The sequence below is a fragment of the Clarias gariepinus genome, chromosome 28 (assembly GCF_024256425.1).
Source record: "Clarias gariepinus isolate MV-2021 ecotype Netherlands chromosome 28, CGAR_prim_01v2, whole genome shotgun sequence".
NCBI lineage: Eukaryota > Metazoa > Chordata > Actinopteri > Siluriformes > Clariidae > Clarias > Clarias gariepinus.
Window position 1 is genome coordinate 1,484,758 of NC_071127.1, and position 72,089 is coordinate 1,556,846.

Consider the following 72,089-nt stretch of genomic DNA (forward strand, 5'->3'; position numbering starts at 1 on the left):
ATGAAAACTTAATTAAAATTCAAATAGAATTTTGGTATTGATTATTATTATCATTATTATTATTATTATTATTATTATTATTATTTAAACAACATAATTTGCATGTTTCGGGAGTGCAGAGTTAAATGTGTGTATAACTGACCAGTTTCTTGCTTCAGGTAGGCTTGCTTCTATTTTTCATTACATTTATATTTACTGTAGTTATATTATACATTTAGTGCAGTTTCTTTATAGTGTACTCTGTGTCCACTTAACAATAACAAAATGTATTTAAATGCAGTGAGATTTTTATTGTTGATTGACTTTTGTCAATTGTAAAATAAAAGCTTTAAATTAGCATGCAATAATCAATTAAAATTAATTACACAAATGAATTAACTTGTCTAGCTAAATACTATGAAGGTAAAACAGTAGCAAAACCCGAGAGCTTGCAAATTCGAATGTGAGAACTTGTAAAATTAATATTTGTATCTGTAAGTTGAAATTTATACTCACAGCTCTGATGTGAAAAGCTGCATCTATCGATTTGCACACATAGACAATACTCAGAACACCTGTGTTTTTCATTTATCTTTGCGCTTTACTTCAGTTTCGCTGTACAACCACAAGTCGGCGCTCACAACCTCTCAGATCTGGCAGTACAACCTCAAATCCCGGCGCTCTGACTTTTGCTACTCATTTTGCGATATTCCTGTAGCAAAACTCACTTGTGCCCATTCCTGTAGCAAAACTCACTAGGCGCCCATCTCTTCCACTCCAGCGATTAAAAAATGGTAAAAATGTCAATTTTGGAATCCACAGACGCTTAGTGGTCCGAGCCCAACGTAATAATCTTTTCTATGATAAAATGACTCGTGGCATGAACCTACACGAAGGGTTTCAGTTTCAAATAATCATTTAACGCTGAACCCAAACAGCACAAGAACATGATAATAATAATCAAATGAATAATATTGTTTTTTTTCTGTTTATGTCCACTATTTAATAATTAATTAATTATCAATAATTAAAGCTGATTACATCGCGCTCACAAAACACACGATTACACATGATAAAATCTAAAGGCTTACTGTGTTAACATTTACTTTGCTTAAATTCAATCCTAATAAGATTTAATTTAATTTAAATTCTACATTTGTTCTGTAATGTTAAAACTGTGATTATGAATTCGTTTAAGTACTAAGATAAGAACTAAGATCAAAAGGCTGATAAAAGAGTACGCAGATATGAGCAGATTTATCAGTAAAAACTACAGACATGAAATGCAACAAACATAAAAATATGTGCTATAACGCGACAGCACGCAGAATCTCCGGGCTTTGCCTGTTCTTGCTCCATTCATAAGTACTGTAGCAGAAATATTTAATTAAAATTTCCCCATTTTTTCCCCGCTGATTTTAAACTGAAAAACATTTACTTGAAATGGAATTAATAAATAATCAGCATTTGTATAAATCAGCTTAATTTGACTCCAGAATGCAGTTTGCAAATTTTATTATGCACTTGTCACTAATATTAATTTAACAATTGTTAATTAAGGCCAGTCTTCTTTTTACAGTGTAGTACTACAGTATTTACTAATGTTAAAATAATATAATTATTATATTTATATATAATTTATTAAATAGCTGTCCATACTTTTTGTTCTTTTTTCGGTTTATTAAACACCTCTGCACCATTTATTATAATTCATAATAATAATAATAATAATAATAATAATAATAATATATATATATATATATATATATATATATATATATATATATATATTGTATATTTATTAGTGCTGTCAATCGATTAAAAAAAATTAACTAATTAATCGCACGATTTTTTGCAATTAATCGCGATTAATCACAATTAAAACACTGAAACTTTTTGGATATGTAAATGTAAATAATTAATGTAAACTCAATACAATAAGCCTATTTAAATTCAAATATGATTGTTTATTGGAATTTTTGTTTAACTTGTAACACAGATTTTCTCATGTAAACAATATACCTGCAATAAATCATCGATATTCTCCAAATTAACTGTTGGCTTGAAAGCCATATTTATTACAGAAATAAAAACACAGGTATGTGCCATTTGTGTCATTTGAATTTCAAAACAATCAATGCAATTTACATTGGCGAGGCCCTGTAAAGATTGTTTCGGTGGGGTGTTTTGCTTTTAAGTGATATGTCAAAGACGAATTACTTCTCTGGTATTTAAATTCGGCTTTGCAAAATGTACAGATTACTTTTGTTTTATCCACAGAACCACCCGGCAGAGTTTTATACTGAAACTTTCCGTCTAAAAGTCCTTCCTTGGTCTTATCCATACTTCTTTGCACGTTGAACACACGTCGGCCACAACAGGAAATAAAAAAAACTGCAACCGCGTTAATTGCGTTAATTTTTTTTAATGCGTTAAATATTTTAAATTAATCGCATGCGTTAACGCACTAATTTTGACAGCACTAATATATATACATAATATATATAGTATATATATATTATGTATATTCGTGTGTAATTTAATTCCCAAATCATTGTGTTTACCCATGGGGTACACATGACCGAATTACTGCACTGCTCACAAACCATTAAAATATTGGAATTGAATTAAAATGACAGTAATTTCAAGATGTAATTTGGTCATGTTCACCCATAAAGTATATATATATATATATATATATATATATATATATATATATATATGTATATATATACACTTTGTATATATACACTCCAATATTTTAATTGGTTTATGTTTATATATATATATATATATATATATATATATATATACATTTGTTTGTTGTTGGTCTTTCGTATGTATATTTTATATATATATATATATATATATATATATATATATAAAATATATTATATATATAGGCCTGATTACCGCCACACCTGTTTCAATCAAGAAATCACTTAAATAGGAGCTACCTGACACAGAGAAGTAGAACAAAAGCACCTCAAACGCTAGACATCATGCCAAGATCCAAAGAAATTCAGGAACAAATGAGAACAAAAGTAATTGAGATCTATCAGTCTGGTAAAGGTGCTAAAGCCATTTCTAAAGCTTTGGGACTCCAGCGAACCACAGTGAGAGCCATTATCCACAAATGGCAAAAACAGGGAACAGTGGTGAACCTTCCCAGAAGTGGCCGGCCGACCAAAATTACCCCAAGAGCGCAGAGACAACTCATCCGAGAGGCCACAAAAGACCCCAGGACAACATCTAAAGAACTGCAGGCCTCACGTGCCTCAATTAAGGTCAGTGTTCATGACTCCATCATAAGAAAGAGACTGGGCAAAAACGGCCTGCATGGCAGATTTCCAAGGCGCAAACCACTTTTAAGCAAAAAGAACATTAAGGCTCGTCTCAATTTTGGCTAAAAAGCATCTCAATGATTGCCAAGACTTTTGGGAAAATACCTTGTGGCCCGACGAGACAAAAGTTGAACTTTTTGGAAGGTGCGTGTCCCGTTACATCTGGCGTAAAAGTAACACAGCATTTCAGAAAAAGAACATCATACCAACAGTAAAATATGGTGGTGGTAGTGTGATGGTCTGGGGTTGTTTTGCTGCTTCAGGACCTGGAAGGCTTGCTGTGATAGATGGAACCATGAATTCTACTGTCTACCAAAAAATCCTGAAGGAGAATGTCCGGCCATCTGTTCGTCAACTCAAGCTGAAGCGATCTTGGGTGCTGCAGCAGGACAATGACCCAAAACACACCAGCAAATCCACCTCTGAATGGCTGAAGACAAACAAAATGAAGACTTTGGAGTGGCCTAGTCAAAGTCCTGACCTGAATCCTATTGAGATGTTGTGGCATGACCTTAAAAAGGCGGTTCATGCTAGAAAACCCTCAAATAAAGCTAAATTACAACAATTCTGCAAAGATGAGTGGGCCAAAATTCCTCCAGAGCGCTGTAAAAGACTCGTTGCAAGTTATCGCAAACACTTGATTGCAGTTATTGCTGCTAAGGGTGGCCCAACCAGTTATTAGGTTCAGGGGGCAATTACTTTTTCACACAGGGCCATGTAGGTTTGGATTTTTTTTCTCCCTAAATAATAAACACCATCATTTAAAAACTGCATTTTGTGTTTACTTGTGTTATCTTTGACTAATAGTTAAATGTGTTTGATGATCAGAAACATTTTGTGTGACAAACATGCAAAAGAATAAGAAATCAGGAAGGGGGCAAATAGTTTTTCAAACCACTGTATATATATATATATATATATATATATATATATATATATATACACACACATACATGTGTGTGTCATTCTAATTCAAATCCAACATTTTAATGGTTTCTAATCGGTGCATGGGCATCAACTCGCACGTTCTGCAATAATGCATTATCTTTTAGAGCCCATTACTAAAGCATTCGCTAGTTATCTAGCTGATATGCAGGTCAATCTGCATTTGAAAAGGATTAAAAATGAGCAACAACAAGCAAATAAGAGACAGAATTAACTAACTTCTTAGAAAAGATCGAGTTTTCCTCTTTTGTAAAAAAAAAAAAAAGAATACTTTTACTTTTGCAAAGATTTTGAGTGACCATTTGCCATATACTGCCTGCATTATTGTATATTTAATAAAACCTATTTGAAACTAAATTGTGTGTGTGCCTTATTAAATATTTAATAACGCTTCTGGAACATTGTTGTCCATATGTTTTTTTTATATGTAAAACAGTGAAACCTAAAACACAAACCGAAAGGACAAAAAAAGGAATGTACAAAACATTAGCACCTTTACCATGTTCAAATAAATAGAGTTACTGCATTATGTTTCAAGACATTCTAAATTTACATTTTTCTCCTAATTATATGTCCACAAATACTTTCACAACATACACTTATCAACTTATCCACACAATCTCACCGCGTGAAAACAACGCGAGTAGCCTATATACAGTACTGTACATGTATTTGTCTTTGGTGCATTTCTGGCCAAGAATGTCTGCATTTTTATCGATAAATTGCGTGCGATTAGCAGCCTTTTGATCAAAATGCTGCCTTTTGTAAAGTGGAAGTACGAGCTGCGGGTTTCCGCACGGCGATGAACAGTTTTATTTATTTATAATATATGTTGGCATATTCACGAATCAGGACATTTGCATAGTTAACACTATCAGATTATAAGTTAGCCTATAGGTAATTAAATAAATTTAATTTAAGACCATTTAAACCGAGGCAATGCCATCTCTTTGTTTTGTCCCTGTTAAGACATTACAAAAACTACTATAAACTTACTATGAATTTCAAAGCACAAATTTGGGCATCTCATTTTATCATCATGAAAATAATATGAAGCACATATACACTCATTCATCATGAAAGATCTACTGTAAAACAAAAAAAATATATTGTTTGCTTCAGCATTGGAAACAATATTGATTTAGGCTAACTAATTATACACAATTCTTCGTTGTACAGTACTTGGTCCGGCTTTTGGATAAAGTCCTTCCATGCGCCATCTGGCGGATATTTAGTGAAGCACAAAACATTTATTTAAATTCCTGAATGTTGCTCGCAGCAAGTCGCAGCACGCTGTACGCTAAATTGCGGCATTTTGAGAAAGATAATAGTATGATAGTTTGTGTTAATAATTCATATGTACAATAAATTAAGTTATTAAAAAAAACTTTATCATACTAAAATGTAATAAATGTTACGGTAGACTCAATCTGTGCCTGTAATTCTGTTTGTTTGTTTTTTGTCACTGAATAAGATAATTTAGTATAATTTATGTATTAGGTAACTTGGTGAGGTCTTCGCACTTTGCTTCAAATCTTAAACAAAAATAGTGAACTAAGAAGGGCTTACATCTAACTAAAGTTCACTGTATTGAGCTACAGGAGCATTAGGGTGTTTTACCACTGGGAACGATTATTCTGTTCCGTTCCCGAGTGCGATTTCTCTCCCCTCCCTAATCCCCAAGCAGGTCTGGATGCACATTGTAACATCGGTTCCGATCCCGGGCACACATGCGTATTTACACAACCGGAAACAGTAGGTGGCTGTAAACTGTAAACCGGTAAACTGTTAGACCTGTTAATGCTCCATGTGGATGTTTTGTTTGTTTTTTTGTGACAAAATCAACGGCGATCTGAACAACATGTCTACTGACACATCTATTGCGCGGCTCAGGAGGCACTGAGGAATGATTTGAAGAGAAATGATAAAACTCCACTCTGTAAGGTGAGGATGTGTGATGGCAGCATGTCCTTGTGACCAGGAATAGCTCCCAAATCAAGATCAATAGCTTCTCCTATCTAGAAGACAACATATAGAAACATTCCTATAAGAGAGATGCTTGTGCTCTTTTTTGCCTTACCTTGTTGAGTTTAGCTTTTCAAACTTTGCTAATGTGCTCAAACTATATATATATATATATATATATATATATATATATATATATATATATATATAAATTTAACAGATGTAAAACTTGATGTTTCTTCCTCTGTATCTGTAGCCAGCGCTCCTCCATCTAAATGTGAGATTTCATCCAGGAATTATGAGTCCACTGCTCTTGCATGTCAGGTTTTTCCTCTTTCATCTGTTGTTAGCTGGTCTTGTGCTACTTTCAGAGGTCTCAGTCTGTGATTCCTCCAGTGTCTGTCTGCAAGAAAGTATAAAAAGCAAGAAATCAGCTGAAGGTTGCAACCATAAACAGCTTGTACAAATTTAATTCTTCCAACATCCACATTTTGTCACAGCAATCACAGAGCAGTCACAGATAACCTGAAATTGTGTGTGGAGCTTATGTGGATCATCAGCATCTCAGTTTTCACAAGTGTCTCTGAGATGTGCTGGAGTAGATACATAAAGGTTCTACATAAAATAAGTAGAGTACCTGTAACTCTAATAGCTACATCAGTACAACACTGAGTTCATCTTCATTCTCTGTTTTGAACAGGGAATTTTTCTAAGTTAACTTTGTTGTGAGTTAATGTGAAAGGATCATCCTGTATAATCTTATTATATGCATTTAAAATGTCACCACAAGATCTACAGACAATCACCAGAAGACATGATAATATGAGACTCTCTTTAACAGCGTTTATAACTTTAGTATTTAATATTAACTTACAGCAGGCTCACTGCTGGACCATTATCCATGCTGTCCGGTTCAGATGATGAAGGTAGATGGTGTCGTGGGGCAGAGTGGTTCCGACTCAATCACACTAGATGGTTTTTATTCTATTATTTATTTTTTACTTACTTCAGTATCGCACATGTGCTGTGTCTAAATACTGAACTAACAGATACTTCCGTAAAATTTCTGAGTTTTTATGTATATTGTCTGATTGTCTTTGGATGTTTTCATCTGTCTAAATTTCTAGCAAACACAGAACTTTGGCATTACTTCAGAGATTCTTTTGCAGCCACGTTTATTTGTGTACGGAGTTAAACAGTAACCACGTCACTTCCTCTTTTGAGCACGAGCGTGTACTTATGTCCCGTCTTCCGTGCTCGGGAACTCATGAATCGTTCCCGAGACCACCTCTGCAATCGGTCCAGGGATTCGTTCTCGAGCTTGGAACAATTGCATGCTCATAGACAAAAATCCAGTGTGCTTGGGAAAGGTTCCCAGACCCCAGTGAGAAAATGCCCTTAGAGAGTTCAGGTGCTTGTATGGGGATGTCAAGGAGGCTCCAGTTCATCCCAAAGCTGATGGTTCAGTGTGGTTGAGTTCAGTCAGGACTCAAGACACTCAAGTTGACACTAAACACACCATGGAGAGGAACCAAATAAGAGTGATGTCAAAAAGTATATAGAGATCTATGTGTTTTAGTCCATTCAATTCTTTCATCTTACAGTTAAAAGTTACCTGGGTTTTTGCATTAGTTATCCATAAAAAGTTGTTTGATCTTCACCAGAAATTATAAACTGTCATAATCTGACTAAACTCACAAACATAAGAACTGTTCAAGTTTTTAGTGATCACACTGAGTAATCATTCACAGTGTAGGCTGAAAAGGGGATTAAACATTTAAATATAATGTATGTATCTTCCTTTAGCTGTGTTAATGACATTAATACACTATGCAGTCAATTTCTAACAACTTTAAAGTTTGCTTTTAGATAATTAAAATTTTCCTTTTATTTTGTTACTTTCTGTCAAATGGAACTTATAGTTTGTAATAAAGGCACGAAAAAGGGCAAACTGACGTTAGTAAATGCACTTATTACACAAAGATAGAGAAAAGTACACACGGAAAGTTTGTCAAGTGCATTAGAGTTAAATAAAAACCAATCAGTAAAAGCTAGTTTATTCATTGAATCATGCAGTCAGACAGACAGTGTCTATTAAACTATCTATTCAATTTATGTGTTTATTTGTTCATTGTCTACCACCTTATCGCCTTGAGCCAATCCCAGAAGACTTAGGGCATGAGGCAGTGTACACCATGAACAGGATGCTGTTTCTTTGCATGACACACACACAAACTCTAATTCTATAGTAGTCTATAATTAATACAAAGATTTAGACCAGAGCAATATTATGAGAGATTTATGAAAAGGCACTGATTAAGGGCTTTGGACTGTATATTGTTTTGGTCTTTTCTTTTTTTATTTGATACTCTCTATTATCATGATAAAGAGACATTGATATATTTTAGTCTTCCCAAAATAATGCAAAATAGCTGTTCATATGATTGCAAAAACATTTATACATATGACACCCATATACATTAGTTTTAAGGTGTCATAAGACATCTTTTACTAGGGCATGTTACCTAGTATGGATTTGCTTTTTCCCAGGTAAAATTTGAGATTCGAGATTCAAACTTAACTGCAGTGAGAGTCTGTAGTGGCCACTGTCTTTTAGGCTCTTTAAAAATGTATATACTTGGGTTCTTGATCTTTCGGCTGCTCCCGACAAGGGGTCGCCACAGCGGAATACAGTCCGCACTACAACTTGACACAGGTTTTACGCCGGATGCCCTTCCTGACGCACCCTCCTATTTTATCCGGGCTTGGGACCGGTACTGCATCCAGTGGCTGGGGGGTTTGGGCACTGGCTGGGAATCGAACCCGGGCCTTCCACATGGCAGACGTTTCTGTGAGTGTTGATGTGTGACTCTGTAGTGTCCACTGTTGCTCATTACTGACTGCGGTGGGACTAGGTAATAATCAATTACTCCTTTTTCCACTAAAGTGAACCTGTTGCTAGTGCCGGTTAAATATCAAACCTTTTAAGAACTGGCTTAGTTTTTCCATTGGTTAGTTAATCACCTCATTACATCATTGAACAGGTCTGTTTACATCTCTAGCACTATGCTAGTGGCAGTAACAAAATGCTACCCGCAAACACACACACTACTGTGATTATTTCCTTGATTTTTTTTACATTAATTCTCTCTCTCTCTCTCTTTCTCTCTCTCTCTCTCTCTGTCAGTTGTTTCTGGTAACATTAGAGCAGCCGAGGCAACCAAAGTGCTTACTACAGAACCACCAGCCAAACAAGAAAAACAACTACCCCAACACCCCCCACCCCCCTCACAGCACCCACCCCCCTCCTGTGTCACATGAAAATGTCAAAGTTTTTTTTCAGATTTGGTCGTACTGGATATTAGAAGCTGAACAGATCTTATTATACATACATGTCTATTGTATCTCTAATTTCCTCTGAGTGTGTGTGTGTGAAAGGTGTGAGTGTATGCGTCATGTTTATAACCAGCAAAGTTTTTTAAAATTTTGCTTTTCTGCACCTTCTTACTGTTTATAATCAATCAGAAGTGTTTTATTAGGATTTGTAAATAAACATATAGAAACTGTCCGGACGCTTTGTCGCAGCTGTTGTGTTAGATTCGCCGCTTAGTGACTTTGGTTTCCGTGGTGACCGCATCAAATGCAGGTGTATAGGTTTACAGATGCACAGTCATTAAAACTTCAATGATCATAATAAACTGTTAATACTGTGTGTGGGTTACCATAGGATATTATGGGATGGCTTTCTCTGTGGAAGAACACACAGGGTTTCCTTTGATGTTCATGATTACTTTCTCTGTTTTGCAGCTGCTGGATAAAATTATATCAGTAACTAACTCTAAATAAATAAATATATAAGATTCTACACCTTGTTCTGGGTGTAATGCATCATGCTTAAGTGTGTGTGAGAGAAATATATATATATATATATACAAATATATAAAGACAAGGCCATAAACATAAGTGTATTTATTTAAAGACAAGACTGTTTACAAATTGACACACACACTGTACATTTAGAAGTCGTTCCTCGATTGACAGCCAGTCCTCCGCCTCACTCCTCCCAGCCTTTACCACCAGGCTGTGTGGGTAAGCGCAATCCTACAAGGCGGGCCACTTCCTCCGGGGGACGCTCTCCTTTGCCGTGGTACAGGTTGTGCAGCTCCTGGTGGCGTCGTGTCGACTCTAAGAGACACAGGTAGGTGTGTGAGGCGTGTCCCACCCCCCTCTGAGCACGGCAGTGACGCTCACTGGTATAGGATACAGTATAAACCCTTATTGAAAGAAAATATATTTCTCTATATATTTACTGTCATTGTATATTGAATAATTTAGTGTTCTGACCTAAATATATTCGCAATATAATGAATAATATACATTTAGTCATTTGGCAGACGCTCTTATCCAGAGCGACTTACATTTTTATCTCATTATACATCTGAGCAGTTGAGGGTTAAGGGCCGCGCTCAAGGGCCCAACAGCGGCAACTTGGTGGTTGTGGGGTTTGAACCTGGGATCTTCTGAACCGTAGTCCAATGCCTTAATCACTGAGCTACCCCTGACCCTGATATTGTATTAATATATCACATATTAATTATTTTAATATATTACATGTTTATATATTAAAAAAAATACATAAGGAATTGCCGCTTTTTACTTATATTGAGAAATATATTTAAATGTGTATCTTAATGTTTGTAATTTTATATTTAAGAATATACTTCATAATATATTGAATTTGACTAAATATTTCTTTAGATATTTTTTTACAATATGCTTATGCAAATAAGCCAAATACAAGACCTTAATGAGATTAAAACCAGATATAAATGAGATGCAGTTTTATTGAACATATCAAAAATTCTTAATTAATAGTATACAGTGATGAGCCACAACAAACACCACCTGAGAGCAGCCAGTGTCCATACTGACCTCTATTCACCACAACATTAAAACCAGCAGGTTAACAATATTAAAAACATTACAGTTTACTAATACCACTAATTTGTAAATCAAGCCCATACGTAAACATAAATATATAATGGAATAAACTTAATTATGCAAAATACAATATACAGTTTTTATTGTGTAATAAATTTACAATTCACACAATATAACAGACACCAGCAAAATATCTTAAATCAAGAACTAAAAAACTAGTTCATGCTTTTATCACCTCTAGGTTGGACTATTGTAATGCCTTACTGTCTGGTTGTTCAACTAGGTGCATAAACAAGCTTCAGCTAGTCCAGAATGCAGCAGTGAGAGTCCTCACTAGAACCAGAAGATACGAGCACATCACACCTATCCTATCTTCACTTCATTGGCTCCCTGAGAAATTTCACATTGATTTTAAAATACTATTCTTGACATATAAAGCATTAAATGGTCTCGCGCCGCAGTATCTGAGCGAACTCCTAGTGTCTTACGATCCGCAACGCCTACTTCGATCAAAGGATGCAGGCTGCTTGTCAGTACCGCGTATTATGAAAAATACAGCTGGGGGCAGAGCTTTTTCTTACAAAGCCCTAAAATTATGGAATAGTCTTCCAAATAGTGTTCGGGACTCAGACACAGTCTCAGTGTTAAAGTCCAGGCTAAAAACCTATTTATTTAGCCAAGCATTTTTATAAATAGATTAGCCTTAGGTAAAGGAGCAGATCTGGGGGACTCATGGACGTAGAGTATTATGGTGAACTGGTATGTTTGGATGCTGTCTTCCTCACTCTCATTGATCACTCAGGTTTGTTGACGGTGAGGTGATTGGTTGCTTTACATCTCAGTTTCCCCTCATGTCTGTGTTTCCTTCTGGCTCTCCCTTTTAGTTATGATGTCATAGTTAGTCCTGCCGGAGTCTCTGCTTGCACTCTACACTAAATATACATTCACATTATACATTATATGACTGTGACCATACCTACAGTAACTGTTATCTCTTCTCTCCTGCTCTTTCTCCTGCTCTTTCTCTTCCTTCTCTCCCCTCTCTCTCCTTCACCCTAAAAAATGCTGGGTTAAAAACAACCCAATCTGGGTTGTTTTTAACCCAGCTGCTGGGTAACTATTGGACTAACTAAATGCTGGGTTAATTTAACCCAGCAAAATGGGTTATTTTTTTAACCCAGCAAAATGGGTTAAATATTCAACTCAAGTGCTGGGTCATATTTAACTATAATGCTGGGTTAATTCTACCACATAAATTGGTTAAATGTTCTACCCAGATGTTGGTTCATTTTAACTGGAATGTTGAGTTAATTCTACCTCACAACTAGGTTATTATTATTTTCATGTTTTACAGTGAATCTCTAAAAAAAAATAAAAAATACCCACGTCTATTAAACAGTTATATTACTTTGATATACTGGTTTATTACAAAAAAAAACTTAAAAGTTTTGCAAACCATACATATATGCAATAAACAACATCCTATTAAATGTTCATAGAAAAAACGTTTATTTTTCAAAAGCACAAGAACAGATAATCAACAGCGACATCATTACTATACTATTACTCACAAGGGCAGAATGGAGTAATAACACAAATAGGCTGAGGCAGCTTCTACAGAGCAGGATCTCTCTGTGACATTAGATATCTTTTCTCCAGAACAAAACTATCCAGCCCTGGTTCCATTTTAACATACAAACATTGTCTATGACTTTTCAAGTAGGCCTTGCTATTTCATAGCAACATTACAAAAAGTCCTATACTGGAGCACACTATATTAAATAGTTAATGTCAAAAATATAAAATGCCTTGAAGCACACATCAACCGCCCCAAGTAGTGTGCATTGCTCCAGAGCCGGTCCCACCAGAATGACGAATGCCTGAGAGCAGCGCTGGTCATTATCTCCCAACGTCAGGATGTACAGTAGGGGTACGGCCTTGACACTTCAGCCTGCTGGAGGTATTCCACCATGTTGGTGCCAACCTTAGAAAGAAATAAAAGAAAGTTAAAAATTGGTTGAATAACAAAGATTAAACTGAATAAGACTATCAATTTAATGTGTAATAGGATTTATACTAAATAAAAAAATGACAAAGCTAGGGTATAGGTAACATGAAACAAAAACATGGAGACAACTACTACCAAAAATAAAATAAGCAAAATGAGCAAAATAAGCATGGCTTTTGGGATAAAGCTCATATATATATTAGCTTTATCAGACTAGTTGGTCTTGTGGTCTGCGTTGATTTTAAGCTAATTACCGAGGAGATGCATTGTCATAGCTGGGGTCATATTGGCACATTACAATCACCCAAATATTAATACTTCCATCTAGTAGTTATCTGTACAGCTGACTGATAGTTAATTAAGTCTGAGTCACAAGCAACTTTGGTTAAAGAGGGCTACCTGGTTATCTTACATACAGCAGTCATATTTGCATACTACTTGCCGAAGGGGGAAAGTAAAATATTGTTATAACTCGGGAGAAACGCGGACGACTTTTGACCGCGGAGTAAATTACTAGCTAGTGAAAAACGGGAGGTTAGCAAGTGTGTATATTTGTGAGAGGGTCAGTGTTTTGTAACACCCCAGCATTTTATTGTCTGAAACAGTGAGATTAATAAAGTTCTAATGCTAACTAAATGCTAGCTTCATGCTAATACTACAGTTACAGTTTCGTCACCCTGCAAACATTCTACAGAGAAAGATAAAAAGCTCAGACATCTTATCCGTTTCCTTCACACACAGGTGGGGTTCTTTGGCTAACTATAGCAGCTATTGTCAGCTAAATTATCTTACCTCAGACCAGCCCGAAAGTTTAAGTGTAACCTTAACACGGTAACAGCAATAAATGTTATATATAGTAATAATTTTTCAGTCATATGTGACTTAGGTGAGTGAACATGTGAATACAGACCTTGTATTTAACGTCATTTTCCCTTAAATGAACCGTCATCAGCGGTGTGGGAGCTCAAGAGAGACACGAAGCTCTGACTGACAGCCGCAGAATCCACCGGTGAACTTTGGGGGCGGGGCCAATCAAACTTCAACCCAGCAGCTGGGTTACACAAAAACTACCCAACTCTCTGTAAATAACCCAGAAAAATGACCCAACAGAGGAAACCCAGCGCTTGGGTAGAAAAAACAACCCAGCGTTTTTTAGAGTGTTCCCTCTCTCTGTCGAGCTACACATGTCGTTCCTGAGCTGCCAGTGATCCAGACTCCCTCTGCCCTCCGGACCTGTCTGACCCATCCTGGTGCCCCGCTTTTGGTTGGAGATCTCATCACATTGATGCCCCGTGTGTCTCTTTGGGATGCGTCTGGTGTCTGGGGATGGTTCTCTATACCTAGAACACGGTTCTGGCCTTGACTGGTGTTGGCAGCTGTTTCTCTGAGGACTTGACCGTTTGATAGTTCAGGACTGGAACTTCATACAAGTCTACCTAAGTTTTCAATAACTAGCTGGACTCCATATTAGCATCAGTTAACATCAACTGTTATGCTGAACTGCCTGCCAACTAACACACAATATGAATGCAGATCAATTCCCGCTCTCTGTTTCACCCAAATGAGGATGGGTTCCCTGTTGAGTCTGGTTCCTCTCAAGGTTTCTTCCTACTACTATCTCAGGAAGTTTTTCCTTGCCACTGTCGCCCTCAGCTTGCTCACCAGGGACTACAGTATCTGACCATTTTGATTCATACACATTCAAATTCCATACAAACGTAAATAATTCTTTTGATTGTGTAAAGCTGCTTTGGGTCAATGACAATTGTTAAAAGCGCTATACAAATAAAATTGAATTGAATATAAATGAAATTGGATTTTTTGTAACTGTGTTCCCTACAAATGCACAAGGAAGGCAGTGCATTCACTGGCCGGTTCATTACCTACACCCGTTGTTAACAGAAATACAAGATCTAATCAGCCAATCACATGGCAACAACTCAATGCATTTTGGCATGTAGACATGGTCAAGATGATCTGCTGAAGCCAAGCATCAGAATGGGGAAGAAAGGTGATTTAAGTGAGTTTGTCTAAGTATTTCCCAAACTACTTGTCTATTGGGATTTTCACACACACCCATCTCTATGGTGAGAAAAGAGAAAATCCCCAGTAAGGGCAGTTCTCTGGGTGAAAACACCTTGTTGATGCCAGAGGTTAAAGGAGGTTAATGGACAGACTGGTTTGAGCTAATACAAGGTCAATAGGAACACAAATAACATTTTGTTACATCTGAGGTCTGCTGAAGCGCGTCTTTAAACACACAACACGTTAAACCTTAAAGCAGATGAGCTACCGCAGCAGAAGATCACATCAGGTCTCACTCCTGTCAGCTAATAACAGAAACCTGAGACCACAGTTCACATGGCATCCCCAAACTTGGGCAATAAACGGCTGGGAAAATGTTGCCTGGTCTGACGAGTCACGATTTCTGATTCAACATTCAGATGGTTGGGTCAGAATTTGCCTTGTATCAGAGGGTAAGGTTGGTCGTGGTGATGTAATGGTGTAGGGGACAGTTTCTTAGCACACTGGGTCCCTTTTTACTAATTGAGCTTAAAACGATTCTCTTTTTTTTTCACAGAAGTATTTTTCCACCAGATAGTTAAACAGGTGTAGAGAAAGTCATAGACAAGTATACAATAAAATAAAACATAATTTTGCAAGTCCTTTAACAGCATTTATTGCAAAAAATACTAAGGGATATGGGACAATACGATGAATACAGCATAATCAGCACTAGAGGGATAAAAGTCCATAAGTTATAGAGATAAAGGAACAGTGCTGGAACTGATAAATAACACTTGCTCCTATTTAATAGTGAACATGAACAAGATAAGGAGATGAGATGGTTAATGGTTAATTATTTTTGAAGGCTATTATTTTCCAGGAATCTAAAACTTGCTTTCATTTTTAACCTCATCACTGTCACGAAATGGCGTCGAGCAAAGGTAAGAATCAAATCTGCCTTTTATTACAATACAAGTTTGTACAAAAATAAGTGTTGGTAGAATCTAAGAGATTTATAATACATGAAGTGAACATGTTGAAATGGATTCATTAGAAATTAATATATTATTAGAAAATAATAAATAAAATTATATAAATTAAAATTATACATGATACAGTATAACATAAAATTATAAGTCATAAACATAGGAAGGCAACAATAAAATTTTTAAAAGCACTGTTTCAAATGTTTTAAATGATTAAAAGAAGTAAAATATGTTTGGCACAGGCCTTCAGCGAAGCATTTATTTTCTATTCCAGTAAAGATGCCTTTTTTTTCTTAATTCTTGTGTTATACATTTGAATTAAATTATTAAAGATCTTTATATTATTGAGTGCACAAACAGTGTGGTTAAAAAAAATACAATTATCTATTAAAGAAAATTGAAAAAGAACTGTACAATTTAAATGAGAAACAGTATCTCAGTTCAAAGGTCCATCAGGTGTGTGTTTGCGTCAGCCATATCAGGTTTTGAAACATTCTAGTGAGATGTACAGCAGAGCTGTTCTGTGCTTGTGCAGAATACATTTTATCATAGTAACCTAATTTCCACTGCGAATTTATAATGTTCATAATATAATATTTGTAGAAACACATTTGTTTTGCTGCACGACACAGACATTAGTAAATAATGGAATGCTGAAGAATATTGTCAACTTTTTCACTTTTACACATAAAGCTATGGGTGTGACTGGAGCAAATTTCCACAAGACGGCACAAATAAGTATCAGACACATAAGAAGCGTATTCAGTAACAGTCTGAGACAGGTTCACTGCTCTGAGGAGCATTGTGAGAGGATGTTTAAAATAAAAGTTTATACAGTATACATCTATTATGCGCAAGTATTTTCTTGCCAAAGGCACTACTTCAATATCTATGGACTATTTTGGTTAATTTATTTTCTACTTGTGGACTTTTATAATGACTTTTGAGTATTTCTTAAGCTGTTTTTGGACAAATTAATCGCTGTGATTACTGCTTACAGTGTTGTTTAATGCTGCTGCAGAACTGCTTTTTTCCTTGAGATTAATAAAGATACATCTTGTCTTTTTCTTATCTAGAACGGAGAAAGCGGTGCCGACGTGAAGGAAGCACAGTCGATCGGGACTCCCCTGCCAAGATCTCCAAGCTGCTCTCCTCCTGTCCGTCTCAGGATGGGGATGACGATTTTGATGGAGGAAGTGAAGGTGAGTCTAACAATACCATAAGTCTTTACTCTCTCTTGTTCTCGCAGGCCACCATGGAGCATAAATGTTACAAAAGAGCAGAAGGCTGATGAGCGGCTTATACACGCACACCCTCAGCAGTTATTTTGCAGAGTGAAACACTAAAAATAAATGATTTCTAGGCATGCTAGAAACCTATGTCAGAAAAAATCCCAAAGGAAGCCCATACTAATTAGTCTCTGTAGACTTTGCCAGCCAATACACCAAAGCTGTCCTGCTCTAAAAGGCCACATGCAAGAACATTTCCAAAGGGCCGATATCAGATCCTGTTGGAAGCATGTTGTAAAAATCATAGATGGAAGTGGCAAGAATGCTGCAGGACAGTGTAATCAAAGAGTAGTGAAGCCCAAACCTGCTTCATCTCTACACTGGACCTTACAAAAGGGTCCGTGGCAAGTGGATCTAATGCCAGAGGCATGACCCAAACCTGGCATCAGCACTGCCACTAGCAGTACCATTTTCTCCACTTTGACTAGCATTGATCAAGCTCTAGGGGTTTATTGAAGGTGCTGGTGCTCTCTGGAGGGCTGGGCTCATCATGAACTCCAAGAAATATTATCTGGAACTGATTATAGCACAGTACCTAGGGTTAGATAGATGAAGCAGGAAAAGCAGACATTCTAGGTCCTTAAACAACATCTCACCAGCTCACCCATTATGATTAACTTGCACTTTGACTGGCTCTCCCTCATCAATACTGATGCCTCTGAGATGGGCTGTGCAAGAGTTGAAACATTATCTTGCACACTCCCTGTCCACAAGGGTCACTGACTATCCCCTCTTCAGGGGTTGGTGAGAGCTAAGGACACCATTGGTTTCTCCCACTGCAGGATTTGAGGTTCACCACTGAACGCAGACACAACATGTGGACTGTCCCTCAAGAAGTCATGCCTTGTGGCTCCAGCACAACACCAGAACATCCCGCGGCATTCCTCCCCTTCACCTCTTATATTATGTAAATAACTAAGCACTAATTCAGGGCTTTCTTATGTGGTTTGTGCCTGTGTCTGCCCAAAGCCAAAAGGAGGTCTCCAGTTACAGATTTTGTGTTTAAATAATTTTAGTTAAGGGTTTATTCCTAGACACACCTGCTGCTTTTATAATAATAATAATAAAAAAAAAGATATAAAAAAAATTTATAAATATATATATATATATATATATATATATATATATATATACTGAACAAAAATATAAACGCAACACTTTTGTTTTTGCTCCCATTTTTTATGAGATGAACTCAAAGATCTGAAACATTTTCTACATACACAAAATAACCATATCTTTCAAATATTGTTCACAAATCTGTCAAAATGTGTGATAGTGAGCACTTCTCCTTTGCCAAGATAATCCATCCCACCTCACAGGTATGCCATATCAAGATGCTGATCTGACATCATGAGTAGTGCACAGGTGTACCTTATACTGCCCACAATAAAAGGCCACCCTGGAATGTGCAGTTTTGTCTCACAGCAAAATGCCACAGATGCCACAAGCATTGAGGGAGCGTGCAATTGGCATGCTGACAGCAGGAATGTCCACCAGAGCTGTTGCTCGTGCATTGAATGTTCATTTCTCTACCATAAGCCGTCTCCAAAGGTGTTTCAGAGGATTTGGCAGTACATCCAACCAGCCTCACAACCGCAAACAACGTGTAACCACACCAGCCCAGGACCTCCACATTCAGCACGTTCACCTCCATGATCGTCTGAGACCAGCCACTCGGACAGCTGCTGAAACAATCGGAGTGCATAACCAAAGGATTTCTGCACAAACTGTCAGAAACAGTCTCAGGGAAGCTCATCTGCATGCTTGTCGTCCTCATTGGGGTCTCGCCTTGACTCCAGTTCTTTATCGTAACGGATTTTGACAGATTTGTGAACAATATTTGAGAGATATGGTTATTTTGTTTATGTAGAAAACGTTTCAGATCTTTGAGTTCATCTCATTAAAAATGGGAGCAAAAACAAAAGTGTTGCGTTTATATTTTTGTTCAGTATATATATATATATATATATATATATATATATATATAATGGGATATTTTTGCAGTCCACTAATATGAAAAGAAAAAAGTGTATGTAAATATACACTTAATGTATTATTTATATTAATTTTATTAATGTATTATTTTACATTTTACCCGCTGTAATTTCTTCACTCTCCCCTGACTAATTATCATATTAGTAATAATTTAATTTGCTCATTCCCTGGCTGGACTTTTGTCATGACCACAAACATAACTTAGGTTTAATTTTTCCCTACAGATTTATGTCGCCCTCAGAGATGCCAGAGCATACCTCTTGTACCTCCCTCAAGTGAGTATTATTGATGACACAATAACCTGAGACAACCTGGAATCTGTAATTATATAAATAAATGACTGTTATGCTTTTTAAGAGCCCTATTAATTCAATTCAGTTCAATTCAATTTTATTTGTATAGCGCTTTTAGCAATTTTCATTGCCGCAAAGCAGCTTTACACAGTCAAAAGAATTATTTAAGTTTGTATGAAATGTGAATGTGTATGAATCAAGATGGTCAGTTTGTCCCTGGTGAACAAGCCGAGGGCGACAGTGGCAAGGAAAAACTCCCTGAGATGGTAATAGGAAGAAACCTTGAGAGGAACCAGACTCAACAGGGAACCCAACAGAAAGCAATAAATGATCTGCATTTATACAGTGTGTAGGGTGGGAGGCAGTTCACTACTATTAAAACAGTACTGTTCAGAAATCTTCGTTAATTTTTTCAAATCAAACATAAAACTAAATGAAGCAAAAAGCCCGATCTTAGTGACTTTAACAGTGGCTTGGTGTGTTTCAGATGGGTTGATGTGAGCATTTTAGATCATTCAGACAAACGCACGTGAGAAACAGTTCTTTAGATAAAAACACATTGTTGATAAGTCATGTCTGAGGTAAATGGCAATATTGGTTGGAGCTGCCAGGAAGGATATTGTAACTCCTAATTATTACAACTATGGTGTGTAAAAAAGCATTTCATAGTCCCCAACACATTAAACCTTGAGGTGGATATGCTACAATAGCAGAAGACCACATCAGGTTCTGCTGCTGTCAGTCAAGAATGGAGGGCAAAATATTGCTTAAATGATAAATCTAATATATACATCTTGTCTTACTAACTGTAACTTTAGCTGTTTAATCCAGAAAAGATATCATTCATATTTTGGTTCCTAATCATGTTTCAGTGTCTGAAGTGAGGATTGTACTTCTGGGGGAAGATGTTCTCCAAACCAACAGAGTGGGAAACTTCATACTGGGCAGATCTGCATTTCAGATTGAAGTTCTTTCTTCAGTAAAGCTGCACTGTGAGAGAGCCAGTGGTCAGGTGGAGGGAAAAAACATCACTATCATCAACACTCCTCATCTCTACAACCCTCAGCTCTCTCAGGAGGAACTTAATCAGAGAGTAAAAACGTGCATTACTCTCACTGATCCTGGACCTCATGTGTTTCTTTTAGTGCTTCAGTCAGTAACAAACACACATAAACAACATAACAGAGTCAAAAACACACTGGAGACTTACAGCCCACTGTCTAGGGAATGCTCAATAGTGATAACTACAGGTAAAGACCATGGAGTCTTCAGTGAATGTGAGGTGAGACACCACAGAATACATGATATATCTGCATTTGATAAACATCAAGTTCTCCAGCTTTTGGGGAAAATAGATATGCTGCTGAAGGAGACTGGAGGAACTGACTTACAAGCAAGGAAAATTACACTGAGAAGACATCAGGATCATTTTACTGGAGAAACATCAAAGACAGATGGAGAAACACTAAGGGAAAATCTGAAGGAGAATAAAGGTAAATAATTTATGTTTTTCCATAATGTGATTTTAAGTCTATAGTTAAATCTAAACTTAAAGATAAATGGAATCCAGAGGCTTGAACAGTGTAAAAAATAAATTAAATAAGGCGCTTTGATGTAAAAAAAAAAAAAGTTAACAAGTTGCACAGCCTTTTAAAGTTTATTCATCTTTTAAAGAACTTTGAAAATATTTCACATTGTTGTTTGGTTGCACAACGTGGACCCAGTTCAAAATCCTAATTGGACTCAACTTGTAATTCAAATGTTTCAGTCAACTCAAGTAGTTTTGGGTTCAATTAATTATTTGTCAAGGGTTGGCTTACCCCAACTTTTCATCTACTCAAAAGGTAAGTTGTCTCCCAATGTATTCTTTTGGAATTCAGTTTACAGAACACCTGACAAAATATCCTCTCTAAAGCTGTTGTCTCCACCAACACCACAGCAACTTCATTAGCGTGTTCATTTCAAGACCAACCATCACCCCTCTGAGCCAATCCTCCACAGCAGAGCTCTGGTTAGGGAAAACAAAAGAAGTCTTGTAAAGATGATTGTGGTAAGGTGAAGGGGTGGGCTCGAACTCCGCTAAAACCCTTTTTACAATATAGCCAATTATGCGACCTTGGGAATTGCACCCAAGGAAATCAATTGCCCCTAATAATTAACTTAAGGCATCAAGGTACATTCACTGGACAAAACAAGAGGTGTGGGTTTCGTATATAAACATGTTTATTCATTCAAACGATAATAAACCAATTAGCAAATAAAAAGTTACATATAGCAATACTAAAAAGTAGTTGAAACTACACCAAGTGTACAATATGCTACAAGTATGATCTCCACTAAATACAAAAATGCACATACACTAAACAAAAATATAAACGCAACACTTTTATTTTTTGCTCCCATTTTTCATGAGCTAAACTGTATCATTTTCTACATACACAAAATAACCATATCTCTCAAATATTGTTCACAAATCTGTCTAAATCTGTGTTGGTGAGCACTTCTCTTTTGCCAAGATAATCCATCCCACCTCACAGGTGTGGTATATTAAGGTGCTGATTAGACAGCATGAATATTACACAGGTGTGCCTTAGACTGCCCACAATAAAAGGCCACTCTGAAATGTGCAGTGTGATCACACAGCACAATGCCACAGATGTCGCAACCTTTGAGGGAGCGTGCAGTTTGCATTCTGACTGCAGGAATGTCTACCAGAGCTGTTGCTCATGAAATTAATGTTTTCTCTACCATAAGTCATCTTCAAAGGCATTTCAGAGGATTTGGCAGTACATCCAACCAGCCTCACAACCGCAAACAACATGTAACCACACCAGCCCTGGACCTCCACATCCAGATGATCGTCTGAGACCAGCCACCCGGACAGCTGCAGCAACAATCAGTTTGCATGATCGAAGAATTTCTGCACAAACTGTCAGAAACCGTTTCAGGGTAGCTCATCTGCATGGTCGTCGTTCTCATCGGGATCTGGACCTGAATGCAGTTTGTCGTCGTAACCAACTTGAGTGGGCAAATGCTCATATTCAATGGTGTCTCACATGTTGGAGAGGTGTTCTGTTCACGGATGAGTTCCTGTTTTCACTGTTCAGAGAAGATGGCAGACAATGTGTGTGGCATCGTGTGGGTGAGCGGTTTGCTGATGTCAGTGTTGTAGATCGAGTGACCCATGGTGGCAGTGGGGTTCTGGTATGGGCAGGGATATGTTATGGACAACGAACACAGGTACAGTTTATTGATGGCATTGTGAATGCACAGAGATATCGTGAGGAGATCCTGAGGCCTAGTGTTGTGCCATTCATCCACGACCATCACCTCATGTTGCATCATGATACAGCACAGCCCCATATTGCAAGGATCTGTACACAATTCCTGGAAGCTGAAAACATCCTGGTTCTTGCATGGCCAGCATACTCACCAGACATGTCACCCATTAAGCATATTTGGGATGTTCTGGATCGGCGTATACGACAGCGTGTTCCAGTTCCTGCCAATATTCAGCAACTTTGCACAGCTATTGAAGAGGAGTGGACCAACATTCCACTGCCCACAATCAACAACCTGATCAACTCTATGCGACGGAGATGTGTTGCACTGCGTAAGGCAAATGGTGGCGACATCTGTGGCATTGTGCTGTGTGATCACACTGCACATTTCAGAGTGGCCTTTTATTATGGACAGTCTAAGGCACACCTGTGTAATATTCATGCTGTCTTAGTGTCTTAATATTCATCAGCACCTTAATATGCCACACCTGTGAGGTGGGATGGATTATATCGGCAAATGAGAAGTGCTCACTAACACAGATTTAAACAGATTTGTGAACAATATTTGAGGGTAATGGGCCTTTTGTGTATGTAGAAAATGTTACAGATCTTTAAGTTCCGCTCATGAAAAATGGTAGCAAAGTGTTGCGTTTATATTTTTGTTCAGTGTAGTTTCATTTTGGAGTGAATATCCCCCAACAAGAATCACCCCACGTGAACCACACCCACAATTCACTGTGGTGAATCAGCAAGAAGGGGTAACAGGCATACACACGAAGAAGGGAAACCACCACGAGCAGCATACACTACCACCACCTCTAGCTCACAGCTCTACAAGATTAGAAAATACAATTAAAATACAAAAAATACACTATTGTTACTTTTGTTAAACGTGTGCTCTACATGAAAGGAAAAACTCTCCTCCTACCTTTATAACATCCCACATGCCAGCGGATTGGGTCACGCCTGGAATGATGTCCCAGACACAAACGAGGTAACAGGAAGACCTCCAACCAAGGGTATGGCAGCCCACATAAAATGATTACACAGCAAATCGCTGTGAATAAATCACTCTCCTTCACCCATCTAACAAAGATGACAAAACTGATGCGGCCCCAGCTCATCCTGCTACACAAAGATGAATAAATTTTACAGAATATCCAGTTATAATAAAAATTAAATATATTAATAGCTATATACCACAAGAGAGTGTCAAAGACTTTCTGTTTCTGGAATGCTAATGATGGGTTAAAGATACGTATTGCTTCACAAGGATTAATATGTTTTTCTTTTTTTGGGGGGTGGCGGTGTGGAATTTTTCTCTCTGATTTGCTCCCTTGTTTAGTTGTATCCATTTCCTCTCCTGTCACTAGGGGGCTTCCACATTAAGGCTACTACCACCAGTCAGTCAGGGAGGTGCTGAAGACTATAACGTGTTCTCCGAACCATGTGACGCCAGCCGACCGCATTTTTTCGAACTGCTCGCTCACACGTTGTTGTGTGAGCAGACAAATGCCTGTGTAGGGGGCAGGGTTTGATATTTACTTTATGATTCTCAGGAGTAACTACTGTACATGTTTGGAGGGATGTTTTAAATTAACCGGGTATTTACTCTATTTGGTTTTCATACAGATACGTTAACTGATATAACCATCGTAGATGGTTCTGGCCTCGAGTGGTGTTGGCAACTGTTTCTCTGGGGACTTGACAGTTCGATAGTTCAGGACTGGAACTTCCTACAAGTCTACCTGGGTCTTCAATAACTACCTGGACTCCTTATTAACATCAATTAACATCAGCTATTATAGCTGAGCTGCCTCCCACCCTACACACTGTATAAATGCAGATCATTTACTGCTTTCTGTTTCACCCAGATGAGGATGGGTTCCCTGTTGAGTCTGGTTCCTCTCAAGGTTTCATCTCAGGAAGTTTTTCCTTGCCACTGTCGCCCTCGGCTTGCTCACCAGGGACAAACTGACCATTTTGATTCATACACACTCACATTTCATACAAACTTAAATAATTCTTTTGATTGTGTAAAGCTGCTTTGCGGCAATGACAATTGCTAAAAGCGCTATACAAATAAAATTTAATTGAATTGAATTCCCGGCCAGGCTCGATTCCCGTCTCTGTGTGCATGGACTTTGCATGTTCTCATCGTGCTTCCTGTGTTTCTGCCTGGTTCCTCCCACAGTCCAAAGACCTGGCGATTAGGTGTTCTCAAATTGCCCGTAGTGTGTGAATGTGTGTGCGCCCTGTCCAGGGTGTATCCTGGCTTGTGCCCTAAGTCTCCTGGGATAGGTGCCAGGTCCTCCGTGACCCTGAATACAGGATAAAGCGGTATAGACAATGAGTGAGTGAATGTAAGTGGTCATAATGGGACCTGCACCATAACAGGTTTTCTTTCACATGGTTCAGCACACAAATTGTTGGTGCAATCAGAAAATGGTAAACAATTAATCTCTCTTCAAAACTCACTCTGAACTTGCTCCATTGGTAATTAAAGTGGTTTTAGTGTAGAGATGGTGAGTCAGGAAAAAAAAAAATCTTGTTCTAACCTACATATTCACAATTTTGCACAAACCCACAGAAACCTTATATCATTACATTCAGTCCCTCACAAACAATCTGAGAAATTAATGTCTAGCAACAATAAGTCCTAATATGTCTATCACATAACAAAAAGACTGATTTCCACAGTCAAGTCAAAGCAAGAAATCGTATAACATTGTTGGTGTGCGCACATAGGGCTTTATTATACTGACTGGCCTAAACCACACCCCTTCCACTCACTGGACTCACAGACAGTATAAATACTCATATCTTAAAAACTGTTAGGTATGAATGAGCCGTTTTCACTGTTAACCTGGGAAACGTGTTTTAGCTCCTATTGAAGTTCCAGGATTGTCCCCAGTTATTTTCCCCCTGTTTTTTCTTTACTCATTTTAACTTATTTCCCTCTTTGTGTTTGTCTTTGTGTCTGTCTGTAGAATCAAAACTGACTCCACATTTGAAACTAGTGATGCTGAGGATGAAAGGAGTAAAGACCTCAATATCTAATCTTTTATTGAGTGAAAATACATCACAGGTCCAGACAGACCACAGCTTGATGTGTGTGAAGCAGGGAGAAGTGTGTGGAAACCTGATCACACTGGTGGAGATACCTGCTCTCTTTAACAATCAGCTCTCAGAACAGGAAGTGATGCGTCTGACTCTACACTGTGTCTCTATATGTGATCCTGGAGTTCATGCTTTCCTCATTGCTGTTCCTGGAGATGCTCTAACTGATGAAAAACAATCAGAACTAGAGATGTTTCAGAGTATCTTTGGCTCAAGAGTTCATGACCACACCATATTCCTCATCAACCAGCAGTCTCAGAGGCAACAGTTACACGAGAGTCTTCACTCTGTGATAAAGGCATGTGGAGGACGATATGGATTCTACAGCAGCAGAACAGATGCAGATGAACTCATTACACGCGTGAAGGACCTTCTAAAAGAGAACTGCAGTCATCTGTACACCATGGCCATGTATACTTATGAACAGATTCAAACACAGCTTCAGTACAAAAGTGAAAAGGAATATCTTCAACAGCAAATGACTGAACTCAAGATAAGCAATCAAACTAAAGGTAATGTTTTTAATTAAAAACAATAATCAAATTATTAATGCTGTTCTTGTAAACAAAAATTGCAATGTGATAAATTCTGAGTATACCCTTCTTGATTCGTGTGCAGTCTACTTCTCAGGAACTACTTATCTATCAGAATGCAGCACTCTTAACAGGCTTGTAACAAGATGTAATTAATCTCCTAATTTCAACAACAAACATGCTGTTTACACTTTGGCAAATTTATCTTGCTTATTTCGATAGTTCATGACTGGAACTTCTTACAAGTCTACCTGGGTCTTCAATAACTACCTGGACTCCATATTAACATCAATTAACATCAGCTATTTTAGCTGAACTGCCTCCCACCCTACACACTGTATAAATGCAGATCATTTACTGCTTTTTGTTTCACCCAAATGAGGATGGGTTCCCTGTTGAGTCTGGTTCCTCTCAAGGTTTCTTCCTCTTACCATCTCAGGGAGTTTTTCCTTGCCACTGTCGCCCTCGGCTTGCTCACCAGGGACAAACTGACCATTTTGATTCATACAAATTCACATTTCATACAAACCTAAATAATTCTTTTGACTATGTAAAGCTGCTTTGCGGCAATGAAAATTGCTAAAAGCGCTATACAAATAAAATTGAATTGAATTGAATTATTAGGTAACAGAAAAAAAACTTTGTAATAAAGGAAAATGTAAAGCAGGTATCCAAACGAAAAAAAGAGCAAAGAATAACGTTCAGCACAAAACCTTTATCGGCCTCTTTCAGCATCACAACATTATAATACAAAACAAAGTAAAAGTAAAGAAAAGGGTAAAAGAATAGAAAATTTCTGGGGTGAGCAGCACACCTGAGCTCCTACTCTGTTCCCTCCTTCTTACACACACACCTTCACAGCACACACACAGGGGGAGGGGCGGCAACTCTTAAAAGGGTAACATGCATAATGTGGTATACAACATAGTAGTGGCTATTACAGTGGCCAGGGATTTGCCTTATAAGAACTTGATGGCATTTCACTTTCAGCTAGTTCTGCATCTCTGGCATCCGTTTTGTCCGTCTTTATCGTTCTTGTGAATTTATTGTTTGTTCTCCCTGCCCTTCTATCAATCAATTGTAGCGAAGTACAATACTTCAAAACATACTTAAGTAAAAGTAAAATTACAGATTCTAAAAACTACTTTAAAAAGTAGAAGTACACAAAAAAAGACTTAATTACAGTAACGCAAGCAAATGTAATTCGTTACCTTCCACCTCTGTACATCAATAGCTGCACTGCAATAAACTCAATTTCTTTCTCTTTTTTGTAAATCTTTATCCATCTATGTATCTATCCATCTTCATCTTGATCTGGCTGTACACTGAGTCAGACAGACTTCTGCAGTACTCTGGTGTCACTAACTGAATCCATGTTGTTTGATATGGAATAAAATCAATGTTAAAAATAAGTGTGTAAAAAAAAAAAAAAAAAAAAAAAAAAAAGATTTGAGTAATTCTGTGTTTTGTCCAAGTTGGATTCCAAAATCTATGGCCACGACAGCTTACAGATACGAGATGGACTGACTACAGACAAAACTAATTTTTACAACTCAAAGTTACATGGACAAATTGCGAAATTACGCTCACAAACGTTGTGTTACACCACTGTCAAAAATGCATCAAGGCCACATGCACAGGCATTACTATCCGAGGAAGGAGGAATCGATTCAGTGCATGAGCCCTGCCTGTCACGTACTGCTGGGTGTTGGACTGTGGGCATGGTGATGAGCCATAGACGCAGAGGGGGATGATGGTGAAACGAAGCCTTTTAATAAACAAACCAAACATAAATAAAGGAATTTGGCTTAAACTTGGGAACATACTATAAACAAAAACAATAATTAACTAATACATAGACAAGGGATTACACAAAATATACAATACAGACAAGGGAATACAAACCAGACAAGAGACACTAAACAGCCTAGCGGACTAAACACAGGGTAAACACAGGGCTAGGCCTACTAGCTGTTATGCACATTAGCTGCTAAGCGAGCTAGTAAATAAACAGATTAATTGCTAAACAGGCTAGTAGCCAGAGACCCAAGGGGCAAACAGTCTAGGAACACAGCAGACTAGGTATGAAACAGACTAAGAACTCTAAAGGTTAGTGGCTAAACAGGTTAGGACCTAAACACACTATGATCTAAACAGACGAGGAGACTAGACAGACTAAGATCTAAGCAGGTTAGTAGTGAACTGGTTAGTATTTATACAGACTAAGAACTACAGTACACATGCAAAGAAGGTTACTCACACATGAGGGTAAACACACAAGGTTAATTCTCCTAGAGGCTAATCCTGCTAGGAGACACAGAGACAAAGAGACATACTAAGCACTTAAGACAAATATAAACTTAACTTAATGCTCCAGAAACCAAAAGGCCAACTATAATTAACCAAACTGAAAATAACCAGACAAAACAAAACCCACTTAACAGAACTGAAATTAATGCTCGACCCAGTTTCCCAGAACAAACATGTATTTATTACAAAGCTAATGAGCTTCCTGGGTTCAGGTGCCCACCCATGTCACCTGACCGAGGTGCTTTCTGGAAAACTGAATCTACAAACTAAAACTACTAACCAAACATATTGCCCTCTAGTGGTGAACCCTCACACCGCCACTGTTTTTAAACTCCTATAATTTTATTTACTATAGTCAGAGGCGAACCAAGGTGAAGTGGGGGCCCCAGGCAAAATGAATAGATGAGGCCCTTCTAAAAGATTATTTCGTTAATATATCTTTGTTATCTAAATATACATTTATACAACATAAAAAAGTAGCCAAAGCACATAATATAACATATATAGTTAATTTTTTTTTAAACAAAGTGCATTTTCTTTGACAAAATATTATTCTAAAATTTTAAAGATACAGAACAGTCTTCTTATTTACAGTAATGGATTGTCACCTTAAAAATGGTGCTTATGAGCCTTAGCTACAGCAAATGCTGTCACTATGTCCTCCATATCCAAAGACCTTCGTATGTTCCGTTCAATTGAAATTAGTGCCAGTGCTGACAACCTCTCTTGGTTCATTGTTGATCTGAGGTATTTTTTTTATTAGCTGAAAAGCTTCTCTCACCAGAAGCAACGGTGATGGGAACTGTTAGCAGCAGACAAAGAGCAATGCTCAGGTTTCCATACAAATCTAGAAGTTGCTCGTTGTAGATGTAGTCTAGCATGTCTCTTGGAGTAGTAGATACATGATCAGGAAAGGTACGGACAGCAGCCCTGACCTCCATGACCAAATCCTCTGAATGTAATAACCTTTCCAATTTTTTGCAGTTGTCTTGGAGTTGCCCATTATGCGTTGCTTCTCTCATGTTTTCTTTTGAGAACAAGAAACTATGCAGGGCTGAACTTACCATTTTCACCATCAGGAGGCTGGATTGGGGTATCTTCTGTCTGAGGCAGTGGTGATAGGGACTTAAGCGATGCTCCTATTTATAAAAATACATGGTAATCTTCTTAATTTATTATTTATTATTAGTTTATCAACTGGCTATGGTAACTAATTTTCTAGAGTTGTAAAGTAAATGTATTGATATAGTAACACTATATCTAACATGCTGAGCCATTACCATTTTCACTGTCAGAAGGGTGGACTGGGGTACCTGTATCTCCCTGAGGTGGTGGTGGTGGTGACAGGAACTTAAGCAATGCTCCTGAATGCAGAAATATATGATTAGCATTTTAATGTAACCATTTTAATTTAATTTACAGTTTATTAACTATTAGTTCATTGTTAGTTGACAACTAATTATGTTAACTATTTTAATGTAGAAGAGCTAAATAAAAATGTCAACTAAGTAAAAGTAATTATATTTATTTTAATTGTTTTGTGAGCTCTCCACTGGCAGCAAAACACAAAACTAACCAAAACTTGCCAAGTGGTGATGTTCACCTGATTAACATTATCACCTATTGCAGCCTATTAATACCTGCATAAAATACATGCTGCTGTTACAGTACGTGTAACCCCAGCTAGTAACCCTATTAGAAATTAGACAATCTAGAAAATTATTCAACGAAAATAATAAGCTGGAACAACAAAAACACTGGTTTGTCATATAATTATCATTGTGTCATCAATGATCATTATCTCCATCACTTAACTTACCGCTGTCACGTTTCCTCTTTTTCCTTCTCTTCTTGTTTTTTTTTTCACTTTTGGCTGCCAGATGGATAAGTTCTTTTTATTTTTAAAAAAGCCTAGTAATAAGTGCTGCTATGCCAGTTTGAAAACCGCGGCTGACGCATCACGAAGAAAAAGCAAGCACATCCAGCGTAACGCAAGAGGGAGCCCTCTAGGGGGGGATGCGGATATATTGCTCCATAATATTTTTGCTTTTAATAATGACATTTCAGATTGTTCAAATGGTCAGCTGTCGGAGCCCCCTCAAAATGCCTGTCTTGCCTGACCTATTGCTACGCCTCTGACTATAGTTGAAACATCTGTCATTTTACTTCTCTTAAACATGTACGAATCTGTGAAAAAAAATCACTTACCTGAGATGATGAAAGAGCGCTTGGCTGCTGATCTGCCATTTTAGCACTGGTGGTTTAAAACGGTTGCGGGGAGCATGCTCCGAATTGATTCCTCTTCCCTCGAAAAGTAATGCCAGTGCCTTGATGACGTATTTTTGACAGTGGTGTAACACACAGCATTCATGGGCGTAATTTAGCAATTTTGCAAGAACGAGTTTTGTGTCTGTAAATGGTCTGAGTCGTATATTTCAGAATTATACTATAACAAACACAAAATCTCGTACCAGTAAGCTGTAGATAGATTTTGGAATCCAACTCGGACAAATACACATTTAAAAAAAAAAAATTTACGCAGGATTATTTTTGACAGTGATTTTATTCCATAGTTTGACTGCTTCCTACATTTGTTACTGCTTGTTTCATGTACAGAAATTTGCCACAGAAGTTGAAGAAATTAATTACATCTTGTCACTGAATGTGACTGTACATTACCGAGCGCAGGGAAAGAAAACCCATTACTTTCGCATTTGAATGAATGGCTTTGTTTTGAATATAGTGATTATAGTGGAAGGGGACTTTTAGCTCGTAAAACCGTTTATTGTGCAGCTGCCAACCCAGCCTGTTAGTTAGTGGTGCTTGCGAAGCGAAGCACTACTATTATCATCTCACAGGCTTATTAAGAGTGCTGCATCCTGATCAGTAAGAAGTTTCTGACAAGTAGACTGCACAGGGAGCAGGACGTGCACTTTATTCTGTGGATCAGAGGCAGTGGATCCACTGCTCTTCCTGTGAGATCCGGGATGTGAAAACCTGAATTTTGTTGATGTGAATTTTATTACCTGGAATTGTCTCGACCTAAATTTGTGATGTTGAAAAATAATGAAGATTGTATTTTTAACACTTGAAAATATTTTTGAACAGCAATTAAGTAACTTGAATATTTTGCATTGAGTTTTAAATGCTTGAATTACATTTTTATTTGAAATATACAATCACAATAAATTGCAATGCCAAACATGTCAAGCACTGTAAATGTGATAAGGACTTTTTCAATTCAGATCAAATTGCAACGCAGAAAAAATCATATGCAATTGAAAAATGCAATTCATTTATTGCAACAAAATTTTTTTCAGTTCATGTAACTTAACATGCCATTTTTTGGGAGGAATTTTGGCCCTGTTATACTTCCATAGATCAGTGAGCAACTGCAATTCAGTTCAATTTAGTTTTTTTTTCTGTTGCTAGTCAACAGCGCCATGTACAGTAGGCAATCAGGTGCAGCATGGTGTAGGTAAGTTTCCCAAATGCCACACTCATCAGAGACGTTATGCTTTTATGGTATAATTAACAATATATTTTAAAAAAAGAAAAAATAGGTTGGATAAAAAGGGAACAAAAACATCTTTATTTGTTGGTTCCTGCAGTGGTGTGGAAGATTCTGTTTATTATTGTTGCCAAAGGTTTTCTAGTACATAGAAGTACAGAACCCCTGTACACAGACCACATTAATTATTAATGTATTATCTTTACCAAATGTAATTAAAATTGCAGGTGTATCCTTACTTTTTGACATTTTTGTAAGAGAACAATAGAGACTTTTTCATAAATTTTTCATATATGTTTTGTTTTCTCTGTACAGACTCATTAATGCCCCCTGACACGCTCAGGATTGTGCTGCTGGGGAAGACTGGCGTTGGGAAGAGTGCATCAGGAAACACCATTCTGGGTAAAGACGTATTTACTGAAGACTTGTCTGATGAATCAGTGACATGTGTGTGTCAGACAGAGACAGTAGAAGTCTGTGGGAGACAGATTACTGTGATTGACACTCCAGGACTGTTTGACACAAGTACTGATAACGATGAGATCAGGAAAGAGATTATTAAATGTATCCCCATGGCAGCACCTGGGCCTCATGTGTTTCTGCTGGTGCTGAGACTAGGACAACGCTTCACACAGGAGGAAAAAGAGGCAGTAAGAATCATTGAGAAGACATTTGGACAGAAATCTAAAGTGTACACTATTGTGCTGTTCACTGGAGGTGACTCACTAAACGGAAAGACAGTTGAACAGTACATGGATAAGTCTGGGAGAGAGTTAAAGAAGATTTTATTAGAGTTTGGTAACAGATATCATGTTTTTAACAACAAATCTAAATCCAACTACACTCAGGTCCTGTCTCTTCTGGATAAAACCGACTCGATGGTGAAGGTGAACGGAGGAAGCTGCTACTCTAATGAGATGTTTCAGGAGGTGGAGGAAGTTCTAGAAGAGGATATGGAGAGAATACTGAAGGGTAGAGAGGAGCAGATAGAAAGAGAGAAAGAAAAGCTGAAGAAAAAACATGAAGCTGAAATGGAAGAAATGAGGAAAGAGATGCAGAAACAAAAAGAAAGACAAGAGGCAGAAGAGAGAAGAAAAGAGAAGGAATTTAAAGAGAGAGAAGAAGAAATAAAAAGAGAAATGGCAGAAAGCGAGAAACAGCTAAAAGAAGATTTCAGGAAGAGAAAAGAAGAAGATGACTTAAAGATGAAGGAATGGATGCAACAAATGAACACAGAGAGAGAAGAGAACAGGAAACAGTGGGAGAGACAAAGAGAGGAGGATAAGAAACAGAGAGATCAGGAGGAGGAGGGAAGAAAGAGGAGAGAAGAAGAATGGAAGAAACAACAGAGAGAGGAAGAAGAGAAATTTAAAAGAGAAAAAGAAGAGATTAAAAATAATAAAGAAGAACAATTGAAAAAATTACAAAAGGAGTTTGAACAGAAGGCAGCAGAAGAAGAGAAGAGACGAAAGGATTTAGAGGAAAAAATAAAGGATGCAGAGGAAAGTAAAAAGAAGGAACTACAAGACCTTCAGTTTTCTCAACAACAAGAGTGGGAGAGAAAGATGAGGGAAGAGGAGGAGAAAAGAAAAGAGGAGCAGAAGAACTGGGAGAAAAGAATGACAGATGTGGACGAAAAGTGGAGTTTAGATCAGATTAAGAAGCAGAAGATATATGACAAGGAAAGACAGAAAGAAAAGGAGGAAAGAGAGTTTAAAGAAATGAAAACCAAACTAAGAGAAGAGCAAGAAAAGAAAAGAATAGAAAATGGTTACAATGAGAAGATAAAAAAGATGGAAAAACAACTGAAGTTGCAAAGAGATAAAGATGAGAGAGAAAGAAAGAAAAAAGAAGAAGAACACAAACAAGAACTGAAAAAGGCTATACGAAAACAAAAGGAAGAGTTCAGAAAGGAGAAAGAAGAAGTGGAAAGTAAACACAATGAGGAGACGGAGAGAAATCTTGCCTTTATTAGAGAGCAGCACAACAGAGAGCTGGAGAAACTGTTAAGAGAGACAGAAGTAGGAGCCAGGAAACAGGCTGAGGAGGAGTTTAATGCGAAACTGGATACAATAATTAAAGAGGCAAAAGAAGCAGGATTTAAAGAGGGCTGTGAAAAAGTAGAGTCAGAAAGAACAATACCAGGTAGAGGGGTAGATCGAATTTGTAATAGTTTTTTTCCCAAGAAGGAAGAAAAAAAGAAAAAATGAATAAAAACTTATTTGAAATTAATCTAGAATTTTAGACAATAATAATAATAATAATTATAATAATAATAATAATTATTATTATTATTATTATTGTTGTTGTTGTTAATTCCCTGGGTGTAGAGTTAAATGCGGATTTCTTGAAATGTTGCTTGTGTCTAAATCAAATCACATTTATAAATTCTTTTTTCTATATAACTATTTTACAGTCTTTTTGTTTCTTTGGCTGCTTATCTTGTAATATTCAAATCTGAAATGTACAGTGACACTCACAATAGCAGTCAAAAGTTGGACAAAAGTTTGTATTCATTTTCTACATTTTAGAACAATACAGAAATTTTTTGACACAGAGGTCAGCTGTTCTAGAACAGTTCCTACAGTAACAGTATTATAATCAAGTGTGTTTTTAAAACCCATCAAGCTCCATGATGATGAAACTGTCTCTCATGAAGACCTTCCCAGGAGATCAAGACCAAAACTGAGCTCTGCTGCAGAGGAGAAGTTCATTTAGAGTCACCAGCCTCAGAAATCACCAATTAACAACCAGCACCTCAGATTAGAGCCGTTATGAAGCTTTACAGAGCAGAAGGAGCAGATAAACATCTCAATATCAACTGTTCAGAGGAGATTATTGTGTGTTTGTTTAGCATTGTTTTACGTACGAGTAAAAAAAACAGGACAATTGTTAGAAGGAGTGTCAAAACTTTTGACTGGTGGTTTATTCCTTAATTTTACAGCCAAATGGACTTTTGCATGAAATTGCAGCAATGCTGTGTGGAGGAGGCACTGCTGAGGTGTTATGGAAGCCCAGGTCGCTCTGATAGTGGCTTTCAGCTCTTCTGCTTTGTCGGGTCTGGTGTCACGCATCTTCCTCTTCACAATACCCCATGGGGTCTAGGTCGGTCAAGTTTGCTGACCAATCAAGCACAGGGATTGTGGTCAGCAAATGGGCCTTAAACCAGATATAAGTACTTTTGGCAGTGTGGGCAGGTGCCAATGTAACAGGTATAGAAATTAACCTGTTAAATTGTTAGAATTTACACAAAATTGTTCATTTCATATACCTGATGTAAGTGCCTGATTGAGGTGAGTCCTTTTCCCTTTAAATCCTGTGATGTCATCTAAAGCCAGCACAATTTCCTGTTTTGTCTCCTCTTCTTCCCTTTTCTTGATGGAACTGTATGGAAGAGGTATGTTATTTCTGACTCCTGCTAAACCAATTAAATCCATATTTTTATTAATTTTATATATATATTCACCCCAATTTGTGTGTATAATGTTTTTCCATGATAAAGTTTCTTTATACTTAATTCTCAAATTTATTTACATATGTTGAATTATTTTTGCTGTTATTCTTCCCTTTTTCTGATGAAACTGTAAGAGTGAAAACAAGGGCAATTCACACTCTGTTTGTTTTTTATGTGTCAGAGAGAGAGAGAGAGAGAGAGAAGAGAGATTAAATGATTCCAGTAAACCGCCACCTGTGTCCCGTGTTTGATTCACAAATTCAAATTCAAATTCAAATTTTATTTGTCACATACACAGTCATACACAGTACGAAATGTAGTGAAATGCTTACACAATCAGCAGTGACCTTAAAAGGAGAATTAAAACTTATAATAAGTAATAAATATCAATAGAAGAAATATGATATGATATGAATATGATCAAGTCCTGCTGGAAAATTAAAGTGGGTTGACACAAGAAATGCAAGAGTTGTAGCTTATGTCCTGGATACAGTAGGTAGACAAGCAGAATGATTATTACCGTCATGCTCACCAACGGCAGCAGCCAAAATAAATCAGTTGCATTTTAAAGTCATTCGTGAAATGACCGCCAGGTGGCGCAAAGTGAGATTGTTCACTCTACGCAGTTTTAAATAGAATTAATTCATAAAAAAGTCTTAATATGTTGTATCGAAGAAATACTACAGTGATTGTAATTTCCACATCTGAGAACTTTATACAACAAAAATGAAAAATCTGAACCAGATATATTGATATTTATTGTATAATAATGAGTCAAAAAAACAAACATTGGTTAAATGTTGTTTTGACAGACGATCAAGTTCACTAGCTGATAATTTTATTTGTACAAAGTATGAACTGATATCTCTGTATCTGTTTATTGTTATGTTAAAAAATGTATTTAAAAATACATCAAACTTTAAATATAGAAATAACTGGGAAAATAGACTTTCAGAATAAAACATTACAATAACTCAAAAAAGACGCACTAAAAATGCTGTGTTGTTTCTGTAAACACATCGTTGGGTGGTTTATGCTGGGTCAAAATTCTGGGTTATTTCGGGTACTTTAAACACATTGTTGTGTTGCTCATGTTGGGTCAGATGTAGTGAGTCATTTACAAATGAACACCAGGTTGGGTTATTTTGACCCACTGCACTAAAAAAAATAATCCTTTGATTTTACTTGATTTTAATGTGTACATCAGTCCCCATTCATCAAAATGTGACCAAATTACACAGTTTTTTCCTGCTAAACCAAAGTATTTAATTTATGTTAAACTTGTGTGAAAGAATCATGTTGACTTAACATAATCTTTATCAGTTACTGTAATAGCAATTGATTGTGCAATTGTAATGTAATTGAATTATGTCTATGATACTCCATTATCATTGAAAAGTCTAACAATTTCTTAGTGCTTACATTATTCAAATGTTTAATGTAATTAAAAAAAACTAATCAGTCAAATAAATTTTATTAGGTTCATTTAACTTATTTACTACAGCTGCATCCAACATAATTAAATACTGTTAACATAAATTAATAGCGTTGGTACAACAATTTTTTCAGTTGTAAATTAAGTTGATCCAACTCAAGTAAATTTAAATTTCAAGCCCTGGTCAACTGCATTCTGTGAAGGAAGGAAGCAAAAGAAATTTAGAGATTTATATTTTATATTTAATAAAAACCCTATTTTACACCAGCAGCAACTTACAAATGAGGTCTCAATTTGAAAAGATGTACAAAACATAAAACACCACAAATAAGTATTAATCATAGAAAAATAGTCATAAACACCAACAGAAACGTTTTGTACTTTATAACTGTACGTTATGACTTTTAAATATGACCGTTAGAGACGGTTGGTCAGGAAACTCCTGAAGTCAGATGCAGACAGGACACTTTCACTCACAAACACCTGTGGAAAAATATATAGATATATAATTGAAATTCATGATACTTTAATTAGCAAATGACCAATATTTATACTTTGTTCCTCTCACTTCACAACTCATGAGAACAGACCGAAACCAGAACCGAACCCAGATTAAGCACGCGCATATAACCGTTAGTATTTTAAGTGGAGGACTTTTGTTGTAATATATAATAATATTTATGCAGTATAATCAGTGGTGGAGGTGGGTCTGCATCAAGGATCGGCTCTAAGCCCCTTTTTGTTTGCTCTGGTGATGGAAAGGATGACAGATGAGGTAAGACAGGAGTCCCCATGGACTATGATGTTTGCAGATGACATTGTGCTCTGTAGCGAGAGCAGGGAACAGGTGGAGGAAAATTTGGAGAGGTGGAGGTATGCTCTGGAAAGCTGTGGAATGTGTGTTAGCCGCAGCAAGACGGAATACATATGTGTAAATGAGAGGGACCCAGGAGGATCGGTGAGGCTACAGGGAGCAGAGGTAAAGAAGGTGCAGGATTTTAAGTACTTGGGGTCAACGGTCCAGAGCAACGGAGAGTGTGGAAAAGAGGTAAAGGGGCGGGTACAGGCAAGTTGGAATGGGTGGAGAAAAGTGTCAGGTGTGTTGTGCAATAAAAGAGTATCAGCGAGAATGAAAGGAAATGTGTACAGGACAGTGGTGAGACCAGCGATGCTCTACGGCTTAAAGACAGTGGCGCTGAAGAAAAGACAGGAGGCAGAGTTAGAGGTAGCAGAGCTGAAGATGTTGAGGTTCTCTTTGGGAGTGACAAGGATGGATAGGATTAAGAATGAGTTTATCAGAGGGACAACCCACGTTAGATGTTTTGGAGATAAAGTCAGAGAGGCCAGATTGAGGTGGTTTGGGCATGTTCAGAGGAGAGATTGTGAATATATCGGTAGAAGGATGCTGAGGTTGGAACTGCCAGGCAGGAGGTCTAGAGGAAGACCAAAGAGGAGATTTATGGATGCAGTGAGAGAGGACATGAAGTTAGTTGGTGTGAGAGAAGAGGATGCAGAGGATAGGGTTAGATGGAGGCAGATGATTCGCTGTGGCGACCCCTGAAAGGGAACAGCCGAAAGACAAAGAAGAAGAAGAATTCTCTCCATCTGTTCTGTACTTTTCTACCCATCCCGAGGCATCTGGAGATTGTACCAGCTTCAGTAGATAAAGGCCAACCCTGTGAGGATCCTGAGGCATCCAGAGAAGGACCAGCTCCAGCTGAATTCTGCCTCATTATGATTGGAGCTACACATCCTGCTCGTGTGCTTCCAGTGACCCAGACCCCATCTGCCCTCTGCACCTACTGCCTCATCCCTATGCTGAACTGGACTTCATGTTAATTTAAATAATTTCTGTTTATATTGTACTCTCAGCTGCATAACACACATGGTGTTATATTATCTCTATCTGTTATCACCCAAATGAGGATGGGTTCCCTGTTGAGTCTGGTTCCTCTCAATGTTTCTTCCTATTGCCATCTCAGGGAGTTTTTCCTTCCCACTGTCGCCGTCACCCTTGGCTTGCTCATCAGAGAAATTTCATTCATTCATCTCGTTATTATCTAGAGACACTTTTCTCACACATACACAATTTATTATTATTATTTTTTTTTATTTTTTATTTATTTATTTTTTATTTTTTTGTGAATTTCTTTCATCTTTGTGAAACTGCTTTGAGACAATGACCATTGTTAAAAGCCCTATATAAATAAAATTGAATTGAATTGAATTGAATTAATCCACTATTATGTGCGGCTCATTAATCCTGCAGAGAATGAACTAAGGACTGAGGCGTCAGTCTATAGTTAAATAGCGCCACTCAGCGGTAAAAGCCAGCAAACACACAAAGCCAAATGCCGACGCTGAGCGCCGCGAGGGTAAAACCAACATTCCGATTAGGTAACCACTGTATGTTAGGCTAAAGACATGTTTAGCTAAATGAATGTTTAGCTAATTGCCACGGGTAGCTAAGTGCTATGTTTAGCTAATCACCATGTTTAGCTGATTGCCATGTCTTTAGCCCTAGTCTTGTCTCTTGTTCCCCCCGTGTCTCAAGCCCTAGTCTTGTCTCTAGTCCCGCCTTTTGTCTCCCCATGTCTCTCGTCCCCCTGTGTCTCTAGTCCAGTCTCTCGTCCTCCTGTGTCTCACCTCCAGTCTCTTATCCCCCCTATGTCTCTAGTCCAGTCGCTCGTCCCCCCATGTCTCCCGTCCCCCCGAGTCTCTAGTCCCTCAGAGTCTCTAGTCTTGTCTTGTCCCTGTTTCAGCTCCATGCGTGGTTTGTTTGTGCACTCTTAGCCTCTGGTCTAAAGCTACAGAACCTGTGTTTTACCACCAGAGCCAGAGTGTTATGTGTGTTTCGCCATAGAGCCTGTGTTTCGCCATAGAGCCTGTGTTTGGCCCAGTGCTGTTTATTATATTGTGAGTTTGTTGTTTGTTTCTTTATTTTGTGTTGTTTCTTTATTCATGTTTTATATTGTATAATTTAAAGACTCTTTTGTTTAAAATGCCCCTCTGCGCCTATGCCTGCCCTATGTGCCCACGGCAATAATATCAGCCATAACACCCAGTTCATGACACTCAACAGCTTGCTTAGGCTCCCTCCAGTAGCTCCAAAAGTCCAGCCATCACCCGTCTGACCCTAATCCTCCACAACGGAGCTCTGATTAAAGAGACAGATGAATTTAGTGAAGACAAAGATAAATAAACTTTACAGAATATCTAATTTTGATAAATATTTATTAATACACTTATTTTTCACAGAATTGCCTGTGCTAATGCTAACCATTGAACTTGTTAGCTTGTAACCATTGAACTTGTAACCATTGAACTTGTAACCATTGAACTTGTTAGCATTAGCCACTGTCTGTCTGTATTAACATCTGCATTAAATTAACCGAGAACTTACTTAATGTGCTTTTCATACAAATAAGTTAAGCGATATAACACTTGTATATGGGCATTAGTTCATTATTTCATTGAAAAAAGCTAGAATACTATTTCTGATTCCTACACCTGATTGAATGAAGATTTTTTTTAAACTGTCTGCCCTAAACATAAACATACAAGGACAGACGTACACTTACTGGCCAGCTTATTAGGTACACCTGTTCAACTGCTGATTAATGCAAATATTTAATCAGCCAATCACACGGCAGCACCTCAATGCATTTACAGTAGTAATCCTGTACCATAGGCTCGTGTGTGCTAGGGTCCTGAACGCTGTGATTAAGACAATTTAACCCACTGTCTTGATTCTGGTATCAATCCAAATGGTAAAAGGGACATCTCATTGTAAAATAAACTGTCTGCGGTAAAATCTAATTCTCACTTTGTCCAGGAACTAAATAAAAACCCAGGGGTACCTAACTCCTAACAACCTAGGGGAGTAATTTAAATGAAGAACCTGCCTGTTTAAAGGGGTCATACAGCACTACATGCACTATTTTAAGCTGTTTGGACTGAACTGTGTGTTAGGAGAGTGCGTACACAACCACTCTACGATGATAAAGAGCCGCCCAGTGGTTTTCTTTTCATTTATTACAATAACATGCCCCTTCTGAAATCAGGCCAATCGCAAATGCCTGTCGATGTGACGCCAAACCGACAGAGGACGCTCCTACACAAGTTGATTGACACTGGTGTTTTAGCAAAGACCCGCCCCGAGTGAGAAGACGCTGTCGGCCATTGTTTTTTCGCCGCTGGAGCAAAATGACGCCTAAGCGAGTGTTGTGTACAGTTGTTGGGTGTAATAGCGAACACAGCAGTTGTCATTCACTACCTAGGGTTAGTGACCTAGGGTACCTACCTAGGGTTAGGTATCTGAGCCACTGAGGACGCAGTGGCTGAATTTAGTTTTTGAAGCTAACGTCCCCGCTGATTTACCTAAATGCGTTCATGTTTGCGATAATCATTTTTCACCAGACTGCTTTATAAACGCGGGTCAATATAAAGCAGGTTTTACTAGGAAGCTGCTCCTAAAAAATGGATCTGTACTAACGCTTCGTGTTCCTGCTTCATCTTCACCAGGCTCGGTGAGTAATTTATTTTACTATGAGTCTTTGCAGATCGCCTTTTCTAATAATCACGATGAATGTGGAGTGTAAGTTAACTTAGGCCAGGGGTAGCTCAGTGGTTAAGGCGTTGGACTACGGTTCGGAAGATCCCAGGTTCAAACCCCACAACCACTGAGTTGCCACTGTTGGGCTCTTGAGCGCGGCCCTTAACCCTCAACTGCTCAGATGTGTAATGAGATAAAAATGTAAGTCGCTCTGGATAAGAGCGTCTGCCAAATGCCTAAATGTAAATGTAAATGTAAACTTATACTCTCATAGAACATGGTTATGGCTTCTTCTCTGTGTACATCCGTCTCTATATAATCCCTAATCGCCCGTTTATAATAAACAATGCATTAAGGTGACTGTCTAGTTGCAAACTGTGTACGTAGTCGGAAAACTATATTATGCTTACCTTTGTAACGTTAGATGGTTTATAACGATGTCTGTCGAAGATTAAGAAGTCATGTAAACACATCAGTAAACACATCGCGTCCGTATCTCTCTCAGTAAGCTTCTCCGGTTTTTGTTGTTGTTGCTCGCGGCAGCGCAACAGCCTGTTAATTCATGCACATGCAGTGATGAGAAAGACAAACGGGTCGATGCATGTCCATTCTTTTAATTTCTGCGTTGTCAGGCGATATTACAGGGTGGCAGGTTCAGCAGAGGTCATGAGCATTTAAATTAGCATGTACTGAAACAGGTTGCTGAGAACAGAGCTAGTTTTTACCAGGTAAAAGTAGTGTTTTTTTTACACAATCCTTTTGAATTTTTAATTAACGTATAATACAAACTTTTCATTGGGACCCTAAAGATCATATTAAAATTTTATGAAAAATATAATGTGTAGGACCTTTAATTTTTAAAGCTAGGTAGGAAAAACAACATTGACAACATACAAGTCTTATATTAAGAAAACAAATACTTTAACAGAATTGTTTTAAAATAAAATATGTTCTTGCACAGACCAGAAAACAAAATAGGGTAAATGTCTCAGTCTTTACACTCAAATAACCTTAGTGCACTTTGTTCTGGAATGCTCTTTAGGCAACCTCCAAAAAGATTTCGTTGGTGCGCTGAACATTGGAGCTCATGAAGAAACTTTAGGACATCCATGTTTTACATGAATTTAGAACAACTACTACCGCTTCACCAGAACCAAACTTCCAGTCAGTCAGCGAATGTTCTCTGATGTGCAGCAGCTTTATCCTCCTTTTGTGTCATTGATCGAAACATTGATGATATCCTTTCTGCACTCACACATTTGCGGTTTCACTGCACGCCATATTCTCCTTTCTCCTCTCTTCTCCTTTTTTGGCTCTGTCCTTGTCCACCACCCCAGGAAGGAAACTCTCAATATAATGGTTGTTGGTGGTGATAGACAAGCTTGTCTAAATATTTCCCAAACAGTTAATGTACTGAGATTTTCACACACACACACACACACACACACACACACACACACACACACACACACACACACACCTCGAGGTTTTACAGAAAATGTTAAATTCTCTGAGTAAAAAATGCCTTGTTGATGTCAGAGGAAAATAGTTTGAGACTGAACTCTAAAACATCTCGTTACACCTGAGGTCTGCTGAAGAGCATTTCTGAACACACAACACTTCGTACCTTGAAGCAGATCTGCAGATCAGCAGCAGAAGTGCCGCTCACACACAGGATTGGGGGGTGCGTGCCGCTCACACACAGGAGCGTGGGTATCGTTTAGAGGAGCGAGTGTGTGGCGCTCATAGAAGCAGAAGAGGTTGCATTCTGCAAGGGCTGTGGTTATGTGTATATGAGATGTGTCCAAGCCTTTGTCACAACACTACGAGTGTGAAATGTTTAGCCTAGAGCTATTGTATGTATGCCTCAGGTATTAGAGACTGGGTGTAAGAGTCTGTCCCCACTCTAGGCTAGTGTAAAGTGTTAAAGGTTTCCCGCATCCCTATGTGATTTGTGTTATTGAGTCCCTGCGTGTGTTTCCTAAACACCTGAGTGTGATGTTTTCCAGAGCCAGTGTTTTGTTTGTTTAGTCTTCATGTGATTAGTTTGTTTGTCAATAAAAGACTCTTTATTTTGAAAAGAACCCTCTGCGTTTATGCCTGCCCTTTGTAAGCCCACGGCAACACCATCAGCCCGATACACCCGCATCGTGACACCTTCAACAGCATATAATGCAAAAAATATTATGGAAAAAAAGTAGCAGTGCACAGTAAACAGGTCAATAAATACAAACAGTGGGACAATACAACAAATACAACATACATCAGCGAGGAGAACATAATCAGCACTAGAGGGATAAAAGTCCATGAGTTATAGAGATAAAGAGCTGTAACTGATAAAAATACCCTATTTAGTAGTGAGCATAAAAAAATATATGGAGATGAGATGGTTAATGGTTAATTATTTTTGAAGGCTATTATATTCCAGGAACCTAATACTTGCTTTCACTTTTAACCTCGTCACTGTCATGAAATGGCGTCGAGCAAAGGTAAGAATCAAATCTGCTTTTCATTAAAATACAAGTTTGCAAAAGTAAGCATTGGTGAGATGTGACAGCTTTATGGTTAATGAATGTTACGTTGAAATGGATAATATGTCACTGACATCTTTTAAGAGCGCTTTAACATCAAATGTTTTTAATGTTATTTTTTTAAAGCTTAAACATAAGCCTTTAACAAAACATTTTCCTATTTCATTGAAGTTACTTTAGTTCATTTTGCTATTGTTCTTGTGTTATACATTTTAATTACATTTATTTTTATATCTACAGCATATACAGTGTGGTTAAAAAGAAATAAAAATAGATTTAAAGAAAATGAAAAAGAAACATCACGTAAAAAAAAAAATTAATGAGAATCATTAGTCATTAAGTTCAAAGATCCATAGGTGCAGTTGTGTGTCAGCCATATAAGAGAAGACAAAAAGCTTATTTCCATTGCAACTTTATGACTTTTAGAAAAGTAATATTTATAGGTACACTTGTTTTTTTTTTTTTTTTTTTGCTGCACAACGAAGAATTGTCTGTACACCTGAGTCACTTGTAATCATTAAGTGATGACTAAAGACCGGTCGGTTTCTAAGGGTGCTTTCACACTGGGGTCCGGTCCAGTAAATTTGTATATTTTGGTTATTTGTTTCTGCTCCCTTAAAAACAACAGTGTTTGACTGATGGTTCTTTAGTTAGTAACCTAGTAAGTGTAAGGATATATCCCCCCCCCAAAAAAAATAAAATAAATAAATAATAATAATAATAATAATAATAATAATAGCCACACTTTCCCTCTAAGGAATTGTACCTCAAATCTTTCTCACCCCAATATTTCTGCCAACACTTAAGGACCACTGTTCAAATAGTATAGAAAAGGTCCATACACAGTAATCCACAGGAGATCTTGGTCAGTAATCACTGAGAACCAGTACCAGTACTCAACAAAAGCTTCTAAAGAGAAAGTCTATAAAGGCAATCAACCATTTGATAAGAATGTGAGCTGTAGCTGCCCTTAGGGTTCAAAGACCAGATGTCTTTGCCTTGCATGACTCCACACAGCCATATGTATGAAGTGACAATTAATACAATGGTAAGAAAAAGAATGTCAACCTTTTGGAATTACATGGTTTTCTGCATTAATTTGAGATTAAAATGTGATCTGATCTTAATCTCAAGTCAAAAGTATTGACAAATATGTTTCTAAAATAATAACACAAAAAAAAGATTCATGTTTTCATTAAGAACCATAAAAATCTTCTAGTGCTAGTGAAAAACGTTTGTGAATCCTTGAGGTAATGACTTTAAAAAAGCTAATTGGAGTCAGGTGTTAGCATACCTGAAACCAAGTTTGGAGGTGTGAACTGGAGCTACTTTGACTGATTAAAAAAACAAAAACAAATGTTTTGAGTTTAAATACACTCGTGAGCCATGCCTCGCCAAAAAGAGCTTTCAGATTATCTATGATTAAGAATTGTTGATTTACATAAAGATGGAAAGGGTTGCAAAGTGATTTCAAAGACGTTAAAAATTCAGTCTACAAAGACAATTTGGGACTGTGGCTACTACCAAAAAGTGGGTGTCCAGTCAAAAAGACGAAGACTCATCAATGAGGTAAAGAAACAACCCTGAGTGACAGCCGAAGATTTAAAGGCATATTTGAAACTGGCTAACATCCTTATTCCTGAGTATACAGTACGTAAAACATTGAGCAAGAAGGGTGCTAATGGCTGGACACTGTAGCAACAACCGTGAAATGGCTCGAGTCATTTGTCTAACCACACAAGGTGTATTTTCAATGTAACACTGTTGAGATTTTCTTAATATGAGGGAACAGAAACAACAAAAGAAAATAGATTCACCATCTGACTTAATTTTACTGTTACATATTTGTTTTTGCAGGATCCACAAACTTTTTTTAACTGGTTTCTTAATAAGGTAAATTATGCTTTCTTTTAACTTTAGATTTTAATCAAACATTCATATCATCCTTTGTTTGCCCTTATTTTCTTTCTATCAATCAGCATTTGAATATGAAATCACAGTTTTAACACCAAACAAAAACACTCGAATTAAATTGTAATGGATATTTCAATGTCAACTGTCATGAATGGGTGGTAATGGCTGGTAATGGTTGTTAATGCCGTGGGCAGAAAAGGGCAGGCATAGGCGCAGAGGGGTGTTTTTAAACAAAAGAGCCTTTAATCAGGATAACAAAACAGGAATCACAAAAAAACAAAAACGAACAAAGAAACAAAACACTTAAATTTTACAACCCATAACTGACCAATACCCAGGCTAGAGGACAAGACACTAAACATAAGCATTCTACTGAAATACATGCTTAACTGACAAGACAGACTAATACACAAAATATAAGCACCATGTAGAGACACATGCTTAAGGACGAAACACAGGCTCGAAAACCCGTTTACACAGACTATAAGCATTATGTAGAGACACATGCTTAAAGACACCACACAGACTCAAGCTAAGCATGGAGCTGAAAACGGGGACAAGACTAGAGACACGGCAATCAGCTAAACATAGCTATTAGCTAACCATGGCAGTTAGCTAAACATACAACTAGCTCCCGCATCACCTGACCGAGGTGCCTTCTGGGAAACTAAGTCTGCAAAACCAAAACTACAAAAGACAAAATGATGTTTTCTAGTGGCGATTCCTTACATCAACACTTGATTGCTTAGTCTCTCATAAAAACAGTCTTTAGAAGCTATGTAGAGAGATTTAAACATCTCTGAGCTGTCGATGAGGAAATAAAAATTAAATTTCTCTGCGATCAAAAAAAACCTGAAGACTTTATTATACATCATACATTTAAAACAGAACTTAGATGTGTACAGTACTGTACATGCATTCCTCAAATAAAGAATATCTACTCTATATATACCATGTCTGTGATCATTTGACCACTTCCCTCCATATAATTAATCACATAGCTGCCATTTAACCAATACAGTAGTACACACTGTTTTTTCGTGTCTAAATCCTCCTTACCAAGACAGTCACTAATCTCTCAGAAACCTTCAGAGAGGTTTGGATGCATTACATCTACTTTAAACACATTTCTTTCACCCGTTTAAACCAAAAATACACTTTGTAACTCTCAATATCAGCCTTACTCATGAGTTATATATGTATGGTTTATTTTTTCACTCACATAAATTCTTTAACATGTCGCTAATACCGTGCTCATCAGGAATGTGCAAAAAAAAGTGAGGCTTTTAACTTAATGTGAACATCTTGTGCGAAAACTTGCTGCATTTCTGCACTGCCGTTGGTCCATTTCAAGTTCAGGCTTAATTATTATTAGCCGCATTAATAGCAAAATAAGAATATATCACTATATAATTACTATTTATTTTATAAATTAATTTCTTCTAAAGATTTTTTTATGGTTTTCACATCATCTCGTTATTAACAGATTTTTTTTCCTACTTACGGTAACACCACCACAAAGGAAGCTGCTGTTTATTAAAAAAACGCTGCATGCCTGAAATTTGCGAAAAAGCACAGTAACACTCCACAGTGGTCTTGCCAAAATGTTTTGTGCACTGATAAAACTAAGATTGAACTATTTGGAAAGAACATGCAGCACTACATCTGATGTAAAAAGGGTACTGCATATAATAATAAACACATTATTCCAACCGTAAATTATGCTGCAGGAAACATCATGGTTTGGTCTGTTTTGCTGCGTTAGAGCATGGCCAGCTTACAGCTATACAGGGGAGGATGAATTCCCAAGTGTATCAAAAAAATCCTCAGAATAATGTCAGAATGTCTGTACATCAGCTGAAACTCAGTAAACGTTTGGTGAGACAACAGGACAATACCTCAAAACACTGGAGCAAGTACAAAACAGAAAGGCTTCAGAAAAACAAAATCTGCTTTTTAAAGTAACAAAGACAGAGCCCAGACATCAACCCAATAGAGATGCTATGAAATGACCTCAAGAGAGCCATGCACATGAGATGTCCAAATAATATTACAGAGCTAAATCAGTTCTGCCAGGAAGAATGGGCTAAAATTAATTTTGTGCAGGTAAAAAGGATGTGCATGTCTGATCTAAAGCTGCAGGAAGTGCCTGTTTGAGGTTATTGCCATTTTGAATGTTTCATGTTATTATTTTATACAGATTATATTTGTCAGTACCACTGATCTAGATGAAGATCAGATCACATTTCATGTCAAATTAACACAGAAAATGTGCAGCTTTCATATGCAGTCAACAGAAAGGACAAATAAAAGTCCCAAATATTTTTAACCCAGTAGATGTTACATCCAGGGGTCAATTTGAGAGGGGATGCAGGTGAATGACATTTCTCCTGTTAAAGAACATGACAAAAACTATTACCTCCACCATCATCCCTCTTACCACCCCTTTTAGATTAATAATGCTGTGTAATATGTAAAACTTGTCACCATTTTTGCAATGACCAAGATAACAGTTCAAGCACAGCTTTTGACATATTAAAAAAAATAAAGAACTTAAGGTATGATATATAGGCACAACTCCTCTCAATGGAGACGTGATGAAAACAAAGGATTCAGTTTAATACAGAAGTTTTTGAAATGACTGACAGCTTTAATGATCATAAAAGATGAGTCCTTTATCCAATTTGTGTTTCATTATTAATTTAAAGAAGAGGCTTTGTTTTTTCATTCGACTTTTCTTTCATTCTTTCTTGGCTTCACCTACATGCTTGGGTACAAGAGGGTCAAAAGTAGATTTATAAATGCCATAATAATAATTTGATGATTTGCCTGTGTGTATGTGTGTGTGTGTGTGTGTGTGTGTGTGTGTGTTTGTGTGTCATGTGTAAAGCTATGGAAAGGATCAAATAATACTTTTAACAAATGCTTGTGTTTAGTTTTGATGGGTTCAAGTAGATTTAATTAAGCTTGCATTGCCATATTTCACAATCATTTTATATGGTTAGTTGTTTTCACCCTATACACTTCTGACTTTAGATACAACAGTGAACTTGTCCACATGCAAACAAAGTTCTAATTACACAGCATTGGTCGGGTGTGTAAGGAATAGACAGGAAAATGAATATTGTGGAGCCCTTTTTTGAGAGGTGTGAATTGAATGATTGGTAATAGGGTTAATAAGCTGCTCAGGAAAGTAGGCTTAGTTGTGGGAATCAGACTTGCCTCATTAGAAATGGTGGTCAAACAAAGATAATTTAAAACATACAGACCATAATGAATAATTACTCTCACCCACTCTGCGCTTTCTTTAAAAAAACAGAAGAGCACATTCAGTAACAGACTGAGGCAGGGTCACTTCTCTAACGAATGTTATGGTTGTTTATACCAACAGCAAATAGGCTCTTTAAGTCCCTGTAAATGAAACTGTGAATATGGTATAAATCCAGTAAGACCAATTATTTAGTCCACAGACACTATTCCAATATCTTCGGCCTAATCCGGTTTAACTTATTTTCTACTTTTGCACTTTTGCAATGATTTTTAAGACTTTTTTTTGTGATTATGTCTGTTTTTGTTTAAAGTAATAAATGTTATTAATCCTTACTGTAAAATATCTCTTTTTTAATGTTGTTTAATGTGGCTGCAGCTCTGCATTTTCCCTTGGAATTAATAAAGATAAATCTTATTTTCTTTTCCAGAATGGAGAAAGCGATGCCGTAGGGGAGGAAGCATAGCCAACAGAAGCCCCCCTGCCAAGACCACCAAGCTGAACTACTCCTGTTTGGCTCAGGATAAGGATGAGGACATGGATGGAGGAAGTAAAGGCGAGTCTAACACTCCCACTAAACATCCCACTTTTTCAACCTACCATACAATCCATGCATCCCCTCAGCAGATAGCTGGCAGAGTGAAACACACACATAAAAAAGTTTGGAAGCCATACCTACTGGTGATTTTAGACTGTGCCAAACATTACCCTAAAGCTACCTTGCTCTAAAAAGCCACATCCAAGAGTATTACCAAGAGCCCAATAGCATATCTCATTTGAAATTTGTTGTTGTAAAATCAATGATGAGCAAGTGACAAGGATGCTGCAAGACAGTGTGATCAAAGTGCAGCGAAGCCCAAGCCTGATGGGAGCCTCTGCAATGATTTCAGAAGACTCAACCAGATGTCAGCATTTACTGCATGGATGAGCTCATCAAGTGACTGGAGAGAACCTACTTTATCTTTACACTGGATCTCAAAAAAGGGTCACTGGGAGCTGGCAATAGCGTGACCCCAACCTACCTTCAGCACCACCACTGGCAGTACTGGGTTCTCCCCTTTGATTAGCACTGGTCAAGCTCCAGTGGTTGATTGGAGGTGCTGTGCTCTCTGGGAGGCTGGGTTCACTATAAACCCGAAGAAATTTTATTTGGGACTGATTGAGGTGCAGTCCCTTGGATATTAGATTGGCAGATGAGTCCTGAAGCAACAGGAAAAGAAGCTCAGGTGTAATAAAAACAGGATAGCATGATATAACAACATATTTGTCCCAGTCTTTTTCTCTGCAATATAGTAAGAGTGGGTGAAATCCAGGCAGAACAGGCGTTTAAGGTCCTTAAACAAAGTCTCACCAGCTCACCCATTCTGATTAATTTAGTTTTTGTCCAACCCTTCAGTGGATGGTGATAGCTAATAAAACCAGTGGTTTCTCTGACTGCAGGGCTTCAAGTCCAGCAATCTGGATGGCCTTGAACCCTTGACCCTGGAGGTGTGAGTCTATAGTGCTAACCGGTATGCCACTATATGCCACCATTATGGTATAATATAATACAATATAATATGATATAATATAATATACTGTAATATAATATAATATAATATAATATAATATAATATAATATAATATAATATAATATAATATCTTCCACACATGATAAAAATTGGTGTGTCTGTATATTAAATTATTCAAACCAGACTGTGTGTGTGTGTGTTTGTAGTAAAGTCAGCTATTTTTACTAATTTTTGACTTATTTTTTCTGTCTTTTTGCTTGTTTATTTGTAGAATCAAAACTGACTTCACGTTTAAAACTAGTCCTGCTGGGCACGGAGGGAGCAAAGGCCTCAATATCTAACCTTTTATTAGATAAAAATGCCTTACTGGTACAGACAGAGTTCAGCTTGATGTGTGTAAAGCAGGGAGAAGTGTGTGGACACGTGATCACGATGGTGGAGATGCCAAAACTCTACAATACTCACCTCTCAGAAGAGGAAGTGCTGCGTCTGACTCTACACTGTGTCTCTGTCTGTGATTCTGGAGTCCATGCTTTCCTCATCATCATTCCAAAAGGTCCTCTCACTGATGAATATAAAGCAGAACTAGAGATATTTCAAACAATATTTGGCTCAGGGGTTAATGACCACACCATAGTCTTCATCAACCAGCAGTCTCAGAAGGAGCAGGTACACGAGAGTCTTGACTCTGTGATTAGGGCATGTGGAGGACGATATGGATTCTACAGCAGCAGAACAGATGCAGCAGAACTTATTACACATGTGACAGATCTTGTGAAAGAGAACAACAGTCAGCTGTATACCGTGGACATGTACACTCATGCCCAGATTCAAACACAGCTGAAGTACAAAAAAGAAAAAGAAAATCTTCAACAGCAAATGACTGAACTCAAGATGGGCAATCAAACTGAAGGTAAAGTGTCCAAGTAATAACAATCATCAAAGTTATTAAATTTAATTATATTATTAATAGGAAAACTCAGTGTGACGTAATGCCATGGATACCTTCTCAGGCAGATCGGTGGGCAAATGCAATACCTGTTGCTAATCAACACTGACATGTAGGCTAGATATGTACTAAGATATGTTAAGATGAACAGCGATGAGAGAAAAACAAAATGAGAACAATGAGAACCAGTTCACAGTTCTTTAGCAGTTTATTAGTTATATCTAAGTCCTACAGTATTGTCTCATCTTTGTCTCTTTTATTAAAGATCTTTTTTTTTTTTACTGTACAGATTCATTAATGCCGCCTGACACACTCAGAATTGTGCTTCTGGGGAAGACTGGGGTTGGGAAGAGTGCATCAGGAAACACCATTCTGGGTAAAGAAGTATTTAATGAAGACATCTGTGATGAATCAGTGACCCGTGTGTGTCAGAAAGAGATGGCAGAAGTCAGTAGGCGACAGATTTTTGTTGTCGAAACACCAGGACTGTTCGACACAAATATTGATAATGATGAGATCAGGAAGGAGATTATTAACTGCATCTCTATGGCAGCACCTGGTCCTCATGTGTTCCTGCTGGTGCTGAGAATAGGACAACGCTTCACACAGGAGGAGAGAGAGGCAGTGAGCATAATTGAGAAGACATTTGGTAAAAAATCTAACATGTACACCATTGTGCTCTTCACTGGAGGTGATATGCTGAAAGGAAAGACAGAAGAACAGTATGTTGAAAAGGCTGGGCCAAATTTAAAGAAGGTTTTATCAGACTTTGGTAACAGATATCATGTTTTTAACAACACTGATAAATCCAGCTACACTCAGGTCCTGTCTCTTCTGGATAAAATCGACTCGATGGTGAAGGTGAATGGAGGAAGCTGCTACACTAATGAGATGTTTCAGGAGGTGGAGGAAGCTCTAGAAGAAGATATGGAGAGAATACTGAAGAGTAGAGAGAAGCAGATAGAAAGAGAGAAAGAAAAGCTGAAGAAAAAACATGAAGCTGAAATGGAAGAAATGAGAAGAGAGATGCAGAGACAAAAAGAAAGACAAGAGGCAGAAGAGAGAAGAAAAGAGAAAGAATTTAAAGAGAGAGAAGAAGAAATAAAAAGAGAAATGGCAGAAGGGGAGAAACAGCTAAGAGAAGATTTCAGGAAGAGAAAAGAAGAAGATGACTTAAAGATTGAGGAATGGAAACAAGATATAATCAGAGAGAGAGAGGAGAACAGGAAACAGTGGGAAAGACAAAGAGAGGAAGATCAGAAACAGAGAGATCAGGAGGAGGAGGAAAGAAAGAGGAGAGAAGAAGAATGGAAGAAACAACAGAGAGAGGAGGAAGAGAAGTTTAAAAGAGAAAAAGAAGAGATTAAAAATAATAAAGAAGAACAATTGAAAAAAATACAAAAGGAGTTTGAACAGAAAGCAGCAGAAGAAGAGAAGAGAAGAAGGGATTTAGAGGAAAAAATAAAGGATGCAGAGGAAAGTAAAAAGAAGGAACTACAAGACCTTCAGTTATCTCAACAACAAGAGTGGGAGAAAAGGATAAGGGAAGAGGAGGAGAAGAGAAAAGAGGAGCAGAAGAACTGGGAGAAAATAATGGCTGATATGAAAAAAAAGTGGAGTTCAGATCAGGTTAGAAAGCAAAATCAATATGACAAGGAAAGACAGAAAGAAGAGAAGGAAAGAGAGTTAAAAGAAAAGAAAAGAAAAGAAAAAGAAGAGCAAGAAAAGAAAAGAACAGAAAATAGTTTTAATGAGAAGATAAGAAAAATGGAAAAACAATTGAAGGTACAAAGAGAGGAAGATGAGAGAGAGCGAATAAAAAAGGATGAAGAACACAGACAGGAAATGGAAGAAAAACTACATAAACAACAGGAAGAGTTCAGAAAGGAGAAAGAAAAAGAAAAAAGAAAACAAAATGAGGAGAAAGAAAGAAATCTTGCCTTCATTAGAGATCAGCACAACAGAGAGCTGGTGAAACTGAAGAGAGAGACAGAAGTAGCAGCCAGGAAACAGGCCGAGAAGGAATTTACTGCTGAACTGAATAAAAGAGTTAAAGAGGCAAAAGAAGCAGGATTTAAAGAGGGCTGTGAAGCAGTAGCGTCAGAAAGAACAAGACCGGGTAGAATTTTAGATAGAGCTTATAACTGGGTTTTCCCAAGAAGGAAAAAAGACTGATTTAAATTCATGTGGAATTTTTACCAATAAAATCTCTGTTTGTTGAGTGCAGAGTTAAATGTACAGTATGTATAACTGACCAGTTTCTTGCTTCAGGTAGCCTTGCCTCTATTTTTAATCACATTTCTTTACATTTTGGTAATATAAAAGCAGATTTTGTATGTTTTTATATCAGTCATTCTTGAGAAGTAAGACAGAACATGTCCATCGCATAAAGTTGTGTTTTTTCCCTATAAAATTCAAAAATAATTAATATTTTGATTATGATAAATTTTATAGGCTAAATCAACTGTTGACAAATCAAAATTTTATTTGATAAAGTGCCCCCACTTTACCTGAGAAAGTCCTTGTTTAGACCAACGGTCCACATTTTTAAATAGCTACATGAATTATTAAAATCCACAGTAAGAAATCACTTGCTCTGTGCAAAGTAAAATAAGTACATTTTAATCAATTAATGTCTGTTAAAAATGTATTTGCTGAATTTGTGTCTTGAGTAACTGTCAACACCAACATTTCAGAAAAAGAAATAATAAAAGTCAGGGAACCTTTACCTGAAAAAGGACCTCTTTATGAAGCTCTTCATGACTCCCTGTTTGTTCTATAACATGTTTAACTGCTTAGGTTCTTGTATATAATAATGTAAGTCTTCCTCCCACCTTCTATAATAATATTCAATATTTTTTATGTTTTTAATTGTTTAATGTTTTAATGTTTAAGATTTGACATTGATACTGGTGCGGTCACAATCATAACATGTCAACACCATCATTTTATTAAAATTACAGTTAAACCTTGGATGGCGGGCATAATTTGTTCTGGAAGCATGCTTATATATCATTTCAACCATGAGAAATAATGAAAACTCTCTTTCCACTAACGGAAACACTACTTTTAAACAAGGAACCTCTCTAACTCTGACAGAGAGAGACTCTGGATCTATAAGAACGAACGACTTTAATGACACTTTTTTTTACTGCTTTTGCTTTTACATGCGGGCACACACATAACACGATTTCATATTTACCAGTATACGCGTGCACGGATGCTGACTATATTTGTGACCCACGCGCACTAAAACCGAGCATGGAAGACGATTACCCACAATTCCGCAGTGAGAGAACAATAACCATTAGCTCAGTTATGATCACGTGAGGCTCAGCAGACAGTGCAAAAATACTACTTGTATATCAAGACCTCGCTTATTTATTATAAAAGCAAAGTAGCATCATAATTATTTGAATTATATTAGCCTTCAAAAAACACATTTTAAAATTTAATCACTGTTGACTTAATAATCCATTTCAAGCTGTAAAATTCTTGATTCCAATGTGATGTCACAAATTAGTTCAATATTTTTTAAATTTAGATAGAAAAATTAAAGCTTGGAAATTCAACGAATAAAGTTCTATACAGAAAAAGCAATCAAGTCAAAATTAAATCATTCACCAGCCACGTGACCCAGGGACAGTGGACATCTTTGGTACTGCAAATGAGTCTAGCTAGACAGAACAGACCTGCAGGAGAAAGAGCTTCACTGTGAAGGCGGAGGGCAGCGGCCCGGTCAGTGCACCTGGTCAGTGTTACACTAATTATATACTGTCAGATATTCTAGTCATTTTACTGTGATAAAGGAATTTATAGTTTAGTTAAAGTTGGGCTAGCGAACATGAGACTGATGTTTGTTACACAAACACACACACACACACACACAAGAGAGAGCAAGAGAGAGATTCATAGTGGTGGCCAAAAGTATTAGGACAACATGTGCCATGTATTAGTTCTCTCTGTACACAGAACAGGTGACGTCACTAATTGGTTCAGGTCTGGGTAAAAAATGTTAATTAAAATCAACAGCTTTAGTTAATTAATGGAACAAATAAGTGGTAGAACTTTTACTTTCTGAAGCCAGGGTGTCCACCTCTGTACAAAATATTCAGGTTTAGAAGAAATTAACTTCATACTAAATACTGATAGTTGTATGGCAACTTAATTCCATGAATATAATGATTTATCCTTATTTTCTGTATTTTTATTATTTAAATATTTGATATTGTCATGAAAACGTTGACTTTCACTTTTGTCTTTATACTTTTGGCCACCATTGTATTTATTATAAAGGTAGATATAATGATGTTGAAATGCAGTAGGCTGTTATGATCTGTAACGAGTTCGAACCATGTTGCACAGGCGGCACCATAAAGCACGGACACGAGGCGAGGTCTTACGGAAAAAAGGTAATTTTTTCAGGTAAAATGGGGAAGGAAAGGGTTAAAGGATGGAGAATGGAAAGAAAGGGAAAGGGATGAAGTGTACATGCAGGTCCTCGCTGATGTCTGTCTGGAGAATAGGAGCAACACAGGCGACATTGTTGAACCAATGTTGCGCCAACGGTGGTATCCACTGTGTTATATATAGTTCTTTCAATGTTATACTAGATTGGTAACCAACCTTTATATGAGCTCCTGATGTGATGGCATCATTGAGAGAGCCTGTAGCACACACTCTAAAAAATGATTCTGTGGCCTTATAAATTTCACATTAATAAAAAGGTTATGTTACCTTAATAAAATCTCTAAAAATCACATACATGATTGTTTGAGTTAGACAAATCAAAATCAATGTCTAAAAAAACAACTGTTTTTTTCTTAAATTTACACTTGAATTCAAGTTTATTTCACAAATAGAAATTAGTATTTGACTAACTGAATTATATTTTTAACATGCACTTAATATTTTAGTTTTAATGCATTTCAATCAAAATATTTGGTAATTGAGTAATTATACTGATTAGTTTTAAGAACTACAATTATTACTCATTCCAACTCAATATTCTTTATATTTAACAACAAAAACTGTATAATATTTGAGTAAATTGCCCTGTGCAAGTGCTCATGGGAAGTCTGGTGTAACATCAGAGACAAGAAGGCTGTGAGGATGTGAGAATGGACATGAAGCACCTGGAACATTCTGGAACATTCCTTATAATTCCAGGGGCCTCATGTACAAAGACTTGCGTTGAATTCATACTAAAACATTGTGTACGAACAAAGCTGTAAATGTGCGTATGCAGTAAAAAAATCTGACGTATGAAAACTGCGTACGCGGAATCCCACGCATATTCTCTTTGTACATCCGAATTAACGTGAAATTGAGCGCACATGCACGAGCGCAAAACCCCTCCCTGCCTCCTCCTCCGTATAAATATGGTAATGACTCCACTTTGGCAAAACCAAATGAAAAAGCAATGGCAAAAGCAAGCAAGAAGAGAAACTTCACAGAATGTGAATTAGAGGTGCTCCTATCGGAGGTAGACCGGAGAAAACTGTGTTATTTGGTGTTTGTCCTCCGGAATTAATAACAAAAAAAAAAAAAAAATTAGCTGGAAGCCACCCATCGCGCACCCTGCCACCTTGGAGCCTCATCCTAACCATGCTGTTTGTGAGGATGAATGAATCATGGGTTGACCCAGGCCACCTTGCCCCAAATTTTTTTTAGGTGCATTTGAGCATCACATATTATTTGCACATTTATTAAATGGAAATGTTTCCGATTTACCTATGCAAATTCGTCTTCAGATGGCGCCTTTATAGCAATGTGCGTGCAGTCGATTAAATTAGGAAAACCTTATATACGCTGCAAATTGCGCTTTAATGTTTGGCTGGTCAACTGCATGGTATGAAAACCTTATACCCCTTATATAAATCTTTCCAAATTTGGGCCCAACTCAGCACAGAGCTCTAAAAAGATATCTCTTGGAAATCTAAAACAGCTCTAAAAAAGCCAGTCATCATCGTGGCCCAGAAAATCACTGTGATCCCTAAAAACACGTTCCCTTCGGATTCGGCCACTGACAATGTCCTCTAATAAGGCCAACACTGCTATTGCCATAAACTAAGGGTTGTATACATTTGCAAATGCTTTTATATGTTTTAAATCACATAATTTGTGTGTATATATATATATATATATATATATATATATATATATATATATATTGTGTCAATTAATCCATTTTATCAATTATAAATTAATAGCAATGTTTTTCACTTGTGTTGGTGCGATACTTTGTAGTGTGCAATTTAACATAATTGCCTCTAGGAGTCGCCAACGGAAATAAAACAAACACACACAAGAAATACACGTACGCCAGACATGAAGTTGGCGTGGAAGACCGCACATTCTCATGTTAATTTTACTGTTAGTATATCCGACCGTGAGCGTGAAAACTGGCATAAGCAAAGTTTTTGTGCGTACGCAGCATTGATACATGAGGCCCCTGGTGAGTAAACAGCTAACACAAGTTATTGTAATAATGACTCTGTCTGCCTGCACACACAACTTTATAGGGTGTAAGTTAATGTTCTGAATCCTGTCACAGCCGAACTCCAGAGCTAACGATAGCTAGCAACAGGCCAGTTCTGGTGTTCAGTGTGATTTTACTTGTTTGTTCCAACCACCAAACCGCTCAGCTAAAGCGTGGTTAATACAGACACTTAAAATCTGGTTTAAAGGGAGAGATTTAACACCGAGCAGCAGCGCGTGCATGTCCGGGTTTCCTCCGGGTTTCTCGGTGTAACCGGCCGCGGTCGTGCCACAATATTTGAATTTCTCCCGCTAAATGCGGGGATGTTGCGCAGCCAACCGCCTCTGTGGAGAGGATATAAAACTATCATGTTCAAATAATTAACGTGTGTGTAACAGTCCACCTCACACACTGAACCGCGAGTCTGCTTGGTCACTCCGACACTTTAAGGAGGAAACGCAGAACAAAGCATGTTTAAACAGCAGAAATAAGGTATAGTGTCCGGACTCTGGCACTGTTTAGACACCGGGTTCAGTACAGCTCCGAGTCCAGTATAACTCCAGTCATGAGATACAGCACTAGAGGCCGTTTGATTAGCAGTATAATGCTGAATAGCTTTGTTTAAAACAATAGAACTTCAAACTTTTTACTCAAGTTAAACTCATAAGTAAATGACGTTCTAAACTACAAATGTATTTGAAGTGCAAAAGTACTACAAGTACTTCACAAACAAAACAGTGTATTTAAACATTATTAAATAAGGGTTCACCACTAGAGGGAACTGTTTTGTTTGTAGTTTTGGTTTGCAGACTCAGTTTCCCAGAAGGCACTTCGCTCAGGTGATGCGGGAGCTCACCATGATCTGAGGCAGGTCATTAAATCTTCTATAAATAGCTGGTTAGTCTGGGAAACTGGGTTGAGCATTGTTGGTTTATAATCACTGTTGTGTAAGTGGGTGTTTTGTTTTGTATTGTATACTTTGTATTTTCATTTATATGTAAATTTACATTCTGTTCAATGTTGGTTAAAAGAGGCTGAAGTGTTGTAATTGTTATATGTCCGTTGAGTTTTAGTGTGTGTGTGGAGTTGATTCGGTGTTGTGAAATTATGTGTTTTGTGTTAGAATTTAGGTAAGTAGTGTTGAGTGTCCCCCCCCACACATTTGTGTTATTCTAGTGTGTCTAGCTATAGGTAAGGATAGCTAATTGTCTGTGGGGCTAAGTACATGTTTAGCTAATCGCCGTGCTTAGATAATTGCCATGTCCCTAGTCTGTGTCTCTCGTCCCTAGTCTGTGTCTCTAGTCTCCAGTCTGAGTCCAACCTATCTTTGGCCCCACCAACAGTGAGCCAACAGACAAAATGACATTGGGCAACCACTGATGCCAATGGGCCCAACTTATGCACTTCTGTTTTCAGTCGTCACGACTGCTCCGACCACCTTTTCTTTGTTTTTGTTCTTTAAGTTAGTTTACAGTGTTTTAAAACCAGTTAAACTACCACCATGGAGTACATTAGTTATGATAGAGACACTCTTGTTTCTATTGGTATACAATGTACTCACAATTCGACGTTTTTAACTCCGGATCCGAGCTGGCCGAGTGAGATCCTGAGGGAAAACAAAGGACGCGACGCGAAGCGGCGGCCCCGAGGGAAAGAAGCCGGCGTCAGGAACAGGCTGAGAGCCCGTGCACACCGCACACCTCTGCCTAGCATCCTGCTCACCAACGTCCAGTCACTGGAATAAAGGATAAAGTTCCAGAGAGACATTCGGGACTGCAATCTCCTCTGCTTCACCGAGACATGGCTAAATCCCAGCGGTGCCATCCAGCCGGCCGAGTTCTTCTCGGTTCACCGCATGGACAGGACGCGAGACTCGGGGAAATCAAGAGGCGGCGGCGTGTGTTTAATGGTGAACAACAGCTGGTGCAACAGCGCGAGCATTGTTTCTCTCACACACTCCTGCACACCAAATCTGGAACTACTGTCCATCATGTGTCGTCCTTTTTATCTACCTCGGGAGTTTACATACCTCGGGGGTCATAATCAGCGCCGTTTATATTCCACCACAAGCGGACACGGACACTGCCTTATGCGAGCTGCATGAGGCACTCACACAGCACCAAACACAACACCGGGACGCTGTGCTTATTGTGGCGGGGGACTTTAACAGTGCCAACCTCAAACGCGCAGCGCCGAACTTTTATCAGCATATCACCAGCCCCACCAGGGGCGAAAGGACACTGGATCATTGTTATACAACGGTCAAGGACGGCTACAAGGCACAATCTTGTCCACCGTTTGGTAAATCCGACCACGTCGCCATCTTCCTCATGCCAAAAAACAAACAAAGGCTGAAACAGGAAGTTCCGGTTCAGAGGGAGGTCGCGCGCTGGACGGACCAATCGGTGGCCGCGTTACAGGACGCACTCAGCCGAAACAGCTCCGATGGTGACGTCAGCGTGTTTACGGAAGCGGTTGTGGACTTCATTGGGAAACTAGCGGATGATACCGTGGAAAAAAAGACTATTAAAACGTTTCCCAACCAGAAGCCGTGGGTGGATAAAACCATCTGCGACGCTCTGAGATCTCGCACCGCTGCCTACAACACGGGACTCGCGTCGGGGGACATGGAACCGTACAAGGCTGCGTCATACAGCGTCCGGAAGGCGGTGAAAGAGGCGAAGCAGCGCTACGGGAGGAAACTAGAGTCACAACTCTAACAGAGTGACTCTAGGAGCCTGTGGCAGGGATTAAGGACAATTACAGATTATAAAGCACCAACAACGGGTATGATGAACGCAGACGTTTCTCTGGCAGACGAGCTGAACACTTTCTATGCTCGCTTCGAGGCTGCAGCTAAAGATGCTAGCGATGCTAATGCTAGCGGCGCTAACGGCTACAGACAGGAAGTCACTGCCAGCACCGGAAGCGCGTTCATCATCACTGAGCATGACGTGAGGAGAGTCTTCAAGAGAGTGAACACCAGGAAAGCAGCAGGACCAGACGGCATCTCAGGCCGTATCCTCAGAGCCTGCGCAGACCAGCTAGCACCTGTGTTCACTGAGATATTCAACATCTCTTTATCTCAGTCGGTGATCCCCACATGCGTTAAAGAGTCCATCATTGTTCCTGTCCCAAAGAAACCTCATCCTGCTTCCCTCAATGATTATCGCCCTGTAGCGCCCTGTAAGGGGGAATTATGTTAAAATGCTCTTCATTGACTACAGCTCTGCATTTAATACTATAATTCCCTCCACACTCACCACCAAGCTGGAGCACCTGGGACTCAGCTCATCTATGTGTCAGTGGATCTCCAATTTTCTGACTGGCAGACCACAGGCAGTAAGGATGGGCGGACATGTCTCAGCCTCCCTCACTCTCAGCACTGGAGCCCCCCAGGGATGTGTTCTGAGCCCCCTGCTGTACTCTCTGTACACCTATGACTGCGTGGCCACTATCAACTCTACCACCGTCATCAAGTTTGCTGACGACACTGAGCATCCTGATGGGAAACATCACGACCTGGTTCGGGAACAGCACCATGCAGGACAGACAAGCTCTACAGAGGGTGGTGCGATCAGCTGAGCGCATCATCCGCACCGAGCTTCCTGACCTGCACTCGATCTACAACAAGCGGTGCTTGACCAAGGCCAGAAAGATCGTGAAGGACCTCAGCCACCCCAACAACGGACTGTTTACTCTGTTGCGGTCTGGGAAGCGATTCCGCTCCCAGAAGGCCAACAGAGAGACTGAGGAGGAGCTTCTTCCCGCAGGCGATAAGGTCTCTCAACCACACCACTTTGCAGAACTAACACAATTCTACGCACATCTACCTTCATATCTACACTACATGTTTACGTTTACATCCTGGACCATTGCACAAAGACACTTTAATAACCTTTGCACAAAGTCACTTTGTTCTATGCATATTTGCACACCATCTTTCTTACAAAATATCAAATTTTTCTCAATTTCCTAAATGCTCTTGTACAGTATATTTCAATATGTACAGTATATTTCTATTTTTCATGTACAGCATATTTCTATTTCTATTTTTAGTTCTATTTCTATTTAATTTTTCTATCTTGTTTCTTTTATTCATATTTATTTCTTATTATAAGCTTTAATTCTCCTTTAGGGTCACGGGCAGTCGTATAAGCATTTCACTACATTTCGTACTGTGTATGACTTCTGTATGTGACAAATAAAATTTGAATTTGAACTTGGCCTTATGTTGGAGCACTGACAAAAGCTTACCAAAATTTTGCCGACATTGAGCCAACAAAGCAGTTCTATATAGGTTGTTTTGGTATATTATTTTAACATAGACTGATTATGTTTTTAATATAAAAGTGTGGCTACTGTTTCAATGAATAAAAAAAGAATATATAACACTTAAACCATTTTAATGAAAACATTAGTCTTCCAAGAAAGCCAGTCTAGTGTTTCATTTAGCGTTCTTAGAGGTAATGGAGAAACATGTGGGCTTACTTTATATCTCACAAGAATCTGATAGGATTTATTTATTTCACACTTTAGAATGTAAGAGGAGTTTAAGAAGGGAACTTAGAATTAAAATAGGAAGACAGAATGTCTGGACATTGTGATAAAATTGAAAAAGTATCCTGAAAAGTTCTTCCTTTTTTTTTGGATGTTTGTTACATGATCACATCAGATTACCATACAGATTTTAATATTATACAAAAATAACCTAAGAAAATATAAAATGCAGTTTTTAAATGATGCTTTCATTTATAAAGGGGGAAAAAAAGCTGTTCAAACCTGCTTTACCCAATGTAAAAAAAAGTAAATTGGGTGTAGCACCTTTCCTCTTGTTTTAAATTCTTAACACTGAAAGGTTTCTGGAACATTGCTTTCCCTCTGTACCCATGATCTATACTTCATCCTGTTTTCAATAGCATGTCCTCCTAATGCAGATAGTTTTCATCAATGTCTAAAACACACATTGTGGTGTTGCTTTTATCACCATTATCCTGCCCAGTCTGCTGTTGGTGGTTTTTCTGGTTTTGTCGTAATATGTGTTCCTTCCTTTTTCTCAAATCTAGTAAAGAGTGATCCTTATCTGTGCAAAACTAGTTATAACTGATTCTGTGTTACTGTAAATGAATGTTTTATATATTCATACTTTAATCTAAATTCCGTTTAGGCATTTGGCAGATCCCCTTACCCAAAGCAACTTACATTATCTCATTACATCTGGCCCAACATTGGCATATTGGTGACCGTGGGGTTTGAACCTGGGACTTTCTAAACAGTAGTTGAACACCGTAACCACTGAGCTCCCCCTGACCTCTGAAAATCCAGAATGTAGATAAGCTTAGTAGATAAGGGTTGTGGTGCAGATTTGAGACTGTAGACAATTTTTTTTTTTTTTTGTCAAATTTCAGTGGAGGGTTTTTTCGTTCTTTTAAATTAATGTCATCTGTGGCTGAGAATATCAATTCATGTGTGTGTGGTGTTGAGAGAGAGAGAGAGAGAGAGAGAGAGACAGATCACCTAACAGAGAAATACATGTGTATGTGGATAAAGTAAGGATATGGATGAAGAGAAAAGTTAACAATATAAACAACCTGAATTTTTTCATTTGGCCCATAAATAGGATAGCATCTTGCAGTTGATGGAGATTTATGGGATGCACATCCAGGGCATGAAGCTCCATTTCCACCACATCCCAAAGATGCTCTATTGGGTTGAGATCTGGTGTCTGTGGGGGCCATTTTAGTACAGTGACCTCATTGTCATGTTCAAGAAACCAATCTGTTTCTTGAACAAAGTAAGTAAATTATCCTGCTGGCAGTAGCCATCGGAGGATGGGTACATGGTCAGAAACAATGCTCAGGTAGTCCGTGGCATTTAAACAATGCCCAATTGGCACTAAGGGGCCTAAAGTGTGCCAAAAAACACCCCCCACACCATTACACCACCACCACCAGCCTGCAGAGTGGTAACAAGGCATGATGGATCCATGTTTTCATTCTGTTTACGCCAAATTCTGACTCTACCATTTGAATGTCTTAACAGCAATCGAGACTCATCAGACCAGGCAACATTTTTCCAGTCTTCGACTGTCCAATTTTGGTGAGCTCATGCAAATTGTAGCCTCTTTTTCCTATTTGTAGTGGAGATGAGTGGTACCCGGTGGGGTCTTCTGCTGTTCTAGCCCATCCGCCTCAAGGTTGTGCGTGTTGTGGCTTCACAAATGCTTTGCTGCATACCTCGGTTGTAACGAGTTGCTCTTTTATCAGCTTGAATCAGTCGGCCCATTCTCCTCTGACCTCTAGCATCAACAAGGCATTTTCGCCCACAGGACTGCCGCATACTGAATGTTTTTCCCTTTTCACACCATTTTTTGTAAACCCTAGAAATGGTTGTGCGTGAAAATCCCAGTAACTGAGCAGATTGTGAAATACCCGTCTGGCACCAACAACCATGCCACGCTCAAAGTTGCTTAAATTACCTTTCTTTCCTATTCTGACATTCAGTTTGGATGTCAGGAGATTGTCTTTACCAGGACCACACCTCTAAATGCATTGAAGCAACTGCCATGTGATTGATTAATTAGATAATTACATTAATGAGAAATTGACCAGGTGTTCCTAATAATCCTTTAGGTGAGTGTATATTATAGTTTAATATTGTATAGAATTTAATTGACATATTTTAAAAAATATATTTTTTCATATAATTTGTTTAGTTGAACACACACACACACACACACACACACACACACACACATACATACACACATATACACAGTATGTTTGTACCAATACTAAGCAACCCTTACTGCTTCCACAGGTTTTCAGAGGGTAAGTTGCAGCCAGGTACTGCTAATCATCAGGCCTCGATTAATTGATCAGCAGGTGTACAGACCTCTATAAAAGCAGAAGCTTTGGCAGTTTGCTGGTCTGGAGCATCCAGGTGTGTTATCACAATGCCAAGAGGAAAAGACATTAGCAATGGTCTTAGAGAAGCAGTCTTTTGCTGCACATCAATCTGGAAAGGGTTATAAAACTACTTCCCAACAATTTAAAGGTCAATTAACATTTTAGCAAGAATTTTTTTCTTTTCACAAGTGAAAAGCATTTAAGACAGTCGCCAATATTCCCAGGAGTAGACGCCAGTGTCAAGTCACGTCAGGTCAAGTCAAGCACATTCACCTGAAGGTCAGACCATGAAATCATGCAGAAAAAATGGTTGTCGGGAGAAAGCCTCTTTTGGCTAAAAAGTACATGACTTAGGTTTACAAAACTGTATCTGAACAAATGACAAGGCTTCTGGAACAATGTTCTTTGGACTAATGAAACCAAAGTGCAGTTGTTTGGCCTTAATGCCCAGCACTATGTTTGGTGAAAAACCAAACAGCATTTCAGCAGAATGCTAAAGGAATGGCAATGTTTTGCAGCCACATAACTTGCCCACCTTGCAGCCATTGAGGAAGTGATCTGATTTTTGTCCAGGAATATCACAAGTTTTTTACTGCAGGATAAATCGCCAGGGATAAACAGCAGTTCTGTTTCAATAAGATTGAGCTTCAGCTGATGAGCTGCCATTTAGGATGAGATGTCTGCCAGACATGCTGAGATCCGGGTGGAAACCTGAGTGTTTAAAAGAGGAAAGGAAAGAATAAGTTGTGTCATTTGCATAACAATGGTATGAAAATCCATGTGATATAACCTATGTCATACCATATGTCTGCGTTCCAGACTCTTTGGTGGACGCTATTGATGTTAATTTTAGTTTTTTCTTTTTGTTTTTGATGTTAACTACAAAAGTGTCTTCCTCTCTGGGAGTTTCTCCAGCATACTGTTTATCAGATTAATCAACATGAGTCCTCATCTGTTACATTTTTGAGGGCAACAGTTTTTTCAGCCCACATTTAATCAATAATATTAAAAACAAAATGATTGTTCTTGTCCTGCACCCAGGAATTTGGTGCTTTCGACGACCTCCACAGAGGAGCCGTTAATGCTCAGAGGAGAATGGTTGATACATTTAGGCATTTTGGCAGCCGCTCTTATCCAGAGCGACTTAGATTTTTATCTCTTTATACATCTGAGCAGTTGAGGGTTAAGGGCTTTGCTCAAGGGCCCAACAGTGGCAACTTGGTGGTTGTGGGGTTTGAACCTGGGATCTTCCCAACCGTAGTCCAATGCCTTAACCACTGAGCTACCCCTGGCCCCGAGCTTCCCAAATAGTTGTTGGTGGATGATAGTGTTGAATGCTGAGCTGAAATCTATGTACAGCATTCGAACGTATGTGTTTTTCTTGTCCAAGTGTGTGAGGGCAAGATGGAAAGTAGTGGAGATGGCGTCATCCATTGAGCGGTTAGAACGCTACGCAAATTGCAGTGGGTCCAGTGAGGGAGGCAGCAGTGTCTTGATGTGTCTCATGACGAGCCGCTCGAAGCACTTCATGATGGTGGGTGTAAGGGCAACAGGTTGGTAGTCATTGAAACAGGACAAAGAAGACTTCTTGGGCACGGGTATGATGGTGGTGGCCTTAAAGCACGTGGGAACGACGGTGCTGCTTAAAGAGATGTTGATGTTGGTAAGCACATCTGCCAGCTGTTCCGCACATTTTCTGAGCACTTTGCCTGGGATGTTGTCTGGTCCAGCAGCTTTACGTGGGTTGACTCTTCGTAGAGTTTTCCTCACATCAGCTGTAGTGAGACACAGGGATTGTGGGCATTATAAAATTTGTATTAAACATGTCGAAATAAAAAGTGGCAGCTGGCACGCCTAAAAATAGATGCAGGATTATTTTTATAATCCAAAGAAAAATGCTGTGGGCTATTGTTGTTTACTTACAATATTTGTTAATTTAATTTAAATGAGGTTTGGGCTCGGGGTGTTGAGCCAACATCATGAACCAAATCACTCCTTCAGCCACCGCCCGCAATCTTGGGGTAACCGTGGACAATCATTTGTCATTTTCCCCACACATCGCTAACCTTACTCGCTCTTGTCGATTTCTTCTTTATAATATCAGAAGAATTCACCCATTTCTTTCTTCACAGGCTACTCAGGTGCTTGTTCAGTCCCTTGTTATTTCAAGACTGGACTACTGCAACTCACTCCTGGCAGGCCTGCCTCTGTCCACGATTCGTCCGCTGCAACTGATCCAGAATGCAGCAGCACGTCTCGTTTTTAACCTCCCCAAGTTCTCCCACACCACCCCACTCCTCCGCTCCCTGCACTGGCTTCCTGTAGCTGCCCGCATCAAATTCAAAACACTAATGCTTGCCTTTTATAAAACACAAATGGCCCAGCACCCACTTACCTCTCTGCGTTAATTACACCACGCACTGCACCACGTTCCCTCCGATCCTCCAGCACTGCTCGCCTCATCCCACCATCTCTCAGGGATCGAGGGCGGCATTCATCCAGGCTCTTTTCTGTTCTGGCACCTAGGTGGTGGAATGAACTTCCTGTAGATGTCCGTACATCAGAGACTTTGACTATCTTTAAACGACGACTCAAGACACATCTGTTTCTCCAGTACTTGGACTAACCTCCTCCCCCCAACAACCCCAACAACCCCCCCCCCCCCAAAAAAAAAAGAGAAAAAAAAAACACTCTTCTTAGTTGTGTTGGACTAATGGCACTTAGTTATTAACCTAGTTAACCCAGTGTAAGTATGTATCCAATTATGTAAACATTAAAGCACTTTTTGTAAGTCGCTCTGGATAAGAGCGTCTGCCAAATGCCTAAATGTAAATGTAAATGATCCTCCTCTTCTTTTCCTACATAGTCTAATCAGTGCTCAACCACACATAAAGTTCTTGCGAACGCATAGAAATTTTGTTGTACTAAATAATATTTATGCAGTATAATCAGGGCCTCTTATTCCTATTTATCCTAGGTTGTTCTTTTAGGGCATTTTCTTCATCCAGTGTGATCGAGTTGGAACAGCTCTGTGCCACGACACCATCTACCTTCATTATCCGAACCAGATAGTGTGAATCCTGGTCCAGCAGAGAGCCTGCGAGCAGTAAGTCAATATTAAATACTAACTGTATTTATTAACATTAATAACGCTGTTAAAGAGAGTATCATATTATCACATCTCTAGTAATTGTCTGTGGATCTTGTGGTTACATTTTAAATGCATATAATAGGATTTACAAGATGATCCTTTTAAATGAGCTCACAACAAAGTTACCTTCAAATGCGTCTCATGTCTGCTTACTTTAAGGCCCCAGATCATTTCCCTGTTCAAAAGAGTAGAATGTTAGTGTAATTATGTAGCTATTAGAGTTACTGGTACTTGACTCTTTACTTATTATTTTATGTATAACCTTTATGTCTACTGTAGATATTCTCTAACACATCTCAGAGACACTTATAAAAACTGAGATGCTGAAGATCCACATAAGCTTCACACACAATTTCAGGTTATCTGTGATTACTGTATCAAAATTTAAATGTCGTACAAGATGTTTATGGTTGCAACCTTCAGCTAATTTCTTGCAGACAGACACTGGAGGAAACACAGACTGAGACCGCTGACAGTAGCACAAGACCAGCTAACAACAGAAGAAAGAGGAAAAGCCTGACGTGCAAGAGCAGGAGACTCATAATGCCTGGATAAAATCTCACATTTAGATGGAGGAACGCTGGCTACAGATACAGATGGTGAACCAACTGTTGTCTTCATTTCATTAACACACAACCTCTTGCTATGCAAGTACAAGTAAATATAAAAATACGCTACATTTCAATGTTTACTTTTTTATCCTATTTGACAGCTACTTTTGTTACAAAACCTACTTGAATTATATTTTAATTGAATAATTTTTTATAAAATAGTTCTAAAACACTCTAACTTCTGTGTGGACACCATTGTTCCAGCAAGGACTGTCTGCTGTTACCCAAACAACAAGCCATGGATAACAAAGGACATTAAAACCCTACTGAATGTCAAAACGAGGGCCTTCAAGGCTGGAAACAGGGAAGAGGTGCGAGAAATACAGCGGAAGCTGAAATCGAAGATCAGGGAGGCCAAGGAGGCTTACAGAAGAAAGTTGGAGAGGAAACTTCAACATAATAACATCAGAGAGGTGTGGAGTGGCATGAGGACCATCACAGGTTACAAACCTTACAGTGGTGAGGGAGTGAAGGGCAATGAGGAATGGGCTAATGAGCTGAATCTGTTTTTTAACAGATTTGACATAGTTACACCAGTGCACACCCAAACGCTGACCCCAATTGCTCTCACCACAACAGCATCACTGCAGTTCGCACCCCCTCCATTCGCTCCTCTACAACTTTCTGCTTCTCACCCCCCCTCGACACCACTTGAATGCCTTGCTAACACCTTAGCCCCAGACACCCTGTCTGACTGCACTCTCCAGAGTAACACTCTCACACCTCCACTACACGACACTTCTCTAATAAACATCACTGCTGCACAGGTTGAAAGGCAGCTGAAGAGCTGCTGGCAAGTCTGCAGGCCCTGATGGTGTGAGCCCCAGGATCCTGAAGACCTGTGCCCTACAGCTTAGTGGAGTACTCCAGTATATTTTCAACATGAGCCTCAGCCTTCGGAGAGTCCCTGTGCTGTGGAAAACGTCATGCCTAGTCCCTGTACCGAAGACGTCGTGGCCCAGTGACCCTAAGGATTACAGACCAGTGGCATTAACGTCACATATCATGAAAACCCTGGAGAGACTCATCTTGAAGCAGCTCCGGCCTATGGTCCAACCACTTATGGATCCGCTTCAGTTCGCCTACCAGCCCTGCCTAGGAGTGGATGACGCCATCATCTACCTGCTCAACCGAGTTTACACCCACCTTGATAAGCCAGCAAGCACTGTGAGGATCATGTTCTTTGATTTCTCCAGTGCGTTTAACACCATCCGCCCGGATCTGCTGGGTGATAAATTAACAATAATGCAGGTGGATGCCCCACTGGTATCCTGGATTGTGGATTATCTGACTGGCAGACCACAGTATGTGCGCTTAAAGAGCTGTGTGTCAGACAGAGTGATCAGCAACACGGGGGCATCGCAAGGAACTGTTCTCTCTCCTTTCCTTTTCACTCTCTACACCACAGACTTCAGCTACTGCACAGAGACCTGCCACCTTCAGAAGTTTTCTGATGACTCAGCAGTAGTTGGATGCATCACTGATGGTGACGAGAGTGAATACAGAACTGTGGTGGACAATTTTGTCACTTGGAGCAAGGAGAACCATCTTCAGCTCAATGTGACAAAAACAAAGGAGTTGGTAGTGGACCTGAGGAGGACCAAAGTGCCAGCGACCCCGGTCAACATTCTGGGTGTTGGTGTGGACAGGGTGGAGGAGTACAAATCTCTGGGAGTGTACTTGGACAAAAAACTGGACTGGACTAAACATGTGGACATCGTTTACAGGAAGGGTCAGAGCCGTCTCTATTTTCTGAGACGACTAAGGTCCTTCAACATCTGCCGGACGATGCTGCGGATGTTCTACGAGTCTGTGGTGGTCAGTGCCATCATGTATGCTGTTGTCTGCTGAAGCAGCAGCCTGAGGGTCATGGACATTAACAGACTCGGCAAGATCATTAAGAAGGCCAGTCAAGTTGTAGGAATGGAATTGGACTCCTTCAACAAGGTGTTGGAGAGGAGAACATTGTCCAAAATAAGGTCAATACTTGACACTCCTTCACACCCACTACACTATATGATGATAAGCAGCCACAGGAGCTCATTTAGCAACAGGCTAAAACTTCCACGCTGCACAACTGAGAGACACAGGAAATCATTCCTGCCAGTCGCAATAAAACTATTTAACTGGCATATCTGATCACACCAAACCATAAACCACACACATATGCAAATTCACCTTAATAACCATGTATACTGTGTATACGTCTGCTGATAATAACAATGTCAATATAATTTAATGTCCATAAAATTGCTGCTATAGGTTTTACTTTTATTGGTTATTTGACTATTTTTATTATTTTTATTTTTATTTTATTTTTATGTTTATATTATTCTATTCTTATTATTTTTATTACTTTATTGTTTTATTTTTATTTAAATTTTCTCTACCATCTTTATATGTCTTCCTAAATCTTTATTTTCATCAGGAGTTTTGTTCTGTAATGAAAGAGAATTTCCCCACGGGGATCAATAAAGTAATTCTGATTCTGAGTCTGATAACCAGTATTTTGTTCTTATTCCAAATTTTACAGTATACATTTATTGTTTACATTTACAAAAATACAATGTAAACACACTGCACACAAAACATTGGTGCATGGTGAGGGTTTAAATTCAATAGTTTCAGCAACTTCGCTAAGTTTGACAACCTACACATAGCAAAGTAAGGAAAAAAAGAGCTCTTGTAGTAATGTTGTCTTCTTGATGGGAGAATTTGGTAGCCATTCCTGGTCTCTCCTAGTCACAAGGACATGCTGCAAAACACACCACCCATCTCTTGAACCCAAATGATCCTGAGGAGAACAGAAAAAAC

General features: G+C 38.4%; 3 protein-coding genes across 3 annotated transcripts; all 3 read left to right on the plus strand.

The window, feature by feature from the left end:
• Positions 1-16,089: 16,089 nt before the first annotated feature.
• On the plus strand, positions 16,090-21,253 carry LOC128515577 (GTPase IMAP family member 4-like). The gene is made up of 4 exons (XM_053489667.1): positions 16,090-16,130; positions 17,252-17,377; positions 19,684-19,734; positions 20,625-21,253. Exons 1-4 carry the CDS (start codon positions 16,115-16,117, stop codon positions 21,251-21,253), a joined length of 822 nt encoding a protein of 273 aa, XP_053345642.1. The 5' UTR covers positions 16,090-16,114.
• A 1,937-nt stretch (positions 21,254-23,190) lies between these two features.
• On the plus strand, positions 23,191-26,842 carry LOC128515578 (uncharacterized). The gene is made up of 3 exons (XM_053489668.1): positions 23,191-23,365; positions 26,024-26,665; positions 26,772-26,842. Exons 1-3 carry the CDS (start codon positions 23,191-23,193, stop codon positions 26,840-26,842), a joined length of 888 nt encoding a protein of 295 aa, XP_053345643.1.
• Positions 26,843-29,898: 3,056 nt separating this feature from the next.
• Positions 29,899-54,519, plus strand: LOC128515579 (trichohyalin-like). Its single transcript, XM_053489669.1, has 5 exons — positions 29,899-29,911; positions 32,823-34,652; positions 50,095-50,220; positions 51,447-52,088; positions 52,414-54,519. Exons 1-5 carry the CDS (start codon positions 29,899-29,901, stop codon positions 54,297-54,299), a joined length of 4,497 nt encoding a protein of 1,498 aa, XP_053345644.1. The 3' UTR covers positions 54,300-54,519.
• The last annotated feature ends 17,570 nt before the right edge of the window (positions 54,520-72,089 follow it).

Bases quoted from the DNA above. Each gene is read 5' to 3' on its own strand.
- LOC128515579 (XM_053489669.1), top strand. The intron at 34,653-50,094 runs GTAGAGGGGTAG...TTTCTTTTCCAG, and splicing joins GTCAGAAAGAACAATACCAG to AATGGAGAAAGCGATGCCGT. The intron at 52,089-52,413 runs GTAAAGTGTCCA...TTTACTGTACAG, and splicing joins GATGGGCAATCAAACTGAAG to ATTCATTAATGCCGCCTGAC.
- LOC128515577 (XM_053489667.1), top strand. The intron at 17,378-19,683 runs GTGAGTCTAACA...TTTTCCCTACAG, and splicing joins TTTTGATGGAGGAAGTGAAG to ATTTATGTCGCCCTCAGAGA. The intron at 19,735-20,624 runs GTGAGTATTATT...ATCATGTTTCAG, and splicing joins ACCTCTTGTACCTCCCTCAA to TGTCTGAAGTGAGGATTGTA.
- LOC128515578 (XM_053489668.1), top strand. From the start codon at position 23,191: ATGTCACCCATTAAGCATATTTGGGATGTTCTGGATCGGCGTATACGA. The intron at 23,366-26,023 runs GTAAGGCAAATG...GTCTGTCTGTAG, and splicing joins ACGGAGATGTGTTGCACTGC to AATCAAAACTGACTCCACAT. The intron at 26,666-26,771 runs GTAATGTTTTTA...ATTCGTGTGCAG, and splicing joins GATAAGCAATCAAACTAAAG to TCTACTTCTCAGGAACTACT.